This window comes from Balaenoptera acutorostrata, chromosome 9, assembly GCF_949987535.1.
Source record: "Balaenoptera acutorostrata chromosome 9, mBalAcu1.1, whole genome shotgun sequence".
NCBI classification, from domain to species: domain Eukaryota; kingdom Metazoa; phylum Chordata; class Mammalia; order Artiodactyla; family Balaenopteridae; genus Balaenoptera; species Balaenoptera acutorostrata.
In genome coordinates, this window is record NC_080072.1 from 50907253 (window position 1) to 50961983 (window position 54731).

The 54731-nt window shown below is 41.7% G+C and overlaps 3 protein-coding genes and 2 pseudogenes across 3 annotated transcripts; 3 read left to right on the forward strand and 2 right to left on the reverse strand.

The window, feature by feature from the left end:
* The first annotated feature begins 411 nt into the window (after window positions 1-411).
* Window positions 412-1416, forward strand: LOC114235402 (olfactory receptor 51E2). The gene has a single exon (XM_028164167.1). The coding sequence runs from the start codon at window positions 454-456 to the stop codon at window positions 1414-1416; it is 963 nt and encodes a 320-aa protein (XP_028019968.1). The 5' UTR covers window positions 412-453.
* Window positions 1417-14101: 12685 nt separating this feature from the next.
* On the forward strand, window positions 14102-15109 carry LOC103013414 (olfactory receptor 51I2-like; annotated as a pseudogene).
* An 8817-nt stretch (window positions 15110-23926) lies between these two features.
* LOC103003181 (olfactory receptor 51I2-like) lies at window positions 23927-24921 on the forward strand (annotated as a pseudogene).
* A 4424-nt stretch (window positions 24922-29345) lies between these two features.
* On the reverse strand, window positions 29346-38433 carry LOC103003454 (olfactory receptor 51E1). The gene is made up of 2 exons (XM_007172871.1): window positions 38378-38433; window positions 29346-30341 (listed from the first exon to the last, which is right to left on the reverse strand). Exon 2 carries the CDS (start codon window positions 30297-30299, stop codon window positions 29346-29348), a length of 954 nt encoding a protein of 317 aa, XP_007172933.1. The 5' UTR covers window positions 30300-30341; window positions 38378-38433.
* Window positions 38434-43832: 5399 nt separating this feature from the next.
* On the reverse strand, window positions 43833-44820 carry LOC103003737 (olfactory receptor 51D1). Its single transcript, XM_028164138.2, is given in 2 exon segments — window positions 43833-43937; window positions 43939-44820. Coding segments are annotated over 2 exon segments (957 nt in total). The 5' UTR covers window positions 44791-44820.
* Between the last annotated feature and the right edge of the window lie 9911 nt (window positions 44821-54731).

A 54731-nucleotide genomic window follows, 5' to 3' on the forward strand; every position in this document is an offset into this window, starting at 1 on the left:
GAAGGGTAGAAGGAAAACACAGCCTCTCAGGAAGAGTTTCCTGGTAAGGTATCTCTTAGCACCTAGCTGAGAAAAGGGCAGCCCAGTATGCAGACAGTGAAGGTATGGGCCAGGATAAGGAGTCCAGGGAACTTGGGAAAGGATAGATTTTGAGATAAGCATCGTTCTCTCCAGGTTCCCTTTTACAAATGTAAATGGATTTAGAGAGTAGTGATTGATAAATGAATTTGAGCTGTCACTTTCCTCTTTGGCAGGAGGCTTCAAAGAGCGTTCTTATGTGAGAGCCCAAATGACTTGGAGAAGCAGGAAGAGAGAGTAAAGGGGGAGAGCTAAGGTGCATTCAGTTGCCAGGTCTCCAGGGCCAGCCTCTCTGACTGTACTCCTTATCCTAACAGGCTAGCAGGCTGCCAGTGTGACCTCACCTGCTCCAGTGCCCCCTTCTCCGTGCCAGCTATGAGTGCCTGCAACTTCACACATACCACCTTTGTGCTTATTGGTATCCCAGGACTAGAAGAAGCTCATTTCTGGATCGGCTTCCCCCTGCTTTCTATGTATGCCGTGGCAGTGTTTGGAAACTGCATCGTGGTCTTCATCGTAAAGATGGAGCGCAGCCTGCACGTTCCCATGTACCTCTTTCTCTGCATGCTGGCAGCCATCGACCTGGCCTTGTCCACATCCACCATGCCCAAGATCCTAGCCCTCTTCTGGTTTGATTCCCGGGAGATTACCTTTGACGCCTGTGTGACCCAGATGTTCTTTATTCATGCTCTCTCAGCCATTGAGTCCACCATCCTGCTGGCCATGGCTTTTGACCGCTATATAGCCATCTGCCACCCACTGCGCCATGCTGCAGTGCTCAACAATAGAATGACAGCCCGGATTGGCATGGTGGCCGTGGCCCGTGGATCCCTCTTTTTCATCCCACTGCCTCTGCTCATCAAACGGCTAGCCTTCTGCCAGTCTAACGTGCTCTCACATTCCTATTGTGTGCACCAGGATGTAATGAAGTTGGCCTATGCAGACACATTGCCCAATGTGGTCTATGGTCTTACTGCCATTCTGGTGGTCATGGGTGTGGATGCCCTGTTCATCTCTTTGTCCTATTTTCTGATTCTACGAACAGTTCTGCAGCTGCCTTCCAAGTCAGAACGGGCCAAGGCCTTTGGAACCTGTGTGTCACACATTGGTGTGGTGCTGGCCTTCTATGTGCCTCTCATTGGCCTCTCAGTGGTGCACCGCTTTGGAAACAGCCTTGATCCCACTGTGCATGCTCTCATGGGTGATGTCTATCTACTTCTGCCTCCTGTGATCAATCCCATCATTTATGGTGCCAAGACCAAACAGATCAGAACTCGGGTGCTAGCTATGTTTAAGTTCAGTTGTGACAAGGACTTTCAGGCTGTGGGAGGCAGGTGACCCTTACCATGGCACTTTTATCCTTAATGGCTTGATATAATGATTTCCTAATGTTAGCTTAATCCCATTTGCCCATAAACACATCAGTGCTTTTCTCTGGTTGGCTTCCAAACACTTCCTCTGCTTGGGGTGAAAGTGTTGAGGCTACCGTAATTCTTTTCCACAGGTAAAAATACTATTGACATCCTTATTATATATAAAGCTTAAATAATAAAATAAATCAATAGTAAAAGAACATAAAGAAGAGTGACAAAAAGTACAATTGGCTTTGAATCAAGGGAAAAATTGTTCTGACTAGTAATCCAAGAACCCTATAGTAAAACAATAATTACATGACATTTTTGCCTATTAAATTACAGTTTTTATTAATGAAAATTCACAGTGAAAGAGTTTGTGTTGAAACACATATCCTTGAGCATCACAGCTGATGGTGTAATTGGCAAAATATAGCAAAAACTTTTTAAAAGTTACATGCTTTAGGGAATTCCCTGGCGGTCCAGTGGTTAAGACTCTGCGCTTCCACTGCAGGGGGCAGAGGTTCAATCTCTGGTCAGGGAACTAAAGATCCCACATGCCGTGTGGAGTGGTCAATAAATAAATAAATAAATAAATGTTACATGCCTTAATGCTGTAATCTCACTTTTGAAAATTTATTCTAACGAAATATCCCTACCTATGAGGTAGGTACTATTTTTGACCCCCGTTACCGGTGAGAGAAATGAGGTTTACATTAACAAGAAAACTAAGTCACACAGTTTGTGGGTTCTGTGCCATGATCTGAAATTAAATTTCATAACCAAATACAGTTATTTAATGCCCATGCTATATTGCTTCCTGTTTAACATCTGTCATTTATTTCCTCAGCCTGTGTAAATCCTGTCTTCTCTCTGCTGTGCGCCTTATGAGGTGAATGACTGTATCTGTATCGAGAGGTAACCCTGCCCTGTTGTGAGCAACAAATCTAGGTGACTCTTCATGTGACCCTTCACGTTCTACAGCCTGCTTCTTTCCAGATTAAGGGAGAATATATCTTCTCCATCATGTCTCCCTTTTTTTAAGTGTATTCCGTATCTGTCAAACATTTCCAATGTCTGAGTTTCAACTTAGGTATAAGATATTATATATTTTATTTTAAATTTTGCTAAGTGTAATACCTATTTCTTTCATGTTTATAGAATCCCATAAACTCAGATTTGGAGATGTGAGAGGTTCCCTGGTCTTCTTTCCCACAAGTGCAGAAATCTGAATGTATCTTTTCTCAAGATGGGCTATTCCCATTGTATAGTTGAGAAGGTCTGATGAGAAGCTAAAATCTGAAGGCAATCATTGGGCCTATGTGTTCCCTCAGTAGCTTCACTGAACAAATCTTAGGTGGGGGATTAGGGTGGATAAACCATGGTGGAGACTCCAACCTGTGAGCTCTTTCTTAGGAGGAAGGAACCTCGGACTCTTGACCTCTCTCCTGGAGAAGGGTCTTCCTAACATATGTATCTGTGAGCATCCAGTTGTGATTCCCTGCCCAGAGGCAGTAGAATAGGCTCCAAAGTCTTGCAGCTAATCAATGCAAAAAGACCAGGGCTGAGAGAAAGAGACAAAATGGAAGAAATGGATGATTTCCCTAAAGAAACAAAGGGGTGCTCATGCTCTGCAAAAGTGGAGATTCAGGTATTAGGCCTCACCCCAAATAATGAGGTCAGGAGCCTCGTTTTATGAGATTGAACCACCTATGTCTCGCCTCACAACTTCCATCCTCCTTTATTTTCCTGTGCATTACTCTACCTAGAATCATACCCTCCTGGCTATTGCCATATACCTAAGAGGATGACAATTTAATAAAGTATGTATCTCGTGCTCCCAAATTCCTCACTGTTCACTGTAATACAATTTATTCATAGTCTATTGCTGTCTCCCCTACCCCTCCCTCTGCCCTAAGATTTTCACTTTTTTAAAAGTAGTCCAAGAGTTATATTCATAGCAACACTATTCACAATAGCCAAAAATGTGGAAATAACCCAAGTGTTCTTCAACATATGAATGGATAAACAAAATTAGTATATACATACAATGGAATATTATTCAGCCATAAAAAAGAACAAAATAATGATACGTTCTACAACATGGATGAATCCCGAAAACATGATGCTAAGTGAAACAAGCTAGACACAAAATGACAAATATTGTATGATTCCACTTATGTAAGGCACTAAAAATTCATTGAGACAGAAAGTAGAATAGAGGTTACCAGGGGCTAGGGGCAAGGGAGAATGAGGGGTTATTGTTTAATGGGTACTAAGTTTGGGATGATGAAAAAGTTCTAGAAATGGATAGTGGTGATGGTTGCACAACAATGTGAATATACTTAATCTCACTGTATTGTACACCTAAAAAATTTGTTAGAATGGTAAATTTTATGTATGTTTTGCTATGATAAATAATTACCAAAGAAAGAATATAAAACATATCACCATCAATTTAATAACAAGAACATATTGAAATGATTGCATTTTGGCTACACTGGGTTAAAGAAAATATATTATTAAGGTTTTTTTAAAAAGTTTCCCAAAGAGGAAGATACTTAATCCCCATATTGAGAGGAGGGCAGATCCTTGGGCTGAGATTTAGGAGATCAGAACCCCTCTTCTGCCACTAAGCGGTGACCTTGTCTAAATCACATCACATCTCTTTGAACGAAGTTTGTAAACTTGATGATTAAATTAGATAAACTCTAAATCCCATCTCCATCCTAAATATTATGTGCTCTGAACATTAAGAAGCCAGGAACAATTCTAAAGGTCCTGCAAGTCTGAAGCTCTCCAGGGTCTCCTTGGGAACTGCTTTCTGACCCACATAAGAAAACCAGCCCCCTTCCCTGAGGTCACACATGCTATTTACCCAAACACAGTATTTATCAACTTGATCTCCTACTCCCCGATTCTGCCAATTATAGCTCTTTCCAAAAATCAAAACTTCTCTCAGAGACTGATGCTTTTCCACCCAGGAGATATTCACGGGCTCTCTGAAAGGAAGCCCTTCCAACAAAGAGAGCAAACCATTCTGACTCGTCAAGTCAATTCACTCCCTGTGAGGTTCGTTTCCCTCTTCTGTTTATTAGGAGCAATGATAGAATCGACCCCTCAGTGATTTTGTGAGGATTATGTGCAATTATCCATGCACAACGCTTAGTGCAATATTTAATACATAGTATGAACTCAATAAATGCTTATTATTATTATTATCATCATCATCAGGGAGGAGGTGGATAATAATTCCTGCCTCTCAGGGACATTGAGGGGATAGAAATGTGGGTTTCTGCCTTTGGCAAGCAAGACACACAGATTTTTTTTAAACACTCATCTGATCACATTAGCCTGGGAGCTTGGAGTTTAGGACCTGGGCTTTTTTCCTGTCTCTCTCTTACACCAGTACCAGGACTAAGATTGGGAGATGGGATAAAGGAAGGGAGTGCAGTAGATAGGGGAGGTGGGACTTAAATGGGAGTCAAATTGGATTGAAATGACTGATTTTATGCACTACAGGAGGAAGATCAACAGAAAGGCCATAGTTTTCAAAGCTGTCCCTGGAAAATGTGATTGCATCCTACAAGGTGACAAACTAAAGGGGAGTTATGACCATTGCTTATTGCTTGTTCACACAGACCAGGGTCCTGGGAGAGTGTTTGCATTTTGTTTCCCAATGATCTGGAAGGGCTTCCAGGAGGAGGGCCTCTGGGTGCATGGGGAGCTGAGCCAACTCGTAGAGGTAGTTCCAGGCAGCCCCTGCCATGAGAGACCTCTGGGTCTCAGGCAAGTGCTCACTGTAGTGAGAGTATCTTTCCCAGTGAAAAAGGGTCTCCAGGGACTGAGGACCATAAAAGCACTGCCTTGTTCCCAGCCATGTTTATGTTGGCCTGGACAGTGGACAGCACCAGTTTAGGTAGCCAATTCCCCATGAGAGCCAAAGTGTCTGAGGTTGCCCCATAAGCAGGACAGCTCCCATCACTCCCCAGTAATTACATGTAGCCCGCATCTCTGAGCAGCACATCATTTATCTCACACTGGACTGACAAGAAATAAGGACAGAACGTAAGTTTGTTTGTTTGTTTTGGGGGATAGAGATTTCCTCAGGCTTTTTTTATTATTAGAAGAAAAGATTTACTCTCAATACACATTTAGGACCAGAGATTACCAGAATCAACATATCTGAGATTCTTTCCAATAATGATCACCACGAATTCTCCCAACTGGTGCCAGAATTCATGTCCAATGTCTATTTTTTAACGTCATTTAACATTAAACGTTCGAGGATAACTTACAATGTTCTAGGCTCTGTAAAAAAATGAAGAGGATACAAAAATAAACAATAGTGGATATTGTAGTGTATGTCAGATATTATCCAAAGGAAAAGAGATAACAAATGTTGGTAAGGATGTAGAGAAAAAGGAACATTTGTGCACTGTTAGTGGGACTGTAAATTAGTGCAGCCACTATGGAAAACAGTATGGAGATAACTCAAGAAATTAAAAATAAAAATGCCATAAGCAATCATTACCTCAAAGAGATATCTGCACTCCCATATTGATTGTAGCATTATTCACAATAGCCAATGTGTGGAAACAACCTAAGTACCTGTCAGTGGATGACTGGATAGAGAAAATGTGATATACAGGTATATTACATATACATATTATATATATATAATATATGGAATGTTACTCAGCCTTTACAAAGAAGAAAATCCTGACATTTGTGACAAGATGGATGAAACTGGAAGGGATTATGTTAAATGAAATAATTCAGACAGAGATAGACAAATAGGGCATATTATCACTTATATGTGGAATCAAGAAGAAAAAAAGTCAAACTCAAAGAAACAGAGAGTAGAAAGGTGGTTGTCAGAGGCTGGGGTCGGGGAGGTGCAAATAAGGAAACATTGGTAAAAGAATACAAACTCTTAGTTATAAGATGAGTAAGTTCTGAGGATCTAATGTATAACATGATGACTGTAGTTAATAATACTATATTGTATAATTGAAATGTGCTAAGAAAGTATAACTTAAGTGTTCTCAGCCAAAAAAAAAAAATTGATATTTGAGTTAATTTGTTAATTAACTGCATGGTGGGAATCCAATTCTTTCACAATGTATATGTATATATAATCATCACATTGTACATTTTAAATATATTGCAGTTTTATTTGTTAATTATATCTCAATACATTCATAAATTAACTCAAACTCAATCACTGACCTAAATGTAAAATTTTTTAGATGTAAGCATAAATCCATAAAACTCTTAGAAAAACATAAAAGAAAATCTTCAGGATTTAGGGCAAAGCCTTCTTAGTCTTGACACCAAAAACATAATTCATTTAAGGAAAAATTGATAAACTAAGCTTCACTAAAATTAAAAATTGCTGCTATGTCAAAGACTCAGTTAAAAGGCTAAAAAGACACTATACGGAATGTGAGAATATGTATGCAAATTGCATATCCGAAAAAGGCCTAGTATGAAGATTATAAAAAACTCTGAAAATTCAACTAGAAAAAAAACTAATTAAAAATTGGCAAAAAACATAAAGTGATATTTCATGAGAAAAGATACATAGATGCAAATAAACACGTGAAAAGATGTTCAAAGTTATTAGCCAGTAGGAAATGAAAATTAAAACCATGATGAGATATCAATACACGTCTACTAGAATGGCTAACTTTTTTTACAAATATGAAAACATCAAATGCTAGCAAGGATGTGGGGAAATTGGATACTTAATACATTGCTGATGAAATGTGAAATGGTATAGCCAGCCATTCTGAAAAACATTTTGGTAGTTTCTAAAAAAACTAAACATGCAACTGACATATGGCTGAACATTTGCACTCTGGTATTTATCTCAGAGAAATGAATTATTTGCACTGAAAGCTTGTTCACAAATGTTTATAGTAACTTTAAAATAATAGCCAAAAACTGGAAACAACACATATGTTCTTCAGCAGGTGAATGGTTAAACAAATAGTTTAACATGCCCTACAATATTGTTCAGCACTTAAAAGAATAAACTATTGAAGATGATGGAGTAGGAAGAAGACCCTGAGCTTACTTCTTCCCACGGGTAGACCAAAATTACAACTATTTACAGAGCAACTATTTATGAGAATGACCTGAGGACTAGCAGAAAAGATTTTCCACAACTAAAGATATAAAGAAGAAACCGCAATAAGATGGGTAGGAGGGGCAGAGACACAGTGTAGTCAAGACTCACACCCCTGGGAAGACAATGCACAAATAGAAGGATAATCACAATAGCAGAGGTTCTCCCCAAGAAAAAAAATATCCAAGTCCTACATCAAGCTCTCCAGTTCAGGGGTCTTGCATCAGAAAGATGAAACCCTGGAACATCTGGCTTTGAAGGCCAGTGGGATTTGCATATGGAAGAGGTAGAGGGCTGTAGGAAACAGAGACTCTGGTCTTAAAGAGCACACACAAAATCCCCATGCTCTGAGTCCCAGCAGAAATTAAGGAAATAATCCCACTTACAATTACATCAAAAAGAATAAAATAACCTAGGAATAAATCTAACCAAGGAAGTACAGTAACAGACCTTTACTTGGAAAACTATAAGACTGATGAAAGAAATTGAAGATGACAAACAAATGGAGATATATGTGTTCATGAATTGGAAGAATAAATATTGTTAAAATGGCTATACTACCAAAGGCAACCTACAGATTCAACACAATTCCTATCAAAATGCCAGTGACATTTTTCACAGTACTAGAACAAATAATTCTAAAATTTGTATGGAAACATAAGAAAGACCCCCAATAACTAAAAGAATCTTGAGAAAGAAGAACAAAGCTGGAGGTATCAGACGTCCTAATTTCAAACTACACTACAAAGCTACAGTAATCAAAACAGTATGGTACTGGCACAGAAACAGACACATAGATCATAGAACAAAATAGAGAGCCCAGAAATAAACCCACACTTAAATGGGCAATTAATCTATGACAAAGGAGGCAAGACTATACAATGGAGAAAAGACAGCCTCTTCAATAAATGGTGTTGGGAAAACTGGACAACTGTATGCAAAAGAATCATACTGGACTACTTTCTCACACCATATACAAAAATAAACTCAAAATGGATTAAAGACTTAAATGTAAGACCTGAAACTATAAAATGTCTAGAAGAAACATAGGCAGTACACTCTTTGACATAAATCTTAGGAATAATTTTTGGATATGTCTTTTCAGTCAAGAGCAACAAAAGCAAAAATAAACAAATAAAACTACATCAAACTAAAAAGCTTTCCTTTGTACATCAAAGGAAACTATCAACAAACTCAAAAGGCAGCCTACTTAATGGTGAGAAGATATTTGCAAATGATGTAACTGATAATGGGCTAATATCCAAAATATACAAAGAACTCATATACTCAACATAAAAACAAACAAACAAACAAACAACCTTATTAAAAAATGAGCAGAGAACCTGAATAAACAGTTTTCAAAAGAAATACAGATGGTCAACAGACACATGAGAAGATGCTCAACATCATTAATAATCAGGGAAAAGCAAATTGAAACCACAAAGAACTACCACTTAACACCAGTCAGAATGGCTATCAACAAAAACAACAAATAACAACTGTTGACAAAGATGTGTAGAAAAGGGAATCCTCTTACACTGTTGGTGGGAATGTAAATTGGTGCAGCTACTATGGAAAACAGTATGGGAGTTACTCAAAAAATTAAAAATAAAACTACCAAATGATCCAGCAATTCCACTTCTGTGTTTTTATTCTGAAGAAAACAAAAACACTAATTTGAAAAGATGTATGCACCCCTATGTTCATTGCTGCATTATTTACAATAACCAAGACATGGAAGCAGCCTAAGTGTCCATTGATAAATGAATGGATAAAGAAGGTGTGGTATGTATATATATATATATATATATATATATATATATATATATATATACATACCACACCTTCTTTATCCATTTATCCTTCTTTATTGTGTGTGTGTGTGTATATATATATATATATACACACACACAATGGAATATTACTCAGCCATAAAAAAGAATGAAGTCTTGCCATTTGCAATAACATGGGTGGACCTGGAGGATATCATGCTGAGTGAAATAGTCATACAGAAAAAGACAAATACTATATAACTTCACTTATATGTAAAATCTAAAAAACAAAACAAACAAACAGAAACAGTCATAGATACAGAGAACAAACTGGTGCTTGCCAGAGTGGAGAGGCGTGGAGGGATGAGTGAAATAAGTAAGAGAGATTAAGAGGTATAAACGTCTAGTTATAAAATAAATAAGCCATGAGGATGTCATGTACAGCATAGGTTATATAGTCAGTAATACTGCAATAACGTTGTATGGTGACAGATGGTAACTAGATTTATCATGGTGATCATTTTGTAATGTATAAAAATATCAAATCACTATGTCAGACATCTGAAACTAATACAATATTGTAAATCAATTAAGCTTCAATTTTAAAAAGGCATGAACTATTAATACATGGAATAAGCTGGATAAATCTCCAAATAATTATGCTGAGTGGGAAAAAAAATCCCAAAAGATTATATACTGTATCACTTCATTTATAGCTACTTTATTTATTTATTTCTTTATTTTTGGCTGCGTTGGGTCTTCGGTTCGTGCGAGGGCCTTCTCCAGTTACGGCAAGCGGGGGCCACTCTTCATCGCGGTGCAGGGACCGCTCTTCATCGCGGTGCGTGGGCCTTTCACTATCGCGGCCCCTCCCGTTGCGGGGCACAGGCTCCAGACAAGCAGGCTCAGTAGTTGTGGCTCACGGGCCCAGCCGCTCCGCGGCATGTGGGATCCTCCCAGACCAGGGCTCGAACCCATGTCCCCTGCATTAGCAGGCAGACTCTCAACCACTGCGCCACCAGGGAAGCCCCCACTTCATTTATATAACAGTCTTGCATTGACAAAATTATAGAGATAAAAAACACACTAGTGATTGCTAGGGGTTAAAAAGGGGATGGGGAAGGAGGGAAGTGGGAGTGGCCATAAAAGAAAAAAATGAGGGAGCCTTGTGACGATGGAAATTTTAAGTATCATGACTGTAGCAATGTCGATATCCTTATTTTGATATTGTACTATTGTTTTGCAAGATATTAATTTGGGGGGAATTGAGTGAAGGATACATGGGATCTCTGTATTAAGTCTTACAACTGCTTATGAATCTATAACTGCTCAAAAAGATTTTTTAAAAAATCTTAAAGTGTCTCAGGTTCTGCTATGGCATTCAGAATTCTTTGCTGTAAGTGACGGGCAGCCAACAAAGAAGTGGTTAAAAGGATGGAGATGGGGTTGACATGAAACACACACGCTTTAGAATGGTCTCTCTGGCAGGGCGTGGCTGTAGGAGTGGAAGCAGGTAAGAGAGCAGATGGGCTGCGCAAGACTCTTAGAGATGGCACACTTGATGGCCTTTGTTTCTCACTGTGAAGTTGGGAGCAGTAACAAATTAGCTACTGAGAGTAAGATGGCAGGTTGGATAAACAGCTTGAGAAGAATGGTGACAATTTAAATACTGAAAGGAAAATTATGGAGTACTGTTAAAAGTCTCAGCTCAGGTTAATGACCATGACTTTGAATGTAAGATTTCAAAGTTGAGTAATTTTTCCTAAGTTTATTGATCACCTCTGGAGGAGAAAGGGAGACAGACTGGGCCCAGTTCAGGTGGGAGAGTGCAGCCAAAATCAAAGAGGAGAAAAGTCAAATGTGTTCATAGAAAGCAGCTCCAGGTGAATGACTGTAGTCCAAATTGATATAGGAAAAAGCTGAGGTCAGAGCTCTCAAGAAAGTGAGAAAGAAGGGACATAGAACTTGTATGTGGTGAGAAACTGAGCAAGAAACAAAGAACTTGAACCAGTTCTTTCTTTCTTTCTTTCTTTCTTTATGGCTGTGTTGGGTCTTCGCTGCTGTTCGCGGGCTTCTCATTGCGATGGCTTCTCTTGTTGCAGAGCACGGGCTCTAGGCACACGGGCTTCAGTAGCTGTGGCTCGAAGGCTCTAGAGCTCAGGCTCAGTAGTTGTGGCGCACGGGCTTAGTTGCTCCACAGCATGTGGGATCTTCCCAGACCAGGGCTCGAACCTGTGTCCCCTGCACTGGCAGGCGGATTCTTAACCACTGCGTCACCAGGGAAGCACTGAACCGGTTCTTAATGGCTCTGCAGTTCATATACTTTCCACTAAGTTCCCTCCTTTTTTTTTTTTTTTTTTAAAGTTTTTTACTTGATTTTATTTATTTATTTATTTATTTATTTATTTATTTTTGGCTGTGTTGGGTCTTCGGTTCGTGCGAGGGCTTTCTCCAGTTGCGGCAAGCGGGGGCCACTCTTCATCGCGGTGCGGGGACCGCTCTTCATCGCGGTGCGCGGGCCTTTCTCTATCGCGGCCCCTCCCGTCGCGGGGCACAGGCTCCAGACGCGCAGGCTCAGCAATTGTGGCTCACGGGCCCAGCTGCTCCGTGGCATGTGGGATCTTCCCAGACCAGGGCTCGAACCCGTGTCCCCTGCATTAGCAGGCAGATTCTCAACCACTGCGCCACCAGGGAAGCCCCTTCCCTCCTTTTTGAACCTGTTGGATTCAGCAGTTCAGCCCCAGGATAGGAGTGTGGGCAGAGTCTGTGCTAGCCCCAGTCTGGAGCTACAAGCCTAGAGTCATGGAGTCTGTCCCAGAATGAGACCTGAGAGTTTAGAACAGGGTCTGTGGGCCTTTCAGAAGTCTGCCCTCTCCCCACTTGCTCTAGGAAGCCTTCCCTGATTCCCTCTGCCTGGGTTAGGCCAACACTACTAGGCTCCCAACACATCACTCCATAGCCCCCACCCTCTACAAAAACTGGCTGCTCCTGCCAGATTCATCCTGGGGCCTGGCTAAGACGAGGCTGTCTTCAGGAATATTGTCTTGGAAGGGTTTCAAATGCAAACGGGCTGTTAAAGCTGATAGTCTTTGAAGATCATTTAAACTTGGTGGGGTATTGTAGAATCTATGAGTCTGTCTCATTTTCCCCCTTATTGTTTGGTTCCTCCAACCACTTCCTGGTTCCAAAAGCTAGCCCCAACTTGTTCACTCTTCAGGGACCTGAGTGGAGTGACTCCTCTGAGGCTCAAGCCTGGCCTTCCCTGGAGATAGGCACCGCAGCTAAACATCTCAAAGACATCCTGGGTTCTTGCAGGATGCGGAGTGGCAGAACAGCTGGGGACAACAGCCAGGTTGAGTAACCTGGGCCCTCAACACACCCTCTTCTCCACTTCCAGGATGGGTGGCCACCAGCACCTCACCCTCCACCATCTAGGGGGAGGTAACAGTGGGAAAGGTCTGGAAGTCAGGCAGAAGAAAGAGAAATAACCAGTCTTGAACAATAGGAGACAGTAGTGCCATCTTGAGAAGAGGCTCTCAAAGAGGCTACCTTACTGAGGGTCAGGAAGCTTACAACTCAGAGAAGAAGTGGAATCCAAGTCCACATTTCCAGGGAGAGCTGTCCCTCATAGTCTCTGCAGAGAGGGAGTAGATGAGGGGAAGTGTCAAGTTCTCTCGGCATCTGATATTCATTTTCCTTATTTATTATCAACCCATTTTATACTCTAATATCAAAAAAATTAATTTGGTTCATGATTTCTTTTTTTTTCTTTTCTTTTTTTCATGATTTCTTTATTTCAAAAACTTTTATAAAGAATTTTCCTCTCTCTTTTGAATAATTCCTTATCTCAAAGAGTATTTTTACATATCTTTAACTTGTCTTATCCCTTATAATTGTTTACAAAATATGTCTGCAGAAGTTCTGTGTTGGAACTTCTCTGTTTGTTATTTGTTTTTGAATGGAGTGAGTTCCATCAGGTTTGGATATGTGCTTAGAAATAGTGTCTGAGAGAGAAGGGATGGAGGACTCCAGAACTACACTGTCAGCAACTTTACTTCACTGTATTTTCTTTAAAAGGCTTCAACCAGAATATGCACAATCCTCTGCTCCAGAGGCACAATGCTTGTCACCTTCTTAAAATAAAGAAAAAAAGAGAGGTCAGTCCTACTTTCAGAGTGAGTTGATTATGTTGGCTAGATATGACTGTAGACCCCAGGATTCAGACTAAAGCCCCTTGTAGTTCTCTGACCTATTTTTGGTGGATTTTTCATCTCTGCTAAAAGATATTTGTGAAGCTGTTTCCCTTACATTCTTTTATTAACCTACCTTTAAAGAGTTTTTTGTTTGCTTATTTACTTGTTTTGTTTTGTATCGAGATTTAAAGGAAAATCCAAGAAAAACAGTTATAATAAGCCCATGCTGTCAACCTTTCAGGCTTCCACAGTATGTTTGCAATTTATTTCCATGAGGCCACTGCTTCTTGTTTAAAAATAGAGTGTTTTTTATTAGACTCTTTACGATCATCTCACATTTTTAAAGAAAGCACTGCTTTCTTCAATATGTGAAGAGATCAGCATTTCACATATGAAATGCTACTTTTGTAGTCAGTGGGTTTAAATTATACTTATTCTCTAGTTTTCTTTTAGATGGAGTACATTTTTCAATCTCTTTCACATTTCATATTTGCTGTTGTGTGTGAACCCATGTCACCTAATATCAGAGCTGGTGTTTTTCCAATGTTTTTGTCTTGTCTTATTTTTCTGCCCAGATAGAAGAGGTCCCCTCTTTCTGAAGAACTCATCTGTGCCCCAAGGATGCTCCCTTCCCAGTCCTTTGCCAACATCTCCTTCTTCCAGCCACCTGCTTTCCTAATGATTGGCATTAGGGCTGGAGGCCATTCACGGCTGGAACTCCATCCCCTTCTCCCCCATGTACACTGCGGCCCTCACTGGAAACTAGCTGATCCTCTCGGCTGTGAGGAGGACCCCCAGCCTGTACCAGCACATGTACTACTTCCTGTCCTTGCTGGCCCTCATCGGTGTGGGCCTCACCTTGTCCACAATGCCCACCACGCTGGCTGGGCTCTGGTTTGACCATCGGCTCATCAGCTTCAATGCCTGTCTGGGCCAGATGTTCTTCTTCCACTTCTTCTCTGGGGTGGAGTCCTCAGTGCTCCTGGCCATGTCTTTTGACTGCTTTGTGGCCATCTCCAACCCCCTGTGCTATGCAGCTGTCCTCACAAACAATGTCATCATCAGGATTGGGTTGGCCATTCTGGCCTGTGCTACCCTGTCTCTCTTCCCAGTGCCATTCCTACTTAAATGTCTGAACTTCTGCCCTAATAAGACCCTCTTATCCCATTCATTCTGTTTCCATCCTGATGTGATGAGAAGAACCTGTGCTGAAATCACCGTAAACATCCTCTATGGGTTCTATGTGGTACTGTCCCCTGGGGGCATAGATTCCCTGCTCATTGTCCTGTCCTACACTCTCATCCTGCCCACGGTCCTGGGGCTGGCCTCTCCCAGGGAGCGCATCGGGCCCTCAACACCTGTGTCTCCCATATCCTGGCCGTCATCGTCTTCTTTATTCCAGGTATCACCATGTCCATGATCCACCATTTGGGGAGGCACCTGCCCCCCATTGTACGTGCCTTTGTTGCTTATGTGTACCTGTTGGTGCCCCCTGTGCTCAACCCCATCATCTACAGTGTCAAGTCCAAGCCCATCAGGGAGGCCATGCTCAGGGTCCTGAGGGGGAAAGGTCAAAGTTGATGATGCAGGATGCCTGCAGGATTGGGGCCCTGAAAAGAGTTTGGTAAACCAAAAAAATAAACTTCTGGATAGATCAAGTGCCACCCATAGCTTCGTTTTGGGCATCTGGGAAAAAAGGTGATAGATAATTATGAGAGACTTTCATTTATTTATTTCACATATATTTTCTCAATGCTAACTTTTTTCAGGTCCTATGCTAAGTACCAGGAACACAGAAATGATTTATAAATGGTCTTGCCTTTCAAACATCTCACCTTTGAATATATATGAAAAATACCCAAGGGGGACTTCCCTGGTGGCACAGCGGTTAAGAATCTGCCTGCCAATACAGGGGACATGGGTTCAATCCCTGGTCCAGGAAGATCCCACATGCCGCAGAGCAACTAAGCCTGTGCACCACAACTACTGAGCCTGCACTCTAGAGCACACAACTACTGAGCCTGCATTCTAGAGCCCGCGAGCCACAATACTGAGCCCATGTGCCACAGCTACTGAAGCCCGCACGCCTAGAGCCTGTGCTCCGCAACAAGAGAAGCCACCGCAATGAGAAGCCCGTGCACCGCAATGAAGAGTAGCCTCCGCTCACCACAACTAGAGAAAGCCTGCAGGCAGCAACGAAGACCCAATGCAACCAAAAAAAAAAAAAAAAAAAAACCCAAATAGGAAAGTGTTTAATACAGTATAATAAGCTCATTGTTAAAGGTTTGTGCAGAATTCTGGGTAAGCAGAGGAGCAAGTTATTTACCTCAGTGTGCTTTGGCTTTCTCTACAATGGGAATATTATAGTGTCTATCTTATAATGTTGTTATAAGGCTCAAAGTATGGAAAGTAATGTACAATGTATAGTAAATACCAATAAAAGTTTTCTCTTGTTATTGTATTAATCACTCATTTATTCATCAGAACCAATGTTTGATCTCTGGCTAATTTCTGAGACCTCAGAAATGAACCAGACTCAAAGTTTTGCCTTTGAGAACCTCATAGACTATTTGAGTAGAGAGAAAAATAAGTAGGCAACTATGATGACAAGTAATAAGTTATTGATGCAGGGTAAGCACAGGGATGTGTAAGAAAAAAAAAAACAGTAGAACTGTCCAGTTTATGAGTTTTCTGGAGGCTCTGCCTGGGTTAGATCCTTTGAAAAATAGAGTATATTATGCAGATGCGGGAATACGGAGTAGTTTGGGGCAAGTGGAGAAAGAGTAGGAGAGAATACTGCAAATGGAGGAAACAGTAAGTTTGCTTTCTTGGAAGAACAAATGGTTTAGTGTGGTTAGAGAAGAGAAGTGGCAAAAGATGAGGCTGGAGTAGAAGACAGGGCTCAAGCAAGCAGAACTGTTAAAAATATAGTATATGCAAAGGGAGTTGGGTCTCTTCCTGGGTACAAGTATGGTGCTGCTTCCAGTGGGTCATGTTCCACTCTAAAGAGCAAATGGGATTTTGAAGTGAGATCTTAAAGGGATCTTTGTACGTTTATACAGCACTTACTATCTTCTACTTTATATTCTAGTGATAATGAAATTACAGTGACTCCCATATCAAGGATTTTTTTTTTCTTATTTGTCTCCTAGAAGTACAGGCCCAGAAGAGAATTTGTGTGTGGTGATGATTTGCCAAAGTGAATTTTCCAAAGACTAAGAGGGCAGAACCACACCCAGAAGAGAACTCAGTATTCTAGGTCTGCTGAAACTTTAGAGTTTTTTATTAAGTTGAAATAGGCTGTGAACAGATGGAAAGAATATTAGACTAGACATCAGAAGACTTAGATTCTAGTACCGACCTTGATATTATTTTCTTCCCTGTGTTCTTTTGAAAAACACTTTCTCAAGTCAGAGTATTAGTTTCTGCATTTGAAATATGGGGATAATAATACTTCCTTCATTCCACCACAAGAGGGATAAGATAGTAAAATGAGGAAAAGAAATAACAAGGTTCTTGAAATCCAAAATAAACTAAAGTACATTTCTTTAAGCAAATATAGTTCCTAAAGTTTCATTTCTTCCCCTATTTGTTATAGTTTGTGATGAAATGTAAAGAAAGTATCCCCATGACCATTGGTCAAAGTTTGGGAGACTACTCTTAGACAGAGGAAATCAAGGTGGAGATAAGAAGAGGAAAATTGAGAAGTTAAATGGCACGCAGTTTGGAAAATGTCTTCTTCCTAAAGTCTAAAACTCTTAGGACTGTATGTAAGACTCTTAGGTTGATTTCTCCCAGAAGCAAATTTTGAGACAAGACTTAATTACAAGTAGTTTATTCGAGAGGTTTTTCCAGGAAGTATTGTTAAAATAGAGAGAGAGGGAAGTAAGAAAACCAGTAAGGGTGAGTGATTGAACGTGTTACCTGTGTGAATAAATGGAGTGAAAACTCAAGGAGTAATTTGGAAACACAGTGTAGAATATGCTTCAGAGTTATCACCACTGTGGAGCCAGGAAGGTGAGATATTTACTCTCCCATTTGTCATTGGCTGAGAGCTGCTTCCTAGCACTTCATGTCTGCCCCTGTGTGACGGAAAGAAACCCTCCAAGAGGGGACTCATAATTGGGATGCAGGAGGATGCTGTCGGGATAGAAAAGGGAGTGCTGAGGGTTATGGGAGGGGTACTCGGTGTACACCACACTCTTCACCTGGCATGACTCTGATCACAGCTTTACACTAAGTTAACTGCATCCATCACTCATCCTTCATGGTGGTGGCAATTTCAGAAAGAAAAAGAAAGGAAAAAGATTTACAACTAAATGTATAGAGGAACAATCTAGAGGTCCCATTACTCTGACTGGTCCTAAGGTAAAATTAACATTCATAATTTCCCTCCTTTACCACCCATTCTAGATTCCACCCTTTCATGGTCAGACTTCTGCAGGTTCAGGCTACTTACCCAACAGCAAGCAACCCAGACCTTTTCCTTAAGGAAGGCGCCACCTTTATAAGCAATTTATTTGTGTTGGTCTCTAATGTTAACAAGTCAGACATTCAGCAGTGGCAGTAACTAGATTTGCCTTGGGGAAAGTGAGTTTATTTCATTGGACTGTTGCTTTCCTCCATCTCTGTCACCCTGGTCACTCAGTTCAAGGGCCCATCATGCAGGCACTGGGGTGAGGAGGGACAGAAGCTTGTTGGGCACTGGATGTGTCATCCCGTCATCCTGTTTACCTGGTTGTTCAGTGCTTCCTTTAGGATGGAGACTCTCTGGTGAGCATTAATGTGAGACAGAGATTTTCACATTTTAGTTACATTCTCATATAGCCATTCACATATCTTCCCCAGACTTTTTTGTTTTCAGTCTTCCAATATTTCTTCTTCCAGGCCTCCTCACTATTCTTCAGGACCACCTCTGAATAAAACTGTAGTAAGGCAGCATTATTTGTTTTACTTCTACCTACATATTAAGCCACTCCAACCGTGAATCAGGCCCAGCTTACTTCCTCCTCCATCAGTTAGACATAGGGAAATCCCCATGAGACTGTAGGTACAGCTGAGGAAGAGGCATTGATGCAAAAGAGACACGTGACAGGAAGTCTAGGCCACCTGTTTATGTAACTCACTTGTGCCTGCTAAACTTGTACCAGTATAATTCATAGTACTGTCTGTACTCACCCTTATGACATGGGTAGGCCTGACAATAGCCATATAAAATAGGCAATTTTAGTCACATAGTCACTTGATGTCCCATGATCAAGTGTTTAATTCCTATTAGGGTCCAGTAACATTCCTATCCCTGTCTTTTGAACAGAGAGGACTCTGCTGGAGACAGCGCGGCCTTGCTCCAGAATCCTAGGAGTCTGTGCTGCACCTCTCCTATTAGGGCTTTATGGAGACTTCACACATATTTATCTACCGCAGATACAACAGGCATCATGGTTTTACCAAGTTATATGGCCCAAGTGACATAGATTCTTGCATCACAGATTCAACCTGCTGCAAAGCCCTCTCTTGTTCTAGGCCCTCTCAAAACTGACAGCCTGCTACACACCTGTTGAATTATTCCTAAGTGTATATGTGCCCTCTCTAAAATCCAAGGAAGACTAACAGGTGCTGTGCCTCTTTGCTGACAGTAGGAAGGACAAGGTGCAATAACATGCCCTTTACCTTGGAGAAGGTATGCTGACAGGACACAGAACACTAAACCTATAAGAACTTCACTGATGTGTCAAGTGGCCTAATATTTGAGGACTTTACCTCCCACTCTGTGATGCACATATGTCTTACCAGGGTATTCAGAGTACTTACCACTTCCTGGTTTCCAAAACCTTGGTTAGTTATCTCAATATCCATGTCCAAACATCATGTTCCTTCAGTTCTTGAAAGCCTTTTTGGTGAAAAGCATCTTTCCTTCTGTGACATAGGCATTGCTTCTTTTCTCATCACCTACTGAGAGTTCCATCTAGTTATTAGTCACAAGTAGTCTCACCCCCATGTTGGCTAACTCTGCCTCTTTCCAGCAAATAGAAAGATACTCTTTTTAAAAATGAGGTGAACAGTATAGATGGGTCACTGAAGCATGTCAGTGAACCTTTTGAAAGCATGTCTTAGAGAGGGCTGGGCTAGATAACCAAAGAGTCTCTACATTCCAGAGAGTTCTGATGGCTTATGTCTCTAATCTCCCTGGGTTTTCCTTTCTCCTGAGAGCTCCCTTCAGCCTCCTCCATCTTCCTAACCCTCTCATCACATGTTCCCATCCCAGGGGTGAAACTCAACAGAGAGTAATTTCTCTGTGACACAAAGCCTGATGTCCCTGGAGATGGGCTGCATTTCCCTGCAGCAGCATAAAAGGGGAGTGTCTTGGCTGCAGGGCCTTCCTGGGCTTCTATAGGATATGGTACAACAAAACAGCCTGGGGAAGCAGCCAGGGTGAGTAGCCAGGGCTGAGACTCAGACCCTTCTCTACGCCCAGAGTCCTGGGGGGCACCTCTTTTACCTCCTCCTCTCCTCCTCCAAAATAAGAGTCAAATAGAAATAAATGACAGAAGGCAGAGGTAGCAGAGAAATATGGAGACAGGAGGTATTGAGTATCCTCAGTGGTAGTTTCATATTCTGCATAAGGGGGAGATCAAGGAGAATCTCTTGCTGAGGCTTCTGATTAGCTCAGAGAAGGACTCAGAGTCCCAGACTCTATTTCTAAGAATGACGCCTATATTGATGATCTGAATTGGTAATGGTTAAGGATACAAAATCTCTTCTGGGCTGCCATTCTAGAAAAATAGAAATGTTCATGCTTGGCAATACACAAGCATAGTCTGCAAATCGCTCTAGTAAAATTTTCATTCATTCATTCATCAAAACAACCAAATTCCCAAGATATACCATACATTGTGCTGAATGGAGCCTTATCAATATAAATCAGAATTACTGTTCTTGGGAAGGAGAGAGAAATCAGAAATTACCATGTAAATGACTGAATGATTGAATGGGGTTCCTAAGAGACATGAATGAACAAACAGCAGGGAAGAAAAAAATGGTTGGGCATGGGGGAGGGTTGTTTAGGAAAAACAAAAGGTTAGGAGCAAGAAAACCTTAGGGGAAGGGTATTTAGAGGAGGGAAAAAAAACAGAATAAAGTAAAGAGGTGGGAAAGTAAAAAATAACTCTATTTCAGGAACACTGGATCTTGCAATCATAGAATGCCAGAATTAGAAAGACGGATAATCTAGTCCAGTTCCCTTTTACAGATGAGGAAATTGAGCGCCATAAGGAGAAACTGACAAATTTTTAGTAAGCCTGGCACCAGGGTGCAATCTGTGACAAAGAGATTTGGAAGAACAAGGTATTTTGTGGCAAACAGAACCAAGATTAGATCATTTTACGCTCTCTCCTCACTAGACACTTGACTTCTCCAAGCCTCAGTGTATTCACTGATATACATGGAGAAAGATCTATCTCACGATGTTGTTTCAGAGTTGAGGGAATTCATTGTTCATCAAAACTTGACTAATTTCTAATATGTGTCTTATATAACCAGCACAACTCAATGATACAGTGGCATAGCTGGGTCCAGAAATCTCTTCTCTAATTCTCTACATTAAAATAAGTTGAAATGCATCATATCTGTTTCATGCTGTATGATAGTTTTACTCCAGCAATTACAAACCATGGAGAGAAAACCAAGGGTCTCTGCCCTTGCAGTTGCCCCAGAGATGCTAGAGCCTTGAAGGAATGTACATCCAAGTGACAGTACAGAGCTTCAGCTGAATGTGCTGATGGACTGGCCTAGAGAATGATTAAGAAGTTCAGTGGAGCAGGGATATGCCAATCTCAATGTGGTGCCTTAGGAAAACTGAGCTGATTAAAGCAGTTCGAGAAATCTGCAAGAGGAGGGAAGTGGTGGTGTATGTAGAGAGAAATGATACCAGCCAAGCAGCCACCCTAAGAAACCATAAGAGAAATGATGAGATTATGAACAATTGAATTAGGGGCTGAAAAATGGGAAGGAGAGCACAGATGTAAGGCATATTGGGTAGATAGAATGAGTTGATGAAAAGACATCCATTAGCTTTAATTCTATGCAGATCATCCAATGGTAAGATTGTAAGTACACATATGTCTGTGAGAGCCCCCATCACACTTCTCAAAGCAGAGTATGGATAGACCCAAATACTTGAGATTCATTGTTGACCTGTTATGAATTCATTTTTTTAGACATTTCACCAAACACTTCATTGGAAATTTCTTCTATGGCCAGTCATCCATAAATCAAATATGTTTCTGATTCTATGATGCATTAGTGTCTGGGATAAGACCTTAACCACACTCCTCTTCAAAATCAACCACTGATTCTACTATCTGGAGGATAAGGAAACACAAATTTTCTTTTACTTCCTCTCCTTTCATGAGTTTGTAGATTTGATTATTGGTTCTGTCATTTATTTATTCAAACAAGCAAATATTTGAGAATCTGCTCTGTTCCAGGCACTGCACTATACAAGAGCTATCCATCAGCAAATAAAACCATATGGCTGCTGTATTCATGGCCCATACAGTCTAGCAAGAGAGAACAAAAGATTTCAAGGAAAGAAGCAATCATAAAATTATAAAATATGTAGAATGGTATAAAGGAAACTAAGAACGTGTGGGGTGAGGATAATGGGTAGGGTATGTGGCTCTGGGCACCTACTTAGTGAGGGTCATCCCAAATGGTCTCTGAGAAAATGATATTTAAGATCTAAAGACTGAGGAGCCAGCCATGAGAAAACCAAAGAGAGGGATATTGGATGAACAGGAAAGCCCCAAAGAGAAGAAGTAACTTGGCCTTTTTAATAAACTGAAATAAGGTCAGTGTGGTTAAAGAATACTGAACAAGCGGTAGTCCATTATGTGATAAGGGTGGAGAGTTAGGCAGATACAAGATGATAGAGGTTGGGAGGGATAAACTGGGAGATTGGCACTGACATATACACACTACTGTATATAAAATAGATAACTAGTAAGAACCCTAATAGCACAGGGAACTCTACTCAATACTCTGTAATAGCCTATATGGGAAAAGAATCCAAAAAAAAAAAAAAAGAGTGGATATATGTATATGTATAACTGACTCACTTTGCTGTACACCTGAAACTAACACAACATTGTAAATCGACTATACTCCAATAAAATTTTTTTTCAAAAATGATGGGTCAATATCATCATATGTCGTCATATCACAAGCGTTTTATCAGAGTGCACTGGGGAATGATTGAAGGGTTTTAAGCAGGGGAGTAAAGTAAACCAGTCTCTTCCCTGAACCTCAGTTACATCGTCCCTAAAGTAGGGATAGTAATCCCTTCGGGGTCTACATCACAGGATAATCGTGAAGATTAAAGCAATAATATACAGTGAAAGATTTAGAGAAATACAACATGTTAGACAATAACAACAAAAATCATGTCTGTGGTGCTTTGCACTAAAGACAATTTTTCACATACTTTGTCTCATTTAAAGAAGAGGTCACAGAAAAGAATATTGGATTTGGAATGAGAGAGACTCAGATTCAATATCCAGGACTACAATATATGAGCTGTTCATTCAGAAGTCAGCCACTAGAGCTGAGTCTCAGTTTCCTCATCTGTATAATAGGAGGGGGAAGACGGCCTTGTCCAAAGTCTCTGTTGATTCTGAGATGGAGAAATTCAGTCAAAAATGCTTAAGTGGAAAGCAATCAATTTATTATACTCAAAAATGTATCATACAAAAGTCAAGAGCAAGAAAAACATGTGACCTTAGGAAGACCTGGTTTCAGGAAGTGCAAAGCCATCTCCATGGGGGAAAAAAAGGAGCTTCTCACTCTTTCAGACACTCTCTCTATGGGACTACAGGAACTCTCATCTTTGCCTCTTTCTGCATATCTGGTTCAATTATCCTTATCTCTCTCCAAACAGATATTCTCCTTTTCTCCCTATGCAAATGGAAATAACACATCCTCAATTTGGTCAACAAGTAGACAATGACCAGTTTCTCTGAACTCTAATCACTGTTTCCTGCAGAGAAATTTCATTTCATCAGCTCATACCAGAGCTCAATGTTAAGGATGATGAACTTTTGCAAGATAGATAAGATTATGTAATAGTGACATGACTCTTAGGGTCCAATACTGTGGATGAGAGGGAACAGCCTTAAAAAGAAATTTATGATTTTTATAATAAAATGAGAAAATCTAGGCAAATGCATTAGCATAGTATATGGAATATAATATAATAGGGAGTCAGTGAAGATTTAAATTGTTATCATTATTAGGTTTTAAACATATTGGTGAATGGTACAACCAGTTATGGAATTGATTTTTAGAATTTGGATTCAATACTAGATTTTTCTTTCCTATCATCCTGGATCCTCTAAGTGTCTGCCCAGATTAAAGAGATCACATCTTTCTGGAGACCTCATCTCTCCCACAGGTATGCCCCCTTCCTGGTCCTTTGCCAACATCTCCTTCTTCCAGCCGCCTGCTTTCCTGATGATTGGCATCCCAGGGCTGGAGGCTGTGCATGGCTGGATCTCCATCCCCTTCTCCTCCATGTACACTGCAGCCCAGCCCTCACTGGAAACTGCCTGATCCTCTTGGCTGTGAGGAGGACCCCCAACCTGCACCAGCCCATGTACTACTTCCTGTCCATACTGGTGGTCACCGATGTGGGCCTCACCTTGTCCACAATGCCCACCACCTTGGCTGTGCTCTCGTTTGACCATTAGCTCATTGGCTTCAATGCCTGCTTGGTCCAAATGTTCTTCCTCCACTCTTTCTCCATGGTGGAATGAGGACTGGCCAGTGCTCCTGGCCATGTCATTTGACCACTTTGTGGCCATCTCCAACCCCCTGCGATATGCAACTGTCCTCACAAACAATGTTATCTTCAGGATGGGGCTGGCCATTGTGACCCGTGCTACCTTGTGCAAAACTTCTGCCCTGGCCATAACGTCCTGTCTCACTCATTCTTTTTCCAGCCTGATGTGATGAGAAGAGCCTGCGATGAGATAACCATCAATATATGCTATGGGTTCTGCGTGGTACTGTTTACTGGGGGCATAGATTCCCTGCTCATTGTCCTGTCCTACACTCTCATCCTGCACACGGTCCTGGGGCTGGCCTCTCCCAGGGAGCGCATCCAGGCCCTCAACACTTGTGTCTCCCATATCCTGGCCGTCATCATCTTCTTTATTCCAGGTATCACCATGTCCATGATCCACTGTTTTGAGAGGCACCTGCCCCCCATTGTACATGCCCTTATTGCCTATGTGTACCTGCTGGTGCCCCCTGTGCTCAACCCCATCATCTACAGTGTCAAGTCCAAGCCCATCAGGGAGGCCATGCTCAGGGTCCTGAGGGGGAAAGACCAAGGCTGAGGTAATTATGAAATATCGCAGGGTCTGGGTACCATAAAAGACACTTTCTATAGCCTCATAGGAACTTGCTACCCTCAGCAAACACTGAAAATTCCTAGTCTATGCTAATACAGTGGGAAGACCATCAGGCTTCTTCATGATACAAATGGATGTTCACCATTTACTCTGTACTAGAAGCAGTGCTGAGGATTAAAGACTGAGAAATATATTAAATATGGTCATTTCTTTATAGAAACTCACAATCTTGTGCCAGGATAAAGGCATGTAAATACACAATTAGACTGTAGACTTATACATACCATAATAAAGTTCAGTGCAAGAGATTACTAGGGACTGCAAATCCATTCTTGCCAGAACTGTCCTGGGAAGATCGGACAAACCTCTACAAAGGGGAGAATGTTTTTATTTCATCTTGAAAAAATATATAGGGTTTTTCTAGGCAAATTATGAATTAAGAAAGAGAAAAATCTAGGGAACAAACACATGAAAAAGGCATTTTTAATTTTTTCATACAGTTTTATTGAACAAGTGAATAAATAAATGTGTTGATCATGTGATATGGTACTACCCACCTCAGCACTAACTCTTCTTGTAACCCCTCTCAGGAATGTCCTTTTCTCCAAGAGACCCTCTTGCTTGACAGATTCCGTGATGAAGTCTGACACTGACAATTGCATCCTCTTCTATAACACCATTTCAGATCTCCTCCAGATTATCCATACCCTCATTCTTCAACTTTGTTAGAGTTAAAAGCCCTACATCCTTGTTGGCTCCCTTAGGAAGGGAAATGGCAAGTTCTGCATCAGCTTCATTCCCTTTGGATCAAATCTAAGATGAAAAGCTGAGTTGCCAGGGGAGTGGGCAAGAAGTTTGAAAGTACTTTGTTTAAGAGATGAACAATGAGTATCAACTCTGAAATCCTAAACCAATGTTATAATATAATCCTTTCCCAAGTTCAGATCTGCCTATGTCAAGAAGGCCAAAAAAAAAAAAAAAAGAAGAAGGCCAGACATAGTGGAAGGCAATGACCCTACACATGTATGTCCATTGCATCCAAGGGAGTCTTATCTCAATGTAATTAAAGGAGTGATATAAGATACCTTATTATCTTAAATAGATACAACTCAGAGGTCTCACTCAAACTTTTCTGAACTAGAAGTGGTCCAGTTCTAAAGATCTTTCAAGAAGTCCAGGAACACTGAAGAGGGAATACTTATTTTGGCCTGACAAATCATAAACAGTTTCATTTAATAATGTGTTACTAAAAAGAAAAATGGCAAAAATCAAATCAGACAACAGAAATAGAGTGAAACAGAGGCTTTAAAAGTACATAAAATCAATGAGAGACACCAAGTAAAGTAGCTGAATAATATGGTATGTGGAAAAATTAGAGATATTATACTGGAAAAGTAAGATGGGAACAGGTATAAAAGGGGAAAGGAGGCTACTTTCATTCTGAGAAGTGCGAATTTTTATGAGAAGTAATAAAAGATCTCTGATGATTTTTAAGCAGGGAAGTTAATCAGAGTTGTGCTTGGAAAAACTCCTATAAGCTATGTGGGATTTAGGACTGATGCAAAAGATGGTTAAGGCAAGGAGACCAGTGTGGAGGTTTTGACAATTGTCCAAGCAACAGGGGAGTATCTTGACTAGAGAATAGCTAGTCAGAATTGAGAACACAAGATATGTTTATGAATCATTTCTAGGTAAAACCTAAAAAAAATGAGTAAGGGACTTACAAACTGAAATTTCATATTATGCAGACTTCTCTAGGGCCCAATAAAGGTCCAAATAGCTGAGATGGTGGGGCCAGAGACGAGAATATCCAAATAAAGGAAATGGGGAAGATAAAATGATGCCCATGTAAAATGTATATGATGAAGGTCTTTAAACATACCCTAACTTCCAACCAAATCTCCTACAAGAGGCAGCCTTTTCCTCTTATCCTAGTTCTTAACTCCAGGCTCTTCTGGATGACCCAGTAAGTATTTATGAAGTAAATGACCAGATATAGTTTTGTCTCTGTATCTTGCATTTAGTACTTATTGAGAAACATAAGAAGGTGGTGGTGGTGGTGATGTGTATGTGTATGTGTGTGTGTATGTGTGTTTGTATTTACACTCACCAAATGGTTAATCCATTTAGGATCAAAACCATGAAACTTTATCCTGAGCATATAAATTATCATAAACTTGGAATCCCTTTTGAAATCTAAGATAGTGGCAGCATCCCCAGAAAAAGAAAAATATATGTGTCTGTCTGATTTATCTCTTTATTATCCACCTATCTATGTCTCCAATGGGATTTCAGACAATATAATACAGATACACACATTCATCTTATGTGCATACAGAAGCATGTACACAAACACTTATTAAAAATCTGGAAGAATAAACACCAAAATGCCAACAATAATTTTTTTCTTTTAAGGTGACAAGTTTATTGGAATTTTTATTATATTTTTATTTCTTTTATATTTTCAGAGTGTCTAAGATTTTTGTTTACAGTGATCATATACTGGTTTCCGAATATGAAAAAAAATCTGTCTCTTTCTCTCTCTTTTCTCTCTTTCATTCTGTTTCTTTCTTTCGATTTCAATGTCAGGGCACTATCAGGAACTGGGATGACCCTCCAAACAGTTCAAAGTGACCAAAGCCAGCACTGACTCTAGTTTATGCCCCATGTTCTGCTGGCCACCACTCAGCTGGGCATAGCAGATTCCATACTGCTCACAATTCTCATCTTCTGGATTCCAGTCCAAGAAATTAGATATGCTCTTTCCATATCCTCTGTACCAAGTAGTTCTGTGCTACTAGTTATAGCTGGAAAAGTCTGGCCGGCCATGTGCCATGCTCTCTACTATACTACCTGCTTATCACACTACCTACCTCTCTTTTGGATGGAGATCTCATTCCTCCCCCATTCATTCCTACTGTACTCCTATAGTGCCCACACCCCTCCTTCCCATTCTGCTTCTTCTGGGAGTGCTGTGCTTGGCTTGTAGGGCTCCTGGGTGGGCCTCTGGAACCATACTCATGCTAAGTACAGCTATCAGGGATGCAGTCTTTATTGGGCTCTCCTATGGTCTTGTTCTCTGAGCTTTGATGCTGTGGGCATTCCCTGAAGGGTAGCTCAGAGCCCTGGGAATACATGGTGTTCACTTATATACTCTATTCACTTTCTGTGGACCTATGTTTGACTTAGCCTTGTTTCCTGGCTAGCCACCTGGGCCACTGGCCCTACTCAGTTTCACAATGCTTCCTGCTCTTGACTCCCTGGTCTGTAACCAACCCTGCTCTTTCTGCCATGAGCTTCTAGGTTTTCTCAGCTGCATCTCTCCATGTAGTGTCTCTCCAGATATCCAGTGAATGTCCCTACTGCTAATTATACTATTTCCCAAACTAGCCACTGTTTGGGAATTACCCAAACATACTCCTGTTGCTACTACACAAGTACAATGGCAAATAGGCCAGGAACTATTGAGATTAAAGCCATCAGCAACATTAACAGGAAATTCCTAAATACAATACTGGATGAGTGAGAAAGGAACTTAAGTACCTCCCCTAGAAAATGCAAGACTCTGGAATGTCTAACTCACTATCCCACTAGTCTAACATTCCCTCCTCACAATATGGGATTGGGCATCAAAAGACAATTTTTTTTGAGCCTGTGTGATCTCATTGAACATCAGTTCCCCCATTGGTACAATGGGGGTAACTAGTCATATTCCTGCCTGAATCAAAAGGTTGATAAGAAAATTGGAAATTAAGGAAAAATTTTCACTGTCTATGAAAATGCTCAGAATACAGTATATCATCTTTCATTAATGTAGATAAATATAATCTTTTTGTGAATTTACTTTCAATCTTTTCTTAAGCATTGCTACTCAGAAGAAAAGAAATTATTTTTTCTCTGTGGTCATTTTGAAGAGGGAAATCCAGGTATGTCTCCTTTCCTAAGATCCAAAATGGTAGGGGATTCTGAAGAGGAAATCATGGTTTTAAGCCAGATTATCTAATTGTATTATATTCTTGTATTTATTTTATTTTTGCCTTGCTTAAGCCATTGGTAAATGTCTTTTAGAAATATCACCCTTATCTCAGAATGCTATAAACTATCAGTGCAAGCAACCATATGATTTTTTTGGACTTGAGAATTGGACTGAATGGTTAAGTGGGAAGTAATAATCCTCCAACCACAACTACCTCAAAGAACTAAAGGGTAAAATAATATTGAAAAATAAAGATTGGGAGTATACAGTTCTGCTGCCCCCACTCACATGGAGATTCTCTAATCAGTTTCATCTTTGAAGGATCAGTTGTGCTTTCATTAAGAATTTTTTTCCTAATACTGTCTTCCAAAATGTTGATATTAAAATCTGAATTGAAGGACTTCCCGTGAAAAAGAAGTTTGATCCCTGACACCTAGGGATCCGAAGTGTGGGTGGTCACATGTAAAAGACGAAGGATGCGCTGCCGGATCTCCTTTGTCTTCACTCCGTAGACAATAGGGTTGAGCACGGGAGGAACAAGCAGATAGGTGTTGGCCATGATGACAGGCAGGAGGGAGTCATGCCGCTTGTCAAACCGGTGCACCATAGACAACCCAATGAAAGGTACATAGAATATGAAAACAGCACACACATGAGAGATACAAGTACCAAATGCCTTTGCCTGGGCTTCATGTGTCAAGCCCAACACAGTCTTGAGGATAAGCAGATACGACAAGGAGATGAGAAGTGAGTCCAGGCCAATGGCAGAGATGATGACAATGAGGCCATAGATGATATTGACGCGGATGTCAGCACAGGCCAGCTTCATGACATCTTGGTGTAGGCAGTAGGAATGGGAAAGGATATTGGAGCGGCAGAAGGGCAGATGTTTGATGAAGAAAGGCAGGGGTGCCATAAGTGCAACACCCCGTACCACAGCAGCCATGCCGATCTTGGTAACACGAGGCAATGTTAGCACAGTGGCATGGCGTAGTGGGTGGCAGATTGCCACATAGCGGTCAAAGGCCATGGCCAGCAGCACCGTGGACTCCATGCCAGATAGGGAGTGGATGGCAAACATCTGTAGCAGACAAGCATCAAACTGTATGGTAGTGGAATTGAACCAGAAGATGGCCATCATTTTGGGCATGGATGAGGTGGAGATGAGGACATCAAGGCCAGAAAGCATGCAAAGAAAGATATACATGGGTTCGTGTAGGCTATGCTCCGTCCGCACAATGTAGATGATTGTCAAGTTACCTAGCACGGCGATGAAGTAGAGGGAGCACAACGGGAAGGCCAGCCAGAACTGAGCTTCTTCCAATCCTGGAAGGCCTATTAGAATGAAATATGTGGCACTGGATTCGTTGCCACTGGGATCCACCATAGTGAAGAAGCTGAGCTGCGACCACTGCCAGGCAGGTAGGGGCTGGAATACAAATATAAGCCATTGTCAGATCCTCCAGAATTCCACTGCCATTTTTCTTTTCCTCCACCCTGATGTCCTATTCTCTGACCAGAACTCTAACTTCATTGCCTATCCAAACTCTGATTCTATTCTAAACTCAACCTAACTATCTTTCATAACTCAAGGCCCCAAATGAGCATTCATCCAGTCTTTCTTACTAACCCCACCTCTAAAGTTAATTCTGAAAACAAATGAAATACTAAAGTTAAAATTCTAAGCATTTTAAATCTTTTAGCTCACCAAGGACAGGTTATTGACTAAGTACACATCAGACTTAGATGATAAAAACTCCCATCGCTTCTATCTTATCCTACCTTATGCTCCCCATGCTTAATACCCACTGTAATTCTAATTATATCATTAGACTATCTTTAAGACTAAGTCCAGTCCAATGTAGCGATACTCTAGTAACATAGATTAATGCTGAAATCTAACCTTATCACTAATCCTAATGATCTCACCAATTCTAGCCTTAACCCTAACTTTAATATTAACCTAAGACTTAACTCTAGTTGTTATTTAAAACTTAATGTAAAACTTCATAACACCTATTTTATTATGATAACCCTTAATTTAATTTTTAAAAAAAGACACTAACTTCATCCTGAACTCTAACTCTACATTTCACTCTTGCCCAAATGTCCACCCAAAGTCTTACACTTGCTCAGACTGCCCAGTTTATATCATAAAAGGAACAATGACTGCAATGAATGCCAATGGTGTCCCACTCAGATTCCCTTCACCAAGCCAATGCATCTATATCCCATTTGCAGTGGGTGTTTAGTACTAAAGGCTCAGAGTTCTCCCTTTCTACAGAAAATTTTCCTTGATCAAATGAGAGGCACTTCATCCAGGAAGTTATGTTATCCCCACCAAAGCACATCTAGAAGTCAATGAGTGCCTGACACAAAGATACAAAAGGCCAGCCTCCTTGTCCTCAGTTGGGACCAAAGCTGTGATGTAATGTGTGCTTCAGAGCTTCTTGAAGAACCAAAGCTGAAGCTGGTCTCCAATTGAGACCACAGCCTCACATAATTTTCTTTCCCTGCTCTATCCTACTTCCCTCACTCATCTTCTCATGACAATATATCCTTTAAACAAGAATTTCTACCTCAAGCTCTGTTTCTAGGGGACCCACCAGGCTTAAGAGAGTGGGATTGACACAGAGGACTAAACCTGAAAGATGATGGCATTAAAAGCACTGAAGGAACAATCAATCCTATACCAGGGTTCCAACACCCTTGAATCTGGCTATTAAAGTGATGGATATAAGTAGAGATTGCTGAGGTGGGATATGTCAGATTTGAGTTTTCTCAGATCATATCTCTCTGTTGAAACAATTACAGAGTTAACTAACTTCCTCCCTTTTTTCCTTTCCTCCATTCACAAATATTCACATGCTCCTACTATTTATTAGATTATATAATTGTATTTACACACACTATATATGTGTATGTATTCTCTCTCTCTCTCTCTCTCTCTCTCTCTCTCTCTATATATATATATATATATATATCGGTCTCCTCTTCCCATTATGAAAATAGTGACACTTATTGCTAGGGTATATTTAAGATAATTTTATCTTGGTAAGAAAAAAAGAAGGGTTAGGTTCTTAAGATCTGGCCCTTGACAACTGGGGTAGGGGCTTCTGCACGGGCTACCAGACAACAGTTGAATGCGCAGAAGAGCTCATGGGCAGCATCAGGAGGGGCTTACACCATTCACTGGGCTCAGGATGTGTTGATGGTCTTTGTTCCACTGTTGAGCTGTCACCCAGAGGTTCCCTCAGACCAGACACAAAGGAGAAAACACTGGGAGCATGAGTTTTAGAACAGAGAGTGACAGAGTTTAATTTAAACAACTGGAGGGAGAAGATATAAGGAGCCATACTTAACCAAGAACTTCAGCTAAGAGGCCAAAGTCTTCAGTGTCACTTAAGTCTTCTGTACTGACCTCTCTGTAGCATATGACACTGTGATCAGTTCCCTCCTTCTTAAAACTTCTTGTTCCTTCTGCTTCTCCTCATCTCTCTCTGATCACTAGTTCTTGGTTCTTTCTGGGTCTTCAGCCTCCTCCACTTGACCCTTAAGCATACTTTTAAATGATAATGCTCTCAGAATTTTATCCTCAGATCTCTTCTCTCTCTATACACTCTCCCCAGGCCATCTCATCTCCTTCAGTAAACCCATTATTTACGTATAAACTATTGATGCCCAAATCTACTTGGGAAGGCCTGAATTATCTTTTGTGATCAGATTCATAATTCTAGTCACTAAAAGAGTCCACTGAGTTGTCTCTCAAGCACATCAAACTCTCCATGTCTGAAGATCAAAGTCTTCCAGAGGCAGTATTGTATAGCTTAATGTTAAGAGTATGAGCTCTAAAGTCAATCCTGGGTTCAAATCCCAGTCAACAACTTTGTTAGCTGTGTGATGTGGGGCAAATCATTTAATCTTTCTAAGCCTCAGTTTCTTTATTGCTAAAATGAGGATAACAGTCACTGCCTAATAGAAGTCAATGTGAGGATTAAATGAGATGAGTGTAATGCTTTTAACACAATGCCTGGAACAAAGTAAATATGCGAAAAATTATATCTGTTGTTGTTAACTGTTTTCCTGTAGTGTTTCTTTTTTTCTATTAAGGTGGCCTAAACAGACACATGAGCTAAATACTCTGATTCTCATGGCCATGACCCTAGTGTTAACTTTGTCATCAGCACAATCCCAATAATCTTCTACCCACATGAATTCAGGTCACCATTTATTGTTTAAAAAATATCTTTGTAAGCTCCAAATTAATTCTGTAATAAAGACTAAACTACTAGGGTGGGACAAAGCTCTGTCTTTCAGCATTTGGCCCTAGTTTCTCTCTCACCACTCTTCACCATGGTCCCTATGCTCCAGGCACACTGGAATACATGCCATTTCATAAATGTAGCATTGATCCCATGCCTCTGTGTCTGCTTGTCTTTTTTACTTCTCTTCCCTTTGTCATGGTCCTCCCAGATCTCCCTCCTTAAGTTCTCACTGGGCAAAATCTTATCTTCCACATCCTGGTTTACTGTCTCTTTCCTATGCACTTTCCTAAGCCTCTTTCCCTTGGGTATGATTAAATGTTTCCTGCTCTGTACTCCCAAAGAACTTTGTTTAGGGCTCTTTTTATGCATTTACCATCCTGAACTGGAATTATTGCTATGTTTATTTCCCACTAAATTATTAATTCCTTAATGTCAGGGACCCTATCATATTGATTAATTAGTGTTTAGTTAATGTTTGTTGAAAATAAAAAGGAGTTTTATCAAAAGAAGAATTCCTCAATAAGTGTCTAACAAGGGTAGCACAGCCAAGGGGGTAAGAAAGACTGCCATTTGTCTGAACTATAGAGATTTTTGAGAAGAAATGAAGACTGTTTGGAAGCTCAGGGCAGGGTGGTAATAAGTTCAGAACAAGAAACTTTAGAGTCAAACAGAAAAGACCTTTCTTACCCAGGGAGCCAGAGGGCATGAGAATGGGCATGTGGAGAACAGGGCAAGTGCAAAGCCTTGGCTCTAAATAAATGCAAAGTGGGCATGCAGCATAGTCTGTGCCCAAGAGAGGGGGTGACCTAGGATCCCTGACTGGAGACATTAGCAAAAAAGCTCTAGTGCTCCAGAGGGTCATATATCAATACCATCCAGAAATTTTACATTGACAGACAAGGTAAAGCTGGGCAATTCCCAGGATAAAACTGTGTTGCCTTAGGAAACATACTGTGGAAGAATCATGGTTTGGCACATTCAACCCTATTACCTAGGAGGGTAAAGTGATGTGTTGAACAGAACCCTGGGACTAGAAATGAGAGTCTCGGGTCTAAGTAAACGCAGAGGACATTAATAACCTCATTGTGCTGCTGCAAAATTAATGAGGTCAGGAATGTCAAAAGATGTCATAAAACAGCATCACAGTGTACAAAGCACTTTTTTTCATGTTTCCATAAAAATGGGGAATAAGGTCTCTGAAAATGTCTGAAGTTTCCAAAAACTTTCTATCCCCTCTCCATCTATCACCTTAACTGCCGCTTCGCCTCAAGCACACACTTATACACACACACATACTAACCAGCAGCCAGTCTATCGCAATGGCAAAGACTAAGCACTGAGATGAAGATACTGAAGCACTGAAGCACAAAGCTGAAGCACTGAGATTCAGCTGGCCTGGAAGGGAGACACCTCCACAGCATGAAGTGTGCAGTTCTCACTGGAGGTCAAATCAGGATGGACCTCAGAAGGTGGCAGCAGGAGAGAAATGAAGGAATAGAGAGGGGAGCCAACCGGAGGACCCAAGCATCACCCTTCAGACTGTCCAGCCCTGAAGCACCCTAACCTCCCACAGTCCTGCCAGCTGACTGCCAGCCTGAGCAGCTGTTAACAATTAGAACCATAGCACACACTCAGATAACATTTGGAACCTCTGAAGGAAACTAGAGCTAAATCACTCTATTTTGAAAACAAAACATAATCAAGGAAAAATAAACAAAGAAAGGGGTCTTTTTCTTGTTTAGAAAGCCTGCACTGCCTTAGCCCCCAGGGAGTAGCCCTGTGCTTGAGATTTTCTCTCAAAAGTCACACTATTTTAGCAAGTCTCAGGAATGTTTCTTGGAGAACTGTGAAGAACATCTTAACCCTTTCTTGAGGATGGGTGATAAGGAGCCTCCAGTGATACAGAGTAGAAATCTACATTGAGGTCTTCAGTCCTCTCCATTCCTTCCCCCTAGCCTCTAGGACTCTGTCCCCCAGTGCCAGCTCAGCCCCCATACCAGCCCATCCTCACATTCTTTCCCAGAGCTCTCTGAATGCCTTCCATCTCAGAGACGTGTGGAAAAGCAGTCAGGGATACAGACCCATAAGAACAATGAGGTCACTGCCAGCATTGATTCTATTGTTTTTATGATTATAACAGAAATCACTGAATGCCTACAAAATGCCAGACACTATATAAATATTATCGAACCTAGGAGCAATTCTGCATAATAGGATTTCTATGCATCATTTCTACATTATAGGTGCAAAAACGGAGTCCCCAAGAAGTTAAATAATATTCCCAGGGTTTAGTAGTTGACTGGCAAAAGAGATACTTGACCTAGACTGTTCAATTCCAACACCTGTACATTTTCCCCTTTAACCAGCTTTAATTGTGTTGCACCTTCTGAAAACAAATAAAATCTGCCCAAGAGGCAGGGTAGAAGAAGGGCTTGGTAAGTAGGACACCTGGCCCAGCTAGACTCTTGGAAGGGAAACCAAGAGGGCAGTAAGGAGGACCCTCCTGGACTGGGACTTGGGCGCTCTCCCCTTTTCAGCCCCAACTCCTCTGGCTGTGACTTGGGAAGGGCCCACAGTGGAAAGTAAAAAGGTTTATCCTCTACTGAGTACTTTCTTCTCAAACAATACAGGCCTCTCATCAACCTGTCAGGCAGGTAACATTAATCCCATTTGACAGATAAGGATGTTGAGGGTTAGTTAGAGCTCTCAGCATCAAATTCATGTGCTTTCCAATAGGCCAAGCTACTGCCCTGCCCCTTTCCCAGTTTCCTTTTGAATAAACCGATGGTTTTTAAGGATTATTTCAATGTTAATCTCCAAAGAATCCAAAATTTGAAAACCCACGAGTCCAGAAGGCCTCTCTAAGACTCAGGACACCTGACCAGCTCTCCCCACTTAGGTTCAGTGGATAAACACACAGAATGTTCCATGCCTAGAGCAGTGGGGTAGGGGCCTCTGGTGCCTCTGCCAGCCTCTGTGGGAACACCTGGAAGAAAATGTCCTTGGAGGGAAGCCCAGGAATACCTGGGAACCTCTGGCTCTTACTCCCAGGCCCAGAGAGGGAAGGCAGACCTCAGGGGTGACGCTGTGGCTGGTGAGGAGGGTCAGAGCTCATCACTCAATTCATGGAGAGGGACCCCTTCTCTTAACACTCCATGAGGGTGCTGGCCCCAGAATCGTATCCACCCCAAATCCTCTGCATCTTCTGTCCCTCATACCTTGCTTGGATTTGATAATGCAGATGAACCCTTATAGGACCTTGGCCATTCTGTTTAGAATGGCCACGAGGAGATTGGAAAGATGAGAGATTGCAATTTCTGACTCACAAAAACCAGTGTGGGGCTCCCATTCCCACTCTCCTCACTCAAGTCAGCCTGGCCCTCCAAAATCACCCCCAGGCAAGCTCCAGGGGTCCAGGGCCCTGCTCATCCATATCCCAGGTAGAACCAGAGCCAATAAGATTCCCACACACCTTCAAGGTTTGACCTAGTTATCAGGGCCCTTCTGAGCTTCTCTGACTGTTGCCTACATGCAGTGGAAAAGCCTGATCTGGGACTTTGATTGATACAGTGATTTCTTTTTTTTTTCCAAAAATTATTGACTGAACGACTACGCCAGACTCCCTGCTAAGCGCTGGAGATACTGAAATACAGAGTAAACAAGTCATGGTTCAGCCCTCCAGTCGTGGGGAGACATTAAGACAAATATGCAGCTATCATAACATGTTGTGATAAATGCTAGGACAGGGGTAAGTACAAGAGCCTCGGGAACAAAGCAGACAATAGCTCACGAAGTTATCAGGCTCAGAGGGTTTCCCTGAGGAGGTGACATCTGAGCCAAGACTTGCAGGGCCAGTCACAGTTAACCAGGCAGGGTTGGGGGCATGGGGACAGCAGCATTCAGTGAGATGACAAAACACATTGAGCGCCTACTATGTGTCCAAAACTGGAGATAAAACTGTGGATAAAACAGAAAAGATCACTTCTCTCATGGAGCTCAAGCACTAGGAGAGCCATAACAGAAGGTAAACAAATAAGCAAGAACATTTCAGGTAAAGATAAGTGCACTGAAGATAAGACAGAGTGATGGATAGAAAAGGACAGAGGCGGGGCACCCTTATTTGAGACAGCGGGTCAGTGAAGGCCTCTCTGAGGCAGTGATATATGAGCTGAGAGCTGGGTGATGAGAAAACACCAGCCATTCTAAGATCGAGGCAAAGAGTGTTTCAGGCAGAGGAGGCAAGAGAAAAGGGTCTTCTGCTTTGGGGGTTCCCAGAAGGAAGAAGGTCAAGGTGACCCAAGTATCAAGAGCACAGGAGAGTTGTAAGAGATGAGGTCGGAGAGGAGGGCAGGGGCCAGATCATGTAGGGGCTTGCAGGACATGGCAAGGAGCTTTGATTTAATTCTGAGTGACTTGGGGGAATTTAAGCAATAGACCTGATCTAATTTGTTTTCAAAAGTGCATTCTGGTGAACGCAAAGACCCAGAGAGAAAGAGAACACACCCTGTTTGAAAAGCTGCAAGTGTTTCAGTGGGAGGAGGCGGGTGGGAGGTTAAACGAGTGCAAGGCAGGGGAAGTCGCAGTGTGGACACAAAATCCACTTTTTAAATGGGCTGAAGACTGAACCCTGATCCTAGACACAGACTGGGTCAGGATCAGAGCCCCGGGAAGATTGCTAAGTCCCAATCTCAGCCACAGCCTGACTCCTGATGCAAAGTACAATATGAGCCTGGACCCCATTCAGAGCCCACAACCCAAACAGAGCTATAGTCTGACCCCTGATCACAAAGTGAGCTTTGACCACACTAACGACCTGAGTGGGACTGGCTGTGTTCTCACACTGAACCCTAAACTCTAGCTCAGTCCCAGCCCCATCTGTTCTCTGCCCCCATCACTTTCATTTAGGCCAATTCCCGCCGGGTTCTAGACGGGCACCCCAGTAAACTGATCACTAGAAAATTTCTTGGAAACTGCAAAGGAAACATCCAACACCACCCATGCTTCCCTTCACCACACGAACATAGAAATTGCTAAGTCTGTCTGTCCTTTGAGTCAGGGGCCTCCTTTACATCCCCGGTCCTACCCCTGGACTTCTGGTTCTTCCGGGCCTGGTTTCTCATTCACTAAGCAGGTCTAATGAGGGACCCCTAGCTGCAAGAAACCCACACACCCGGACTCACCCCCAGTCTCCTGCACTCACCTCAACTGTGCTGAAGGAACGTGTGCCCTTTTCTCCAGGACTCTTCCAGAAGCAGTCTGGCAGGCTGCACTGAAGAGTAGCCCTCTCTCTGTCTCCACCCCCTCCTTTGAGCCTCCCACGTCAGGCTTATTTATTCTGTCATACCTCCTCCCTCCTTTGGCTTCTCCCTGCTGGGGGGCAGGGTGCTGCCAGAGGGTCTATCAGCAGGTACCCCTCATAGCCAACTGTGGGACTGGTGTCCTTCTTGGCTTCTGTGTTCTGGGAAGGTGTGCTTGGAGTATGGGGAAGGAGGGGCAGTGGGTAGAGGGGTCTCTAGAATCCTCCCCAGATGGGCCCTGTGCCAGCTGGGATATTTCTGCCAGCTCCCATGTGAGGTTAGACAGGGTGAATGAGTGAGGAAAGGCTAGAAGAAACTCACGTGTGTGGCCATGGCCTTTGCGAGGAGCTTTCTCCAAGTTTCTTACCAGGCTGATCAAACTCAACCAGAGGAAAAGCAGGATATACTTTCAGGGGGACCCCAAGATTAAGTGCCAAAGCTTTCTTCTGAAGCTTTCTCTGACCTTCTTTCCATTGGTGGTGCCTGCTTGGGTCCTTGCTGGGCCTGGATCCCAATGGACCCACCTGCCTTTCCCCAGAGCTCTAGGGCTGCATCTTCTTTGTTCCCCAAGCTCTGGGGACTGTCTCTAGCTAACGCATAACAGGGATCCCTGGGGACCATGCCTCTGCCTTCCACTCCCTGGCCTTGAGTTCCTGAGCTTCTTATTGAGGAAGGAGGATGTTGCCTTAACCCTCCCCTACCTCCAACCCCAGCCATATAAGACTAATGCCATCTGTTTCTCTCTTAAGGGCAAAAATAGTGAGAGAACATTTCAGAGAGTTAGAGAACAGTTTGAATGTGAAACGAAATACCTCGCATATTTAAATGTTTTTTAAAAGTCTATTAATAAAACAAAGCAAAATTTAGTTGGTTTCTCCTTATGTTTTACTCATCAGTTTCACAACTACAAGTTTAAATTCACAACACAGGGCATGCTGATTTAAACTATGCAAAATTAGACAATGTCAAATCAGGCCATTCCAACTCAGACCGCATCAAAACTAGTGATTACATGATCTCCAAGTACCTGTAAACCTGCAGCCTGACACTCACTGCCATCACCCTGGAGCCATCTCTGCTGCCTCCTTCAACCTCCCGTAGACTTAGACAGTGTGAAGACTTAAAAAGTGATACCCCAGGGACTTCTACTTCTGGCCAAGACAGAATAACAGGAAGTAACATCCACCTGAAGGAACCTAAAATGGACAATATACATAAAACTATAGTTTGCAAGATACTGGATATCAGGCAATGAAGGACAATGAGCTCTGCAGCATAGGAAACAAATGAGGTGAATCTGGGGTTTCCCCAACTTACTGCCTTGAGAGAGGTTCCCTGCTGCAGCCCAGGGAAGGAGAACCCAGGCAGAATCCAGAGGACACCTTAAGTTAGGGACGTGGAGCTGAGAGTCCAGTAAGCTCCAGCTAGCTAGAATTTGAAGACCAGGTATTGGAGGTGAGAGATCTACACAGAGAGAGAACTCCAGAGACATGTAGAGGGCCCTCTGCAAGATTCCAGCTGAGTACTGAGCCCACATGCATGTGAACAAGCTACCTAAAGCTGGGACAGAGCCACCTGGAAAGATTAGAGGTAGCACCACCACCCAGCGTTCACATAGGGCCAAGGAGAGTGACTGTTTCCACCAGCCAGACTGGAAAACTTCAAGATTCACAGGGCGTTGAGTAGAGAATACAGAAGGATCCTGCCTCCATAGTGGGGAATAATTAACCAAATATTATCTATAGTATAATGTTGGTTTTAGATCATAATTGATCATTAATGGGTGGGGAAAGTACTTTGTTGATTTTATAAAGTAGCACAGGTCAAACTAAGGACTATAATTTATAGAGACAGGAAAAAGAGATGAGCGTGGATGGGGTGGGGAAGGGGAGGGCTGGGGAGGGATAAGTGAATTTATTTATCTTAGGTAAACCGGAACTCACTCACCCTCTCCTTCTCTCCAAGGGGTCACAGCCAAACAGCCATTGAGCACATTATATGTCAGGCCCCAGAGACAAAGAAAACTAGTCCTTGTCCTCAAGGGAGACAGACAGCTATGTATATGTATATTTCAGTTCTATGATGGAAGATAAACAGCTATCATAAAACTATTTAAGGCTTCCCTGGTGGCGCAGTGGTTGAGAGTCTGCCTGCCAATGCAGGGTACACGGGTTCGAGCCCTGGTCTGGGAGGATCCCACATGCCACGGAGCAACTGGGCCCGTGAGCCACAACTACTGAGCCTGCGTGACAGGAGCCTGTGCTCCGCAACAAGAGAGGCTGTGGTAGTGAGAGGCCCGTGCACCGCGATGAAGATTGGCCCCCGCTTGCCACAACTAGAGAAAGCCCTCGCACAGAAACGAAGACCCAACACAGCCATAAATAAATAAATAAAAATTTAAAAAAAACACAACTAAGCTCTATGACAGAGGGATAAACATCCAGTTGGAATACAAAGCTTTAAGTTTTATGACAGAGGGAAACACAGATTCTGCGGGAGCCTAGGGGAAGCCCTTAATCTAGTCTGGCAATTAGCCGACTTTTCCAACAAGCAACAATTACCCCAGTCACCCCCAGTTATCCAAGTAAAGAGATTCTGGAGGAATAGAGATTTCCCAAGATCTCCTGAGAAAGAAGGCCATGAGTTAATCTAAAGCCAGTGATACTGTAACCTGGATAAGGGACTAGCTCCTGGCCTTGACACAACAGGTCGTTATGAAAGGTGAAGTCTGCTGTACTTTGAAAATTCCCTGTAATGGAATAAACATATCTCATTTTATCAGTTTTATTATTAAAACTGTTGCCACCAATGTGTATTGATTACTTTCTATTTTCCATGTGTTTTCACACCTATTATCCTATTTAATCCCCACAACCACCCAACAGGAGCTACATTATATCTCCTTTTAACAGCACTTAGAGTTTCCAAAAATTACTGAGGTGCAGTAGGCTAAGTAACTTGCCCAAATATTAAAGCTAGTGATCTAACGTCTATTGCATCTAATTCCAACCCCACAATGTTTCTTTTCCTAATACAGTTATCTACCATGTCTAAAGGAATTTCTTGGCAAGGTTGTGCTGTCTTTGAATTTCATTTGTAAATTTGAGCATCATTTGTAAATCAGACACCAGCACAGGAAAATAAATGTTAACTTGTCTGAAGCTTTGTGAAAACACTTTATTAAGAGTCAAAGAGTTGTTTTAATAACAATCAGTCAGGACAGCCACATGTGGCAAAACTGGTGATGCACTGCACAATACGGGAGCACCATTCACGTGGACCATGGTGTGGACAGTGTTTCCTAAAGCTGTACAGTGAGACAACCATGAATATGATCATTTCTTGCATGTTTACAACACTTTGAAGTTTACAAAGAACGTTCATAGGGTTTAAGCTTTACAACATCACTGCTATTGTAGTTTCTCATTATACAGAAGAGGAAACAAAATCCAGAGAGGTTATACAGTATGTCACTTTATGATATTTCCAGGATTTTAACCTTGTAAGTCGTACTTCAGTATTCTTTCTTCTGCCTCAAATGAGCGTACATTGTTTTCTGCCTATAATTCTTCAATGTGAACGTTTTTGACCTAACAAATTTCAAGAGCTGGAAGTTAAGTGAGTCCACCTGTGGGGAGAGACCACTGGGGGGTGGTGACGGAGTCTTCACAATGTCTCCTATTGCTCTCCTTCACACCCAACCCCCATCCTTGTTCACTGATTCCCCAAAGGGATTAAAAGAAACTCCCTACAATCAAGGACACTTAAACATGTTTAGTAGATTAGCAAGAAAGCCAAGGGAGAGGGGAAGATATGTGATTTGCTATTGAAGGCCAGCAATTTAGGGAGGTCAGTACCTCCTGAAGGGTGGGAGGAAAGATGGGAAGAAGTCACAGAAGCACCTGAAATCCTTGTGGTCAGGATGAAGAAGGTGTGATCTGCCTATTGAGAAGATAACCACTGCGCTTTCCTATCAGTCCCAGAGACTGAAACATAATCCCAGGCTGAGCCCAGGCCAAGAAACTGGGTCTCTTTGAGTCATGGCTCCCAAATATGGAAATTACTTCAACTTCCTACCTCCACCCTGATATATACACACATTCTTCAATCAGTGCCCAGGAACACAGAGGTTATATCCGCTCTTGTGTCATATAATCCATACCCAGTGCACAAAGGAAATACTCCCTAAAACACAATAATCACAAACAATGCATACACACACACGCCCCCTTGTACACATATCTTTTTTTTTCACATATCCTTCAGACACTATATTCCACCTACATATGACTAAAGACATATATATTACACAAATGGATTTCATATCACAAATACGATGCACAACAGATATACGCCCAAAGATAAACACCACACATGACAAAAGGCATAGCATCCCAACACTACACATTCCACACACTCATGCATATTATATATTCCACATTGTTACAAATATGTAACATTTTACATCGTACATTTACATATTACAGATATGAAGGAAAAAAGGCAGCATTCTCATCAGATACACATAAAGATATTGTCCATCATTCTCACATAGATGCACGTCACATACCAACTAACAGAGGCCACATAAACATAATAAACGTACAGAGACATTATTTATGTAGTGTATACACACCAGGACACAACTATCACACAGACCAAAACACAACTGGCACATGTTCTATGTACTCACACGCACACACTAAAAATACATATAGTCACATAAACACACTCACAGCCACAACCAGGATAAACATCACCCTTAAGGAAAAACAGTCTCCAATAGAACCACGTAGATGACATTGACATTGGCAGATTCCACATACATTCACATGCATACAGAAAAGTAACATTTCATGTGAGTTATTTCTTCGATTGCTACCGTCTCCCTCCCTCCAATTACTATCACCCAAATACCTTCATTAACCCCTAAAAATGGGGTTGTGAAACCACTTTGGGATCCAAGAAAGAAGCTTTATAGCTAACACAGATTCACTGACATGGATACATGGAAGCAAAATAATTAAAATCATATATCAAGACTGGAATGAATCATAAGGTATGTCATTTACAGCCTTCTCATGTCAGTATTGGGTGTATTTTCTAGTTGGGAGAGAGGAATACAGCAAGGCCACCATAGCAGAGAGACCAGGGTGATCATTCTCCAGGATCTCCTGTCCAAACTGTCATAAGTCCTTCTGTATTGACACATTCCTGGAGACAGAAATTCAAGGTCTATTTAAGTAACTGGGAGCAGACATCCCAGTGGGTTGGATGTTCCAATCACCAAGATGTTCAACAGGACCCAAATCCTGCCATCTTTGGTAGAGACTGAGGACACTGAAGAGGTTATCCTGCTCACCTGCCATTCTGTAAGAACATATGGAGGACCTGTGAATGAATCTCCTTGGTTTTGGCTCCATAGACTATAGGGTTAACCATGGGTGGTAGTAGTAGATAGATAGGTATTAGCCGTAGTCACACAGAGAAGGGAAGTAGGGCCACACAGCCTGTGTACCACCGAAAGCCCCATGAGGGGCACGTAGAAGACCAGCACAACACAGAGATGGGAGATGCAGGTGTTGAAAGCCTTGAGTGCTGCCCCCCGAGAGGACAGCTCCAACACAGCCCTCAGAATGAGGATACAGGAGAAGCCAGGGAAGAGAGAGTCGACGTCTGTGACCGCGAGGATGATGAAGAGCCCGTACACCACACTGACCATGGTGGCAGTACAGGACAGCTTCATAATATCTTGGGGCAGACAGAAGGAGTGTGTGACAGGGTGTGTTTGGCAGTACGACAGCTGCTTCAGGATGAAGGGCAGGGTGAAGAAGAATACAAATCCTCTGGTCAGGGCAGCTAGTCAGATCTTGGTGACCGTGGTGACCATAGGCCCCGTGAGCACAGAAGCATGCCGCCGTGGGTGGCAGATGGCCACAACGTGGTCAAACGCCATGGCCAGCAGGACAGCTGACTCCATGGCTGACAGAGCATGGATAAAGAACAGCTGGGCCAGACAGATGTTGAACTCGACTTTCCGGACGCCCGTCAGGAAGAGGCTGGCCCTCTTGGGCATAGTAATGGAGGAGAGGACTAGGTCAATGCTAGAAAGCACGGCCAGGAAGAGGTACATGGGCTCATGCAGGCACCTTTCCACACGGATGATGAGGACAATGGCCAGGTTGCCCAGGGTGGCCAAGGCATACATACAACACAGTGGGAAAGCCAGCCTAAAGTGGACATTAGGCGCCAGGCCATGGATGCCCACCAGCAGGAAGTATGCTGGGTAGACCAGAGTTCCATTTGGTGTGGTCATGGCAGGAACCAAGAATCAAGGTTTCTGCATCCCAAGTCCAGGGTCTATGAAAAGGAAAAGGAGAAACATCACTCAGTCATGGCTCAGAGGAGAGAAAGGACTTATTAGGAAAGGACACTGAAACAGTGAGGGCAGCAAACAAGGCCTAAGTGCTTCTGGTAATCCTGAACTCCAGCCTCCTTCTGCTCTAATTCTTCACAGACATACCTCCCTGGGGGTCCCATTAATCTCAGTGTGTGAAGCCCACTCAGAACACATGTGCAACAGCTCTTCATTTCCAGAGCTGATGTTTCTGACCACAGACACTGCTCTTGGCCACTTCCACAACACAACTGCCAGGCTTGCACAGATCCTTCCAGATCCCAGCTTTTCTAGTGCGTGTTAGGGTTAGGGTCTGTCTGAGTTCAGAGTTTGAGGTTCAGTCTGTGGTTTCCTTTAAGACTCACTCTAATCTGATTTTAAGATGGGAAGCAGGGGGTCAGTCTGAGCCTAGATTTCAAGAGATAGGTTTATGTTTCAGCCTGAGTACCATTTCTTAAAATTCCTTGATAGAACCATCTGAAGTGGTTATTGAAAACACTATCTCTCCAGGTCCTAGTCCAGGCCCAGAGAATCAGATTTTCCAGGGGAAGGGTCCAGAAATCTGGTTAAAAAACAATAAATCCCTTCTCTCCAGGTGACTTTTTTTTTTTTTAATCAGAAAAATTGGGGAAAAGCTTTCTGGTCTTCTGGGAGGTGGGGAGATAGGAGTGAAGAAAGACTATCATTTCCAGCCCCCAACAAAGAATGGAATATAGTCTTTCACTGGGATCTCTCAAGGCCCACATGAGAGTCAGTCCCAGATTGTGCTTGGCTGGGCTGTGACATGGAAACGAGATACAGCTGAGACATGAAGAGAAAATCAGTCTGTGTTGCCGCCAGTGCTCTGTGATATCCACAACACATCCTCCTTCCTCCACTACCCTCCCTGGGGAGCACAGAACACCCCAAGCTCAATTTCCTTTCTCTACACAGACCACTCTGTTCTAAGCCTCTGTCCTGAGATGCAAACCTATATAACCTGCTGCCTCTTCATAGTTCTACTTGGATAGCCTAAGGGCCTCACATTCATCTTGTCCCAAATAGGACCCCTCTGAATGGTACCAATGGGTCACCCGAGTCATCCTGGTCAGGGAAGCTAGTCCCATCTTGATTTCTCTGCTCTTTCTCTTCCACTGTGATTTTGTTTTTCCAAGTAATCAACTGTGCCTTTCCTTTTATTTAACACATCCTCCCTCCCTACCAACCTCATTATATCACCCACTCTACTCTGATTATGAAAAGAACTTCCTAACTCACCTCCCTGCTTCCAAATCCAGACACTTCAATCCACCTTCTACATGGCTGCCATCTAAATGGCAAAACTGGACATGTCAGGCTCCTGTTTAGCAAGTTCCAGGTGACTCCCATAGCCTTCAAGATCGAGGTGGAATTCCACAGTCTACATTCAAAGCCCTTCCCAACGTGGCTCCCATGTAACTTTCCAGCCCAGCTTCTCAGTTTGTTTCTTCATTACCAGTCGCCACCACACACACACACACAAGTATTTTTCTCCTGCTAAATTAATCCCCCTTGCCTTGTTTTTTCAGTGAAGGGTGGGCAGCTGGAACTGGGGAGTCCTTCCTGGCACAAGGGCTAGACAAAGTTTGGAATGAGCCGCACTGTGGTTTGAAGAAACTCCTCTTTGGGAAGGTCACTGAACCAGGTCTGGGATCCAGACGTTGTAATCAGGAAGAGAGCCCGCTGGCAGAGGTCTCCAAGTAACAAGGCTGTCTGAGTAAAGACCAGGCTTCCTCAGGTAATGCACCCTCCTTGCCTGGGTCTCCGCGAACTTCCCAGGGCCCAGGCAAGACTCCCCTCCCCTCCCCTCCCCTTTCCTCCCCACCCTGGGCTAAGCCTGGCACACTCACCAACAATGCTTCCGCCCCAGGCAGCTGCCCTTATATAGCTTCCCTGGGGGCCCTAGGGAGCGTGAGGGATGATGAACAGTGAGCTACTCCAGGCTCCCTGGGAGCACTGCTCCGCTCAGGCGCCCAAGTAAATCTGAACCCAGACTCCTACCCTGGGGGGCTGCACTCTGTTACTAGTCTAAGGCCACCTTAGGAGATTAGAGGTAAGGGGAATGCAGTGGAGGTGAGGGATGACCTGCACTGGAAGAAAGGAGCTACTGGAATGGAGGCGTGGGCGCGCAGCTAAAAGCACACAGACGTGAATACGCCTGCTCACTCTCAGACGCACTATCCAAGGGGATCCAGCCCTGTGCTCAGGCACTGCCTCTCGCTTCTTGATGCTGCCCCCTTATGGTAATGTAGGCGAATTGCAGCCTCGTGGCTACTTGGGCACTGACTGAGGATGATGAACCAAAGACCTAACTTACCTTGAATCTGAGCTCCTGCCACTGCACTACGGCTGCTGCTTAGTTCACACTTCTCTCCCTAATAAGCCAACTCCTTATCCCTCGGGCTGCTAATAATGGCTCTCCTGCCCCCCGCCCCCAGATGAGACAGTGTAGAATGGTTGTTTAAATGTGGGGCTCTATCAGGAAACAGACTTATGTCCAAATCTGGGCTCCATCACATACCATCCTTAGCCTCAGTTTGATGCGAAAAATAAAATGAGATACTAGCAATTCTCCAGTGAATGATTGTGTTCATTATTATTGCTCAAAACAACTGGAAGAGCCAATGAAATAGGAGGAAATGCAGTTGAGATAGTGCTACAACAGCCAAAGGAAGAAAATACATTGAGGGGGAAGAGTGGACAGCAGTGCAGAAGGCTGCTTAGAGATCAAATAGTATGAGGACTGAAAATAAAAAGTCACTGGTTACCTTGGGAAGAACTGTGGAGGTGGGTTGGTAGGAATGGGGTCCTGAATACAGCAGAGTGAGGAGTGAGTGAGTTGGGAAGAAATGGAGAAAGTGGGTGTAGACCACTATTTTGAGAAGTTTGTATGTGAAGAGAAGGAGTGAAATGGGCAACACATGAAGAATTGACAGCTCTAAGGAGAGTTTTTAAATTTGTATTTTGGAGCTTAAGGAGATTAAACACAAGTAAATGTCAACAGGATGGAGTTAGTAGAGAGGCTCCCTGTCCTTTATTTCTCATATTCCTAGTGGAGTTCATCAACGCTGTGACCCAGGTAGACCCTCTGTCCTTCCCCCTCTGTATAGTGACCATGAGAAATCTTAATTGCTCCCATAGCATCACCCAAACGGGCAAAACCAATATCCTGAACTCCAGACAGGGGAATGTCTATTGGACATCACTATTTAAGCATCCTTCAGGCACCTCAAACTCAGTGCCTCCAACTAAGTTCATTATCTCTGATCTGCAGTCTATGCTCCCAATCTGTGTTTTCTGTTCCCTGTCACAGAAATGACTCTGTTGCCCCAGCCAGGAACCTAGAAGCCTTCATCTCTGCCTTCTCCCTCTCTCTTACCTCTCTCTGATCCCATCCAATCAGTCACCAAGTTCTCTTTAATTTACATCCTGGTTATCTCATGAATCAGATTATTTTTCTCCGTCCCCTTTGCCTCCTAACCAAGATAATCTCTTGCCTAGACCATCAGAATAACTTGTTCACTGGTCAGCCTCATTGAAGATCTTTCCTACCAATTCACTGTCCACACTGTGGCCAGTGTGATCTTCCAAACACAAATCAGTTCATAGCATTTCCCCATTGACTTTAGAATGAAAAGTTGAAGTTCACACTCCATAACCCAATTCTTCAGCCTTCTTGTGCCATCTCAGTGCACATTTCCATCCTATCTTCAACCATTCTACCTCCCTTTTTGCATGCCAAGTAGCAGGCACACTGAAATTATCCCCCTGCTTCAATGTGCCACTCTTTCTCTCACCCTTCAGCTTTCGCATATGTTTTTCCGCATGGTAAAAATACTCATCTTACTTCCTGTTTTTATTAATTCTTAGCTTTCAGATATCTGTTTAAACAACCTTCCTGAGGAAGATCTATTCTGGGCCCTAATCTTGATGTAATCACTTTACTTTTTTCCCTTTGTTTCACTTAAAAACTTTAACGTTATGAGATTAATTATTCTTCATAATTCCAAACAGATCATATCCTCCTATTTTTGTAGGGGGGGATGGACACTGATGTGTACATTTAAAAGGGGAGGTTTACATAGCCTTCTTTCATTCACTCTTATTACAGAAATTATTGGTCCTCTTATTGATGTTCACTCATAACTCACAATTCAGTTACTTCAATTGAGTCATGTTTAATGGGCGGTCCCCTTAAATTTTTACTAGTAACGTCAAGCACCAAGTTGGCACAATTTTTGAATGAAGATTTTTCATGGGAATTTTTCAAGCATTTTTTCACTTGTTACAGTCACAAGAATAGTATCTTACTGCATAAGGTGAACTTTTAAAATAATTGTATATCCCTATATTTTTGTTTCAATATTTTTCACAAGAAATAAGGAAAAAATCATTCAACATAAACAGAGTGTTAAAATGTCCAGCCAATAATGGAGACCTCTGGCCAGGGATATACTCAAATTCTTGGCTTAGGAGATGCTCAGTTATATGAACTTGCTGATAATAATTCCCCAGCCCCATCTCATGACCCACCAACTGTCCCTCAATATGATCCTACACTGGCATTCTTTCAGTTCCTCAAATGAAATTTCTCTTTTCTTACACCCACTTCCAAGCACTTGCTTTTTCTGGAATAGTCAACCTCTTTGTTTCCTTCCTCTACATATTAACCATTCTTAGATTCCACTGTAGGTACTGTTTCTACAAGGAAATCTTTCCTGTAAGAAAATGTTCTCTTGTTTCCAAGTGTATCCAAATTCCTTTTGCAGATGAATAATTCCATTGTTTTTTGTTAGGAAACACTGATGGACATGGCCATACAAAGCCACAGACAGCCCTCATGAAAGAGAATATGGATTTAGAAATGATTCTTTACATTAATAACTTGTATTAAGGCAAGAAAAAGAAATATATAGCATGAGAGTTAGAAAAAAATTATATTGGGTTGGCCAAAAAGTTCGTTTGGGTTTTTCCATAAGCTGTTATGGAAAACCCAAACGAACTTTTTGGCCAACCAAATATAATCATTATTTGTGGATTAGTGACTGAATATGTATAAAAATCCAAAAGAATCCATTGATAAATAATTAGAATTAGTAAGTACAAAAAGATTGCAAATTACAAAGTCAATATACAAAATTCCACTGTATTTCTTTATAAAATAGACATGGTTTTATTAAAACAGCATTTACAATAGGAGAGAAAAATCACATAGCTAAGAATAAATCCAGTAAAGGATATAGAGAAACTTCTACACAGGAAACCAGAAGGAATTCCTAAGAGAAACTGAAGAAGATCTAAATAATGGAAGAATAAACTATGTTCTTCTATTGGAAAACTCAATAATATTAAGAATTTAATTGAAGAATTTAATTATCTCCTCCAATTTTTCTACAGATTCAATGCAATCTCATTAATATCCTAACAGGTCATTTTGTAGAACTTGATAAGTTTAATTAAAAATTTATAGTGAAATGTAAATTGCTGAAAATAACCACAACACTCTTAAAGAATCAGACCAATGTGGGAAGACTTGCTGTATCAAATATCAAGACTTATTATAAAACTATAGTAATTATGAAAGCGTGATATTGGTGCAAGGTAGAAAATTGGGCCAATGAATAGAAATAAAAACCCATTTGCTTTATTCATTCGTCAGTGGACATTTAGGTTGTTTTCATTTCTTGGCTATTGTAAATAATGCTGCTATGAATGTGGCGGTGCAGATATCTTTTTGAGATAGTATTTTATTTTCTTCAGATATATACCCAGAAGTGGTACTTCTGGATCATATGGTAATTCTATTTCTTTTTTAATCTTTGAGGAACCTCCATGCTGTTTTCCATCGTGGCTGTACTAATGTACATTCCCACTAACAGTACACAAGGGTTTCTTTTCTTCACATCCTGTCAACACTTATCTCTTGTCTTTTGGATAATAGCCAACCCAATTGATGTAAGGTATTATCTCATTGCATCTCCTTATGATTAGTGATGTTGAGCATCTTTTCATTACCTGTTGTCCATTTGTATATTTTCTTGGGAAAAATGTCTTTTAAGTCCTTTGCCCAAGTCCTTTTTAATGGGATTGTTTTTGTTTTTGTTTTTGTTCTTTGCTATTGAGTTGTATGAGTTCCTTATATATTTTGGATATTACCCCTTATCAGATAGGTGATTTGCAAATATTTTTTCCTGTTCCATAAGTTGTCTTTTTATTTTACTGATTGTTTCTTTTGTTTTTATGCTTGTTCAACTTAAACTCAAGTGATAGCAAGGAATATCTTGATCATCACTGTATCCTCAGTGCTAGGATTGCACCTGATATTTCTATCTATCTTGGGACCATACAAGGTTATGTAGCAAAAAGGAAGTCCATTATAAAATAATAACAGGAGGACTTCCCTGGTGGTGCAGTGGTTTAGAATCCGCCTGCCAATGCAGGGGACACAGGTTTGAGCCCTGGTCTGGGAAGATCCCACATGCTGTGGAGCAACAAAGCCCGTGCGCCACGACTACTGAACCTGCGCTCTAGAGCCCACAAGCCACAACAACTGAGCCTGCGTGCCACAAGTACTAAAGCCCATGTGCCTAGAGCCTGTGCTCTGTAACAAGAGAAGCCACCGCAATGAGAAATGACAAGTCCGCACACCGCAACGAAGAGTAGCCCCACTCACCGCAACTAGAGAAAGCCCGCGTGCAGCAACGAAGACCCAACCCAGCCAAATAAAGAAAGAAAGAAAGAAGAAGAAGAAAAGATTCAACATTGCACTCAGGAGGGTTCTGGGAATATGGCAATACATCTTCGATTCTCTCTAATTTTGTGTGTCAAAAAATTCAAATAAGATAACCTTCAGTAAGAATCTACAATCCTGTCACACAAAAGAGAGCAAAAGTTCTTTCTAAAATTTGGGATTCCTGTGTATCTGTTCAGAGTAAGGTGGAAGGCAACTAACCTACCTTGAAGGAAAGCTTTCAAGAAACCATGCTGAGAGGCCCTCACTTTGGAGCCTCCAGTATTTGGCCCCTGTGGAAAGAGCTCTGCCTCATGTCTCCATGGGTCTTACCTTACTTAAGAGTATGGGCTGGCCAGTTGACCTGTACCATTCCTTATAACCTTCCTAAGATGACGCCCAATCTACTGTTCACTGAGAAGGAGGCAGAACTCCATGAGAACCTACATCAGCTAAGGACAGTGACTTATCAAATCATCTCTCATAACCATGAGCAAACAAAGGAAGCAAGTAATGTGGAAAATATCAGAGCTTGAAGAAAGGGAACAAATATGAGAAACCAGATCAAATGCCCAGTAGGCAACAGGGCAGAAATGGGAGAACGTAGAAAAAAAAATCCGTAGCATCAGTGAGAGCTGAGAAAATCCTGATGTGTTAAAACATGAACAGATTGCTACTGAAGAAAAGCAATGTGCAAGAAAATAAGAATTATTTGAAATAATAACAATAAAACAGAGTGTGCAAATTTTATGGGGAAATCTTGGTTGGTTCTTAACCAAGAGTGGGAAGAGATAGGAGTATTTTCTTGAATCCCTTAATCCCTAAGGTGTAAAACACAACAATAACAACAACAAAACCAAATCACTGATTGGATAGACAATATCCATTGTCTTTCTGCAAAACATTCTAGGAGAATCTCTCAAGTTGGCCATGCACAGTTCTTTGCTTTTTCAGCAAATATACAGACTTGGGCAAGAAAAAGTAAGAGACATGGAGGGGAAAATACAGGCATTCCAGAAGGAAAGGAAGGAGGGGATGAAGCCGATGGAGTAAAATCAACAATCAAGGAAATAACTAGGAGAAAATTTCCGAAAGCCCAAAACTTGTCTTAAGATATAACATGCTCACTCATTCATAAAATAAAAGATGTATACTTAATTTCAGATGAAATTTCTGAATTCCAATAAAAAATAAACTATCCTGTATGCATCTAGACAGATATGCCTACAAAGTAATGCCAAATTATACCAGCTAGCAGGTAAGCTCCACAAAAGCATTTTTCTGTTTTGTTCACTGATATATTTCGATCACTTGAAAGAGTGCCTGTTACATAGCAGGCACTCAATAAATATTCATGGATGAATTTGCTGGCATTAAGGAATCAATCTCTACCTGAGGTCATGAAAATATTCTTTTAAATTACTTTGGAAAGTTTAATTGCTTTGACTTTTATAGTTATATCTACAATCCATATGTGTGTGATATGAGGTTAGGGTTCGTGTTTCATTTTTTTCCATATGGATATTTGGTGTCTCCAGTACCATTTATTAAAAATATCCTTCTTTCCTCATAGCTCTATAGTACTACCTTTGTCATATAACAACTGGCCATATATGAGCAGGTGTGCTTCTGGGCTTTTTTTTCTATTCATTGGCCCAGTGGTACCCTGCACCAATATCACACTTTCATAATTACTATGATAGCATGGAGAAATTATTTAAGAATTGTCTTAGCAAATAACCTGACTTGTCTTAGTGTGGGTGTCCCAGAAACAAACTGGAAACATGGATCTGAGTTCAAGTAGCTTAACTGGGAGGTGATCCCAGGATGAAATATTAGGAGTGTTGACAAGTGAGAAATGGAAGGAAAGGAAGTCAATAAAGTGTGTATTATCAAGCAGGTTATCACCATGGGAAGCTGGGTCTCCATTCCCTGCCACTCCTCTCCCTTAGCACAGATAGAGCTCATCCCACAGTTAGCCACTCAACTTGTTGTCCTGGTCCATCTTGGATTCAGGCAGAGGGTTGGAATCTGTAGTTACAGCCATGGGCTATATCCAAGACAGAGCCTCACCTGGACAGAGCTGTCTGCCTCTCACAGCAAACAAAGCACCCTGATGGAGGCCAGAAAGAAGAGCTGCTGTGCTTGTGCACTGGACTGATCTGTCTTCAACAGTGCTCTGTCCAGCTTTCTCCTCGGGAACACAAACCCCCTCCCCCAGGAATACTAAGGTGCCCTTTTGCCAGGGCCCTTGAGAGTCAATCATAGTTATGGACAAATTGCCAAGTTACAAATGAAAAAGATCTCCCCTTTAACTGCTTTAACTTCACAGAAGCTCCAGAGAAGTGCAATCGACCCTTGAACAACACAGGTTTGAATTGTGTGGGTCCACTTATATGCAGATGTTTTTCAATAAATATATCAGAAAATGTTTTGGAGATTTGCAACAATTTGAAAAATCTCACAGATGAATCATGTAGCCTGGAAATATTGAAAAAAATAAGAAAAAGTTAGGTATGTCATGAATGCATAAATTATATGTAGATACTAGTCTATCCTTACATAGGCATAAGGTGAGTGATATTTAATATAAAATTAATGTGTTAATTTTCTTACTGTTTTACAACTTTGCTTTCAAAGAATTACATTATCATACAATATACCTGTCTCTCTCATAAATGGAGAAATTGTATATCAGCCTATCATCACATTTAAGTTGTTTTTTAAAAAATGAAAGTGTTTCCAATACTATATTATTAATATGACTATAATACTGTATGCCATAAAAATTTTATGATTCATTCATTAGTGTATAGGCTAGGCTACGGTGAAGCAATCATATCAATTATACTAGGCTACCACAAAGCAATCATTGCTGCTTCTTTGTTATCAATGCATGAATTATTATAACTACAAATATTAATTTCTTTTTCACATTATCTTTTCATTTTTTATGTCTAGTGTTAATAATATCTATAACATCTACAATGTTTTGTATCATATAAGACAATATTGATGTATGTATTGATAGACTGATGATTCATCTTGTAAACAGAAGATGTAAAGTTATGATGTTGATATAGTACAGTATAGTAAATGCATTTTCTCTTCC

What these genes read in the sequence shown, in the direction of transcription:
- LOC114235402 (XM_028164167.1), top strand. Translation starts at nt 454, where the DNA reads ATGAGTGCCTGCAACTTCACACATACCACCTTTGTGCTTATTGGTATC.
- LOC103003454 (XM_007172871.1), bottom strand. Translation starts at nt 30,299, where the DNA reads ATGGTGGATCCCAGTGGCAACGAATCCAGTGCCACATATTTCATTCTA.